The sequence below is a fragment of the Glycine soja genome, chromosome 9 (genome assembly GCF_004193775.1).
Source record: "Glycine soja cultivar W05 chromosome 9, ASM419377v2, whole genome shotgun sequence".
Taxonomy (NCBI): Eukaryota; Viridiplantae; Streptophyta; class Magnoliopsida; order Fabales; family Fabaceae; genus Glycine; species Glycine soja.
The window spans coordinates 23557487-23629575 of record NC_041010.1 but is presented as its reverse complement, the minus strand read 5'-3'; the positions used below and the strand labels follow the sequence as shown (position 1 = coordinate 23629575).

The following is a 72089-nucleotide window of genomic DNA, read 5'->3' as shown; positions in this document are numbered from 1 at the left end:
AAATATTTTTGTAAATTTTGATGGCCTTGTTTCGAGCCGAATATATTTTTAATAAGTTTTAATTGATAATAGTGAAGTGAATCTGAACCTTTTACCCGTGTGAATTTGGTTACCGATATTTTTTTTATATATTTTATTTATTTATATGTCGGGGTAGAGGGTGTCACAGTTGAGACCAGGATAAGAAGGTGATCCATTGAGTAGCAGATAAATCCAAAGGCTGAGAAAAGTTTCCCACGGTACAGGACCTATGCCCCTTTCCCATGCTAGAAGGCACCCTACTTGTAGTTTTCTTATTCCTTTCCCTTTACTTCTTTTTGTCTTCAGAGTTAATTGCCAATTGAATACTTCTAATCTTTTCTTGTTTCAATATGTTTACTCCTCTTGGACCTGTGCGGACGCCTGGGCTGACATCTTACTGTAAGTGGTATAAATATTGTGTAGATAGTTTTTTTTAAAGGATTGAGTAATTGGTGATTGTAATTACAACAGAGGATATATCAATTGCTTATTAAGAAAAAATTGTAAATTATGTAAGGAGGTAGTTAATACATTGTTGGATATGCATGTCAAACATTGTTATCATGATTCCATGCAAATAACATGACAGACAGTGCGGGTTAAAAAATGATATTGTGAAAGGAATAAAAATACTAACGTTGTTGGATGATAACAAAAGAAAAGATTGTTCAATACCGTAAGGTATTTAAGTTTGTTTGTTTAAAAATACAAAATAAATTTGTTCATTGAAGAGAAGTCAGTCGTCAAAGTGGATGTCCTCCTCGTCCCATTCGATATCTTTCCTAATATGAAACTCTCATGCATGGTCATCAAACCGGAAGTAGAAGACAATCTCATCTCCGACCATCAATTTTTTTTCATGCAGGTACTGGAACCATGAGTCAGCAATTGATGGCACACCATCATGGATGGGGACCTGCCATTGGGTGCATTTTCCTAGGCCCCACTGAAGCGTAATATATTTTTTGGAACCATATACAAATCTGGAAGCCGTTGCTGGAAGAAACTGTATCAACACCAAAAAAGAATGGTCATACAATTTGAACAATTTTTTTTTATTTCCCTTCATTTCTCGCACTGCAAAAAGCTTTTCCCCTTCCATTCCTATTTCCATCCCGTGCATCACTTCCATTCCTATTTCCATCTCGTGCTGATGCACGGGCTGGAACTGTACTGTTAGTGGTATAAATATTATGTGAACAAAAAGACTCAGATGCTTATTAAGAACAAATTTTAAATCACGAAACTGGTATATTTAAAATCAAATGTATATGAATATACGAGGGGGCAGTTAATGTTGCTTCAATCCAAGTTTAATTTCAGTAAATTTGCTATAACGATTCCATGCAGATGAAAAGAAGTCAGTCTTCAAGGTGGATGTCCTCCTCCTCCCATTCAATTTCTAGTCTTATCAAAAGCTCCCATGCATGGTCATAAAACCAGAAGTAGAAGACAACTTCATCTCCAGCCATCAATTTTTTTTTATCAAGATACTTGATGTGATCCTGACTAGGAACAGATCGTTTGATACAGGCTATGAAGATTTGGATGACGCCACTTCCAGTGAAGGAAGATAAGTCAGGGTAGACACCACTTCCGGTGAAGGAAAATAAGTCAGGGTAGACGCCACAAGGATTACCTTGATAAGTCTGAGATTGGTTCAACATGGAACCCAGAGAGAAGCTCTCACCAAATTTTATCAAATGCCAAAAGTCTTTTTATTGAAAACAAAAACCAATACTTATAGTGTATCTGAACAAAAGATAAAAATAGACATGGACCTTCTAAACAGTTTGGGCCAAAATTGCAATAAATAAAAATTATAACTAAAAAACATATTTAACTTGGGCCTTCAAATTAGTTTGGGCCTTCAACAACAATTATTAGTTTTGATAGTGTCTCTGCCTCTGGGCCTTCATCCTTCTCCACTTGGGCCTTCATCCTTCTCCACTCGGGGGCTTTGTCCTTCTCCACTTGGGCCTTCATCCTTCTCCACTTGGGCCTTTAGCCTGTATTTGGCCAGTTTCATGATTCTCATCATTCCCTTCTTCTTGGAAAACATTTGTCCTCAAATGTCCAGGATCATCACCGGGTTCAAGTACCACTTCCTTCCTTTTCTTGTGGGCTTGCTTGGCATAGCTTTCATTCTTCTTTGCAATTTTCACCTTCACTTGGTCATACAATTTTTTTCACATACTCAACTTTGGCCTGTGCATCCTTATGCTGAGTCTCTTGGGGCTTGCTGTTGTAAGTTGGCCTGTTAGGCAATGAAGCTCTAGGAAGGAGATCAACTTGATGTTCTATGCCTCTTGAAGGTGGAAATCCATGAGGAATCTCCTTAGGAAAGACATTTTTAAATTCCTGCAATAAGGGTTGAACATTAGGAGAAATAGAAATAGTAAACTCATTAGAATTATCAGTAGAAATTTTACTGTCTTTGCAATACTGTAGACAGAGTGGTTCATGAGCAGGTAACACTTTCCTCACTTCACTTGCCTCTGCAAAATAATTAAATTTTCTCTCATGTGTATCACTCTCTCTCATATGTGTATCACTCTTTCCCTCGGGTGTATCACTCTTCTTTTTCCTATTCCTCTGTGGTGCTTCACTATTTTCTTTTTCTTGTTCTCTTTTTTCTCTCATTCTGATTTGGTCATCACACACTTCTCTAGAGGTTAGAGGTTTAAGAATAAACAAGGAAGATTTGGCTATTCGCCTGTAGAGCTCTTCATTGTTACGGTTCAACAAACGTTGCATTTGTGTAGTCATTGCATCCAATAATAAGCGTTGAGATTCGTCCAGTTGATGATATACACCACCATTGTCACCCGCTCCTGCCATGATTAAGGAGCAAAGAATTTTGCAGTAATTTAAAAAAAGATTCAGGACCTCACCACACTCTACTCACATGTTTCTCTCTTTGATGGTAGTTCACTCGTGTTTGATGCTCTCAATATAGGCTTTTGTGTGATGTTTTCACTCTTGCCTTTTACCACTCGTGTTCCCTCTTAAGTTCCTGGATGGACCAAATTAGACACACAAGGTAATATAAAATAAAAGGAAAGACAATATAATTATCACAGACTGAGTAACAAATTTGATTTGGGATAACAACTTGGACTTGATTTGGATAACAGATTGGATTTGATTTGGATAAAAGATTAGATTTGATTTGGATAACAGATATGATAACAGATAAGATAACAGATAAAATAACAGATATGACCAGTAAACTTCAAATGCTCATAACTTTTGCTACGGTTGTCCGTTTGAGATCCACTATATATCAAAACGCTCAGAATTCAGAGGAGAATCTAGAATAGGGGATTTGATCCACGATTTTCTTTCCAAAAAAATACCTCTAAATGCCTCAATTTCGTATTCAAAGAACAAACACCCACTTTTTTTTTCAAAATTTCTGCAACTTTTTTTTCTTTTTTTTTTGACACAAAGTGTGAAAGACATAAGCAACAAGAACAAGAATGTGACAAGAACAAGAATGTGACAAGAACAAGAACAAGAACGCAAATAACAAAACACAAGACACAAACAAGAACGAAACAAGATGTAAACAAGAACACAAATAACTGAACAAGGACAAAAACACAAACCTGGACAGAATACAAAGAAAAAGATTTGGATAGGATAAAGCCTGTATCAAGAGCCAAAGCTCTTACCAGATGATGTGATCCTGACTAGGAGTGGATCTCTTGATACAGGCTATGGAGATTTGGGTGACGCCACTTCCAATGAAGGAAGATAAGTCAGGGTAGACGCCACAAGGATTACCTTGATAAGTCTGAGATTGGTTCAATAAGGAACCCAGAGAGAAGCTCTCACCAAATTTTATCAAATGCCAAAAGTCTTTTTATTGAAAACAAAAACCAATACTTATAGTGTATCTGAACAAAAGATAAAAATAGACATGGCCCTTCTAAACAGTTTGGGCCAAAATTACAATAAATAAAAATTATAACTAAAAAACATATTTAACTTGGGCCTTCAAATTAGTTTGGGCCTTCAGCAACAATTAGTAGTCTTGATAGTGTCTCTGCCTCTGGGCCTTCATCCTTCTCCACTTGGGCCTTCATCCTTCTCCACTCAGGGGCTTTGTCCTTTTCCACTTGGGCCTTCGTCCTTCTCCACTTGGGCCTTTAGCCTGTATTTGGCCAGTTTCATGATTCTCATCATTGTGATACCAGATGATGTGATCCTGACTAGGAGCGGATCGCTTGATACAGGCTACGGAGATTTGGATGACGCCATTTCCAGTGAAGGAAGATAAGTCAGGGTAGACGCCACTTCCGATGAAGGAAGATAAGTCAGGGTGGACGCCACAAGGATTACCTTGATAAGTCTAAGATTGGTTCAACAAGGAACCCAGAGAGAAGCTCTAACCAAATTTTATCAAATGCCAAAAGTTTTTTTATTGAAAACAAAAACCAATACTTATAGTGTATCTGAACAAAAGATAAAAATAGACATGGGCCTTCCAAACAGTTTGGGCCAAAATTACAACAAATAAAAATTATAACTAAAAACATATTTAACTTGGGCCTTCAAATTAGTTTGGGCCTTCGGCAAAAATTAGTAGTCTTGATAGTGTCTCTGCCTCTGGGCCTTCATCCTTCTCCACTTGGGCCTTCATCCTTCCCCACTCGGGGCTTTGTCCTTCTCCACTTGGGTCTTTAGCCTGTATTTGGCCAGTTTCATGATTCTCATCAATACTGGAACCATGGGTCAGCAATTGATGGCACACCATCGTGGATGGTGACCTGCTGTTGGGTGCATTTTCCTAGTCCCCGATGAAGCGTAATATATTTTTTGGAACCATATACAAATTTGGAAGCCGCTGCTAGAAGAAACTGTATCAACATCGAAAAGAATGGTCATACAATTTGAACTACTATTTTATTTCCCTTCATTTCTCGCACTACAAAAAGCTTCTCCCCCCCCCCTTCCCTATTTCCATTTCGGGCTGATGCACGGGCTGGAACTTTACTGTTAGTGGTATACATATTATGTGAACAAAAGACTCAAATGCTTATTAAGAACAAAATTTAAATCATGAAATTGATAAATTTAAAATCAAATGTATATGAATATATGAGGAGGTAGTTAATGTTGCTTCAATCCAAATTTAATTTGAGTAAATTTGTTATCACGATTCCATGCAGATGAAAAGAAGTCAGTCTTCAAGGTGGATGTCCTCCTCCTCCCATTCAATTTCTTTTCTGATCAAAAGCTTCCATGCATGGTCATAAAACCGGAAGTAGAAGACAACTTCATCTCCTTCCAATCACAGGGGTAAGAATGTTATTGTTAAGAGAGAGAGAGAGAGAGAGAGAGAGAGAGAGAGAGAAAGAGAGAGACTATTTTTAGGCCACATTTCTCGTCTTCTTTTTGATGTTCGTGTTGATAGAATACAACTAAAATTTTGCAAAAAGTGTTTTTCTACTGTTGAGACCAAGATAAGAAGGCGATCCATTGAGTAGTAGATAAATCCAAAGGCTGAGAAAAGTTTCCCACGGTGCACGACCTATGCCCCTTTCCCATGCTAGAAGGCACCCTACTTGTAGTTTTCTTATTCCTTTCCCTTTACTTCTTTTTGTCTACAGAGTTAATTGTCAATTGAACACTTCTAATCTTTTCTTGTTTCAATATGTTTACTCCTCTTGGACCTATGCGGACGCCCGGGCTGACATCTTACTGTAAGTGGTATAAATATTGTGTAGATAGTTTTTTTTTTAAAGGATTGAGTAATTGGTGATTGTAATTACAACAGAGGATATATCAATTGCTTATTAAGAACAAATTGTAAATTATGTAAGGAGGTAGTTAATATATTGTTGGATATGCATGTCAAACATTGTTATCATGATTCCATGCAAATAACGTGACAAGCAGTGCGGGTTAAAAAATGATATTGTCAGAGGGATAAAAATACTAGCATTGTTGGATGATAACAAAAGAAAAGATTGTTCAATACCATAAGGTATTTAAGTTTGTTTGTTTAGAAATACAAAATAAATTTGTTCATTGAAGAAAAGTCAATCATCAAGGTGGTTGTCCTCCTCGTCCCATTCGATATCTTTCCTGATCATAAACTCTCATGCATGGTCATCAAATCGGAAGTAGAAGACAACCTCATCTCCGGCCATCAATTTTTTTTCATGAAGGTACTGGAACCATGATTCAGCAATTGATGGCACACCATCATGGATGGGGACCTGCCATTGGGTGCGTTTTCCTAGGCCCCGTTGAAGCGTAATATATTTTTTGGAACCATATACAAATCTGTAAGCCGTTGCTGGAAGAAACTGTATCAACACCAAAAAGAATGGACATACAATTTGAACAATTTTTTTATTTCCCTTCATTTCTCGCACTGCAAAAAGCTTCTCCCCTTCCATTCCTATTTCCATCCCGTGCTGATGCACGGGCTGGAACTGTACTGTTAGTGGTATAAATATTATGTGAACAAAAAGACTCAGATGCTTATTAAGAACAAATTTTAAATCACGAAACTGGTATATTTAAAATCAAATGTATATGAATATATGAGGAGGCAGTTAATGTTGCTTCAATCCAAGTTTAATTTCAGTAAATTTGCTATCACGATTCCATGCAGATGAAAAGAAGTCAGTCTTCAAGGTGGATGTCCTCCTCCTCCCATTCAATTTCTATTCTGATCAAAAGCTCCCATGCATGGTCATAAAACCGAAAGTAGAAGACAACTTCATCTCCAGCCATCAATTTTTTTTTATCAAGATACTGGAACCATGGGTCAGCAATTGATGGCACACCATCGTGGATGGTGACCTGCCGTTGGGTGCGTTTTCCTAGTCCCCGATGAAGCGTAATATATTTTTTGGAACCATATACAAATTTGGAAGCCACTGCAGGAAGAATCTGTATCGACACCGAAAAGAATGGTCATACAATTTGAACTATTGTTTTATTTCCCTTCATTTCTCGCACTGTAAAAAGCTTCTTCCCTTCCCTTTCTATTTCCATTTTTTTCATTTTTCGTCGTTTCTTCGTGCATTAATTGTGGCATAGTTATCACCGCACCAAATACGCACATTTCCTTATTTTATTTTCATTCCGGTCATTTCTACCTGTTGTGCATTAATTGTGGCACAATTATCGACGCATACACAGTAGGGACCTTCTGTTTGTGGAAAAAAAAATTCCCGTGGGAAAAAAAACCAAAGCTCTATATAAAGAAGAGAGAGTTTTTTTTTATAAAAAAAGAAAAAAGGTCTGTCGCGTGTCGCATTGACCTTAAACAGGCAGTTAAGGTCTTGTTTATAAGGGAAAAAATTCCCGTGGAAAAAAAAAAACCAAAGCTCTGCATAAAGAAGACAAAGTTTTTTTTTAATTAAAAAAGAAAAAAGGTTTGGTACTCCAATTTGAGTATTAGAAAGTTGGAATAGTTAATGTCGAGCAACATGAAGGTAATAAAGTTTGATTTTAAGGTTACGTGTTAATATTATACATTGTTTGATATTGTTAGGAATAAAAGAAAGGATGAAAAATTAAAATATGTGAATTAAACAATTACATGATTGGATAATATAAACCTCACTAAGTCATGAAACATGAAAACACTAAGGCATGAAACAACAAGATGCAGAAAAAAGATATGAGATAAATATAAGTGTTGGCTGTTAGCCCGTGCATTTAAAGTGTTGGCTATGTTTTTTTTTTGTCTCCTTTTTTATTGAATCCCCTCTATCATAAATTAAAGAAAGCAATTCTTGTTGCATGAAGAAAACATTGAGATTCCTTAAATGTTTTTTAATTATTTATAAATCACCTTTCTAATACTCTCCCATACACTTGAACAAATATTCACAGGAAAGACACACCTAATACATGAATAAATAAATAATAAGTATGTAGCAAAAATGATAATTAATAAGTAAAGATACATATTAAAAATAGAACATTTTTAGTACAAATAAAGATATTAATCATATTTTTAGCCTAGACACTATAAAAATAGACCAAAAAAGATAGAATATTTAAAATTGATTGTTAAGTACATATCAATGGAAAGACCTATTTAATATTTCTAACATTTTGTTTCATTGCCAGTTTTATAAAATAAACTTTTATACTTTTAGAACTCAACGTGCTAATAACCTAACCAAAAGATTTTTTCAAATCAGTAATTCAAATCGTGCTTCATAACTAATATAAAAAATGTGTATATTTTGAGAGTACAAAGCATTAATGACTCAGTATAATGAAATATTATTTTATTATGTATTAAAATTGAACCATTGGGATCAACGTGTATATATGGAAAAAAAAGATAACAACGATGCAATATCATTTTATTATGTATTAAAATAGAATCATTGTGGTCAGCATGTATGTTAGAAAAAAAAAACAGCTTCTAGTGACTTTCCTAATAGCGATTCAATTAATTTAGCATATACAAAATTAATTCAAATGGGAAGATGACATGTGGTAACCTCATATTAATCATGTAATTAACTAAATCGTGATTAGTTAATCCAAAGAATATGTTTGATTCAAAATATACAATGATTCAATTTTGATTAATTCCAAATAATTTTGATTTTTTAATGTTTAAATTGATAGTATATTAGGAATAATTCAACGGCTAAATTATGAGTATTTTCCTATACTAACAGAATATGATAATTAATTTGAAGATTATGATTATTCCCATATCTGAACAAAATATTTAAAAATGATTGTTAAGGACATGTTAATGGTTTTTATACATTTTTCTAACTTTGTGTTTGATTTGCAGTTGTATAAAATATATATACTTTAAAATATAAATTTGATTGATTCAAAAATATATTGTGATTCAATTTTGATTGTTTCAAAAAATTTGATTGATTCCAGATAATTTGTAATTAATCGAAATAATTTTTAAAAGGGAAGATGACATGTGATAACCGCATGTTTTAATTTTGATTGATTCCAAATAATAAATAATAAATACAATTAATTTTTTTGTATTCATAGTAACATATCATTATATTGAATTTGATTATATAATAAATCAAATGTAATAATGACAAAAATATAATACAATGATTCATCAATTAATTATGTGTATATTAATATTTAATTAATTGTTATATATAGTAATTATATATTAACCTTAATGATATCATAATTCAAATTAAAAATTTGAAATTTTAAAATTTTACTTGATGAGTTTCAATTTTATAGAGACATTAAACATAAAATGTAGAGAAAAAATCTTTAAAATTGCAACCAATGCATTTCAGAAAACCATCAATTTGCAAGCTTCTTTTACTTCCAAAATCCCGAAATTGCTATAAATTAAAATGGAGAAAGAACAAAATGTGATAAACAAAATACTCTTCACTAAATGTGTCTCTCCTTCATAAATCGGGTTTATAATACTAGAATCAATTTTTGTAACTTCGTTATTATCAAAACGAAAAGATCATATCATACTTTTAATGGAAAAAAAATTTCATACGAAAGTGAAATGAATAAAATTACTAATATTAAATAACACAGTGTAACTAATATAAAAAATGTGTTTTCAATTACGTTTTTCAGCAAATTGTAAACAATAAAATGCATTATCTGAAAATCATAATGATTAAATTACAACTTTAAACTGTTAAAACAAAGTAACATAAAAATTTCTCCATCAATCAAAATGGGGTCATCATCACTCTATTTTTCTCAGAACATGGTAACTCTTTTTCACCTCCTTCACCACCATCATGTCAAAACAGAAATATTGAATGATATAAGAAACAATTTAAGGCTATCATAAAAACTATAAGAAAAATAAAACTTTAATAAAAGAAAATCACAACTGATAAAATCCAAATATACTCAATTTTGTTTATGAATTGATAACAAAAAAAAGAGCACTCGATATCATAAAAATATATCAACTTCGTGAAAATGTCTTTGATCACATGGGTACAATAAAAATGACTTCAAGAAGACATTTTTATGATATCTACTTCCAGGTCCATATATTTTATTTATGGCATTCAAATGTTTTTTGATGGAAAGTATCAAATCAAAATACAAATTTAGATAATAATAATAATAATAATAATTAAACAAAAAAAGCACTGGGTAGCGTTACTCACACATCCTTACCCCATAGCTGCAGCTCTACAAATTGCTCACAACATCTAGACAAAACAAATGAAATATATAATAGATATTAGCATTCAGAAGGAAAAGTATCAACTTTGATGACAATGATTTAACAAAATACCAAAAAAATAAGATACCATAAAATTGGAGATACCATAAAAATATAGCAACTCTGCCTTGAAAATGTCTTTAGCATCGCCATTATCACTTTAGTAGCAAAAATAAATCAACAATAACTCTTGCAGCAAAAATGACATAAGATAATTTAATAAAAAAAAGGGGGGGAAATATAAAAATGACACCTTTATTCTTCAACACATTCAACACCGTCGTTAGTCTGTCCTAAAAATCAAACAATACAAAATCATACCACAAAAAATTAGACAAAAAGAAATGGGCAAAAAATAGATAAAAATGAAACTTTTATTCATCAACACCGCTCTGTGAATCATATTGTTGCAAAACATCAGCAACAACTCTTGTAGCAAAAATGGTAGAAGATCATTTTTTTAAAAAAATGAAAAAGAATAGAAGAGAAAAAAAAAGAAATCAACAACAACTCTTGTAGCAAAAATGACAAAAGATAATTTTTTTTAAAAAGGAAATTAGGAAAAAAAGGAAAAAATGACACCTTTATTCTTCAACACTTTTAGCACTATCGTTAGCCTGTCTCAAAAATCAAATCACAAAATCATAACTCTTGTAGCAAAAATGGCAGAAGATAATTTTTTTAAAAAAGGAAATTAGGAAAATGGGGAAAAAAATAACACCTTTATTCTTCAACACCATCAGCACTGTCCCAAAAATCAAACCACAAAATCATACCACAAAAAATTAGACAAAAAGAACGGGAAAAAAATAGATAAAAAAAGGAACATTTATTCTTTAACTCTGCTATGTGAATCATATTGTTGCAAAAAATCAGCAACAACTCTTCTAGCAAAAATGGCAGAACATCATTTTTTAAAAAATAAGCGAAAAAGAATAGAACAGAAACAAAAAGAAATCAGCAACAACTCTTGTAGCAAAAATGACAGAAGATAAATTTTTTTAAAAAGGAAATTAGGAAAAAAAGCAAAAAAAAAAATGACACATTTATTCTTCAACACCTTCAGCACTGTCGTTATGAACCTGTACTCATGTAGAAAACAAAATAAAGGTAGAACGCCCAAAAAAATTTAAGCTTTTGTGTTTACGAACATGTACTCATGAAGTTTTTGGGATAAAAATCGCAACTTTAATATGTTCTTCCACCTTCTCTGCATACAACATGCCAAAAAAATATATTGAACCATTACACCACCAAAAAAGGACAAAAACACAAAAAGTTGGGTATAGGAAGCAATGAGCATAGTGGAGAAGGTTAAGTAACACACAAAAAAAAAAACTTTTGTATTGCGAGAAGTCAGAAAACAAAATAAAGGCAGAACACCAAAAAAAATTTAACTTTTTGTGTTTTCGAACCTGTAGTCATGGAGTTTTTGAGATAAAAATGACATATTTAATGTGTTCTTCCAACTTCTCTGCATACAACATGACAAAAAATATATTGAACCATTACACCACCAAAAAAGGACGAAAACACAAAAAGCTGGGTATATGAAGCAATGGGCACGTTGGAGAAAGCTCAGGAACACAAAAAAATTTAAACTTTTGTATTGCGAGAAATCAGAAAACAAAATAAAGGTAGAACACCCAAAAAAATTTAAGCTTTTGTGTTTACGAACCTGAACTCATGGAGTTTTTGAGATAAAAATCGCAGCTTTAATATGTTCTTCCACCTTCTGTGCATACAACATGCAAAAAAATATATTGAACCATTACACAACACAAAAAGATGGACATAGGAAGCAATGAGCACGTTGGAGAAGGCTCAGGAACACAAAAAAATTTAAACTTTTGTATTGCGAGAAGTCAGAAAATAAAATAAAGGCAGAACACCCAAAAAAATTTAAGTTTTTGTGTTTACGAACTTGTATTCTTGGATTTTTTGAGATAAAAATCACAACTTTAATGTGTTCTTCCACAAGAAGAAGAAGAAGAAGGAGGATGAGGAGAAGAAGAAGAAGAAGAAGAAGTGAGAAGTGAGAGAAAGGGGTTAGCACACAAATGAAAAAAAAAACATACGGGTTTGACAGTAAAAAGGAGCAATAAGGAAGTAGAAAGGAAGTACCTTGTAAAGGAAACACATGTCTTTTACCATTGTAGTTCAAGAGAGAGTAAGAAAAGAATAGAGGACGAGGAAGAAATGAGGAGTGAGAGAAAGGGATCAGAAGAGAATGAGAATGGGGAAGGGTGAACAGAGTGAGAATGAGAATGGAATGGGAATGGGAAAAGAAGAGATGAAAAAACCGAGCAGGACACGTGGAGGGAGGGGCAAAATAATGGGAAGAGGAAAAGAAAAAAAAAACAAAAACGGACAAAATACGTGGATTGAATTGGGAAAAGAAGGATTGAAGGGTTTATTATTTTTTTATTGGACAGGTGTCGACAGAAGATATAACAAGCCATCAGGACCTTATTTATATATAAGATAGAGATACAAGTCTATATTCCTAGGCTGCACATATGACTATAATATATGTTTCGTGTAACATGTATAGGATCCCTATACAACTCTCGTTAAATTGCTAAAAATGTTTCTACACAAATGAAAAATAAAATCGTTAAATGAATTTAGAGGTGATCACGATTATTTGTGTCTAAATATTTATAAGAGTGAGTGTTATTACAAAGTTAATAATGTCTTCATAATTTTCTCACCAAGTCTATTCATATTTAATGTAATAGAGCATTCATTATTAATAATGAAAATGTCTAATATAGATTCTCTTTAATTCAATCTATTTATATATTTTACTTAAATTTAAAAATATTCGTGAAATCCGTGAAAATTTACTAATTGTTTTATAAGTTTCTTACATATTGGAATCGAATTTTGTTTGTTATAAGTACTACTCATGCACAAAATGTTTTGTCATTAATTATATTATTATGTTTGATTTGAATTTTGTTAAATGCATTATTTTTTATATTTTTTGTAGTTAAAACTTTTGTTTAACTAAAATACGGAAAATAAATTTTGGTATGAGAAAATATTTGTGTGCGTATTAACTATTAAGTGACCATAAAATACGAAGAGACACTGAAATTATTATTCTCATAGATATAGGTCTGGTGACCAATACAAACTTTAATATGATGTAAAAGTAGAATCACTTAGATTGGATGGAGGAACATGATAGAATGGCAAAATATGCCAAAATGCATTGGAGATGTAAATCCATTTTTCAATGTATGAAATGAAATTAAGGATATACCATGCCCATGTTTATATATATTGTAGAGAGAGCATGCAGCTAGCAGTCAAGAGCACCATGACCATGCTATATCAATATAGCTATATGCGCCATACAATATTGCAGCATATACTTCAACTATATATCTAACAATCAAAATTATGATTCTTTAACCGTGCGAGTTAATTAGTTGCATATCCAATTATTAATTAGCTGAAACCAAAACTTTTTAAAATCCAGAAGGTTTATTTTTATTTAAGATATTTACATTTAATTAGTTTTAAATACTCATAGATACCATCTAAAAAAACAAAAAAAAAAAACTCATAGATACAATAATTACTGCAAGATAATAACCATAATTTAAAGGGGAAAAGGGTGATAACTATTTTACTTTATTAAGAAAAAATTAAACACTTTTATAACTCATCATGTTTGTTTGAGCTTAAATTCTGAAAAATAGTTATTATATCGAATAAATCAAACTAAAATTGAACTCTTTGAAAATAGCTGAATCAACTAATAAACTTCTGGGTTTCGACGTATTCGTTGCAGCACTACCCCCAGCTAGAAACTGCCACGAGAGAAAATAATTTATCAATGGTAATTGAGATGGTGGACAGAATCTAACAAGTTTTTTATCACTTCCATTTAGAAATTAAACAACACAATTGGACCCACGACTGTATAGTGTAATTTGTTGTCTTTCAATAAAAATATTTTTATTTTAAATTTTTTAATCATTGTTCTAACATTTTTCAAAATGATATTGCTAGTGCTGTACCTTGTACTGTGCAGTGTGCACATTGCACACCTAGTGCAGGAAACAGAAAATAATAATCCATATTCACGATCTGTTGCGGTACACTGTACAGTGTACACCTACGAAATAATAATGTATAAAGTTAGAGAACAATTAATAGTATCGACGGAGCCAGGAATGGACAACGGGGAACCAAATTTCGTTCATCAAATATGCAAGTATACATCAAATTTTGTATAAAATATTCTAAATATTAATTATAATAGCTAGTAATTTATCAAAATATTACAGATATCGATCATTAGTATCATAAGATAAATTAAACATTTTTTAAGAGATAAAATGAAAGTTATAATAAACTAATTTCTTATACAATTTAAACAACATTCCATGACTGGACTCAGCACTTCCATGGGATGCGTAATTCGATAAAGGGAAATGATTGTTTTATTTTATGTTTACCCATTTATAGTAAATTTTCTCACATTATTAACACTTTGTTTTATAGAAAATTCGTAAAAGAATCGTTATGTTATAACTATCAATAAAATAAAAATATTACCTAAAACAAAACGAACTTTATTTTTTTATTCTTTCCCAAAAATAATAAGGGGCGGTAGATCAAGTTGGTGCAGGTTGTTTCTGCTTACCCCCATTAGGGGTCTGTAATTCTGTATAATATTAAGCTTATACTAGTACTATCTTTTAAATACGATTACGAACAATTGGTTTAATGACCTTCCTCAACCAAATCACCTTCTTCCTTATGGGACATTCGTTTTCTCTTCAGATGAGAAGAGGAGAAACTATTTATTGATTTGGTGTGTTGGAGACCATAATCATGCCTTAGGTTTTAACCTATTAGGGTTCCCATTATCCCCTAATGGGCCAAACTGGTTTTCACTCATTAAGCTCATATCAATTTTTTGTTGGTAGTCTAATGGGCTCATTGAATTAGATAACTTTATATTAAATCCATCTAAATGTAAATAATTAATATAAATGTTATAATATAATATGTAGCCCATATTAATTAATTAGGAATTATAAAATTCTTAAAAATCTTCCACTTGAGCTTCATATTAACCTTAGACATTTATATCACCAAATTCTTTAGGCGCGCAACCGTGTGTTATTTACTTTTAGACTCCTTTTATACAACCTGGTCCATTTCATATAGTAACAGGAAACCACTACAATTTTCATCACAATTTAGCGTGATTAAGTCACAATGATCACCACTGTTACTCATACTCGATGACATAGATCAAATATGGATAAGCGGCATGGAAATTACATCCAATGTGATCTTAATAATGTTTATTTCCAACTAGTCCAAACTTTATTCTTTATAGAGATCAATCCAAAATGCAATACAAATATTGCACACAAAACAAACTCAAAATAGAATGATAAACATCAACTTTATTTCTGTAGAAAATCCAAATAACAAAATGTTTGTAAACCGTGAGATATAGAACATGAGTAAGACTCTCACTAAACTAAGGTACTATAAGGAATTACACTCATATGAGCAGTGTGCTCGTGAAAAACTTTAGTGTCATACCTTTAGTAAGTGAATAAGCTAACATGGAATGAGTTCCTATATGTTCTATACAAATTTGTATTTTCTAAATTTTTTTATTTAATAACCAAATACTTTATGTTAGCAAAAAAAACTTTTACTTAGTTGAATTCTTAATAAGCCTGCTAAGATTTTGTCTCAATAAACACCTGATGACTACTTAATGTTGGCGACAACAGGCAAGCCAGTTACAATAATTTAGCAATCATAAATTCTAATGTGATGTCTCATAGCAAAATATTAACTCCACCAACATGGTTAAATGTGAATCCTTATGTGAAGTGATTGCTATTAAGACATTCCAAAAAAATTGAAGTCAAAATACCCAATGATCTCTAAACTTCTAGACTTTTGATATGAAAACATATAATTTCTTGTTCTCTTCAATTAACACATAATGCACTTTACTACTTTCTAGTGTTGCATACCTAGATTACTCATATATCACCTTATGACTCCCACAAAAAATAATTTCAAACTCTAAATTTTATACATGCAGATTTGGAATTCACATAATATGAGTAATTTAAACCATAGTAGTAACAACAACAACAATTAAAGAAGAGAACAATAAACATGCAATGCACAAATAATCTTTATGGTAAATTTCAAGACCCAAACAAGATACCTACTACACCATTATTCCTCAATCTTTGGATTGAAAAAGACTAACTACAAGTGGTACTCTCAACGCATTGATCAAACATTGGTGATAAGTCCTGTCAAATAAAGGTTGTCTTCGGACACTCCATTGCTCACATGAAAAACTTATATGATGATTATTCCGGTCAAATAATGATTGTCTTTGAACATTTCATTATTCACATGAAAAATCATACTATTTATAATCGCCACATGTTTACCATCGCAAGCATGTAATTATTCTGTCAAATTATGTCTTCGTTTGGGCCGAGCACAATTCGCATGAATAATTCCATGCAGCATCCATATAAATTCAATCAAATTAACTTACGCCACAGAAGCTACTTTGGCAACATGTTATTTCAATTAATTTAACCAAAAAATACAAGACAATTTAATGGGAGGTCTAAAACTTATACAAATTTAACCAAAAGAAACCTTTGAAGATACTGGAGAAAAAGTTTCTTAATAGTCAATGCCTTCCTTCCGAGTAAATCCTATAGCAACTAGACGAGCCTTATATCTCTCGATATTACCCTTTGAATCCTTCTTGGTTTTAAATATTCATTTACAACCAATAGGTTGCACACCTTCAAGCAATTCGACTAGATCCCAAACTTCATTGTCATTCATAGACTTCATCTCATCCTTCATGGCGTCAATCCAATTTTGAAAGTTAGAATTGTGCATAGCTTGACAGAAGTTGATTGGATCATCCTCTGTTAAACCAACACCATCCTCATGTTCTTGGAGAAATATAATATAATCATTTGACATTGCATTTCTCCTCTCTCTAATGGGTCTCCTTAATGACATTTCTTGATGTTTTTGAGGTTGCTCTAAAGGTATTTAAAGGAGAACCTCATTGTTGTCTTGTTCTAGAACAATGTCAATAGTTTGAACATTGTCTTCTATTACTAGAGTTGTGTCTTGAATAGTAATAAGTACGAGAACTTGATCACTGTAAATAACAGGTTCTTCCTCAAAGACAACATTCCTTATGTTCTTATATGTATAAAACAAAATACCAACGCCGGACACGTACAAAATACCAACACTGGACACGTACAAAACACCAGCTTTGTACAAGAACTTATGTTCTATTCCTTCCCAAACTCAACTTCCTTAAGAAATCTCGCATTTCTCGTCTCGAAAAAAGATCTTAAGGTGGGATTGTAAAATTTATAGCCCTGAGAGCATTTAGCATATCCAACAAAATAGCAGCTAATTGTTCTTGAGTCCAGCTTTCTTTCATGTGGCCTATAAGACCGTGCCTCAGTCGGGCAACCCCAAATGTGCAAATATTTAACGCTTGACCTTTTACCAGTCCAAAGTTCATAAGGGGTTTTGTTAACTGCTTTACTTGGCACCCTATTAAGGATGTAAACTGCGGTCTTTAAGGCTTCTCCCCAAAGTGACTCTGACAAAGAGGAATGATTAATCATACTTCTCACTATATCCTTAAGAGTTTGGTTTCTTCGTTCTGCTACATCATTCATGCTAGGTTTGCCCAGCATAGTGTATTGTGGAACAATTCCAAATTCTTTGAGGAAAAGTGCAAAAGGTCTTGGACATTGTTCTCCTCTGATCAATCATATCTACCATAGTACTCACCACCACAGTCAGATTTGATAGCCTTAATTTTTTTTCCAAGTTGAAGTTCAACCTCAATCTTGAAAGTCTTAAAAACGTCTAGGGATTGGGATTTCTCATGTATCAAATATAGATAACCGTATTTAAAGTAATCATCTATGAACATAATGAAATATTGTTGTCCATTCTAAGAAGTTGTAGGAAAAAGACCACAAATGTCTGTATGCACTAATTCTAAGACGTCTTTAGCTCTTTCGACACCTAATTTCCTTATGTTTGTTCGTTTTCCCTTTATGCATTCAATATAGACCTCAAAGTCTGTTAAATCCAAATGGTCAAGAATTTCATCCAACACAAGTCTCTGAATTCTTTGTTTAGAGATATGGCCTAAACGCCTATGCCATAAGGTGGTTGAATTCTCATTCAACTTTCATTTTGTACCACGTGAACTTATTTGCAGTATTTCATTATAGGAACTAACAACATCGAGCATGTAAAGATTATCAATTAAAGAACTAGAACCAACCATATTTAAATTTTGGTAGATACTAACTTTATTATTTCCAAATGAAAAAGAAAATTCAAATTTGTCCAAATTAGAAATAGAAATCAAATTCCGTCTAAAAGACAGTACAACAAAAGTCTTAAATAAATCCAAATAAAATCCAGTTTTTAACTGTAATCTAAAAGTTTCAATAACTTCCACTGTAACCTTCTTGTCATCGCCTACAAAGATGAATCTTTCATCATTACTTGGCGGTCGGCTCCACAAGCAACCATGCATAGTCATACTTATTATATAAAACTGTGAACGCCATTTACCAAGAAATTCTATTTTAAAAAAAAAAAGAAATTCTAGGCAAACGTTGCCTATTTTTTCTGAATCCAAACTATTTTAGAATTTACTCATTTTTAAGTCATGTCCTTTATCTTCTTTCTCTTTCAATCATATATACTTAATTCTTTCTTACTTCTTCACATATCCAAAGGGTAAAATAGCATTTCTCTTTATCAAACATCTTGGTCCTTCTCATAATTGTCTATGCTCCATGAAAACTTAGAAACTCCACTACAAAATAAATCATGACCATAATGAAAAAGGCTAATTTCAACAATTAACTTCTTTTTTATTCCTCTAAAAGCTAACACAAACCTGCCTGCTAACAATTATATCAACAGCCAAATCTTCATTCATGGAACATAATATGCTTGACTCAACAACAATTAATTAAATGAAATGTTAGCTAGATATCTGGATTTTTTGCACAATGAATTGGCATGCTTATTGACTCTAGCTACATGTGGTTCAAGTCCCTATAACAACCACCATTAGATGTATAGCTGAATTCTGATTAATTTTTTCTGGGTGTACATGAAACTCTCAAGTAAATGCGTTAATTAGTACGACAATTACACAAACAATCGTAACTCGTAAAACTTGAAATTTTTTACCACCCTTTAAGTGCAAACCACTGCCCTTATATATCAACCTTGAACAAACATAACACATTCACATTAGGTTTGACATACTTTTGTGTTATTTTATTACAACCGTTGGCCTATCATGTATGCATTTGATCATCCAAGTTTAAATCAGTTTTAGTCTATCAATGTGAAAATTATTATACAGAAAAACCCAGCAACTCTCCTCTCTTTCAGTCAATTTATTGTAAGGATGTTATAGTAATTTTTTACTATTAAATTTAATTTTAAAAAATAAACCTAGTTTACTTTTCTTGCTTACTTTCATACTTATTTCCTTTACCTTCCATTGTCAAACCACCTAGATAGCTTGTCTTTTACCAATTAGTTTTTATCTTATCTTTCACACCTCTTTAAGTGTTTATTTTGGTTAGTTTCAACCATAGTTTCTTTTACCTTTTGTTTTCAAACCCCCAACAAGAAAGAATCACAACTTAAAAACCAACATGAGTCTTCATTCTTCATCTAGTGTTAATGGTGAGGGTTAACTCCTAAGGACCTCTTGTATAAGACATTAGATGAGTTGAGATCCCTTAAGTTGTGGAAAGAAAAACAAGAGAGAAAAGAAAAGGGAAAAAAAGAGTGGAAGAAATAAGTCAAGATGAAAAAGAGAAAATAAGGAAAGAAGAAAGAAGGAAAATACTAAAAGAGTTAAGAAAGCCTCAAGAGGCTAACATTAACCTCTTATACTTCCATGGGAAGGAAAATGTAGAGGCTAACCTAGATTGGGAAATAAGGGTAGAGCAACAACTTAAAAGGAAGTCTACTTCAAAATCTAATGACTCTCACTCTTATCCAAAGAAATACCAAGGGCAAGACATCTTAGGGGTGACACCTTCTAAGCCCAAAGATGATAAGAGAAAGACAATAGAAAAGCAACCCTTTAAGGATAGTATGCAAGAGAATACTAACTCCATAAAGTGCTTTAAATGTCTTGGAAAAGAAATCAAATAGATTATATTCATATTATATAAACAAATCCAAAAATGTTGGCCTTCTAAAGGCTTAAGTTTTATTTTAAATGTTTCTTTGTATACCAGACTTAGTGCATTCTACTATTTTAGCACCTAGATACTATTACGAGCCTCTGCTTTGCCTACATTTTCTGCTTATGTGCAGACATCTTATCATTTGAGAACTCTTTCCTTCTATAAACCTGTCAAGTAAGCATAAGTACACAAACATATGAAGTTCACGCTGCTGCTAAGGGGAAAAGTTGAGAATTAGAACACATTGAGCTTCAACAATTTATCTTCAATTTACCCTGGATTCAGTTTCTTGTGGAACAAAATAGTTATGTTAGAGAGAGAGTGACAAAACAATATACATGTATCCCCCTTTACCAGTATGATTTATATTCTTAGCCACTTGGTATCTACAACTGATAGACTGGTTCTTCAAAATTTATTTGACAGGGTTTATTCTCCTTTCCCTCACTTCAGGTGATAATTTTCATATCAAATTTTGAAATGATACTTCGGTTGTATCTATTAAAAATGGACTAAATCTAAGTCAATCCCAAAATAACTCATGAAAGGCAGATTGTCCAAGTCTTCTAAGAACTGCTTTGGCCAAATTCCTAGCCGACTTGAGACATCTTACCATGCACACATCTCACACCAGAACTGGGCATCTATAGATAGCTCAACATATAGGGACTAGATAGGTTCTAATACCATATTAGAAATGGGCAGCACCTTACAGAACCCCGAAAGCTAGTTTAAGGGTGGAGGCGTGAAGGATCACCAAGTCTAGTAAAGAGTAGTTTAGCCATATATTCCTAGTTGATGTGATGTGGAACATCTTAACAGGTTGAATTTTTTCCTTATTCAAAGGCCTTTCCAAGGCTCTTTCACCTTTGGAAAGATTCCCTTCATAATGTCTCTTTTACAGTTTACTTTTCATGATCTCCTGGAATTTTCATTTCTTCAGAAAATTGCATGAGTCTTGTTACTTCACTTGCTTCTGTTAATGTCCATTGTTCTTTCAAATGATAATTGATAAAAGAATTTGGTCTCTTGACTCAGGGTGTTTTCCTCTTGTTTCAAATCTCCCAATCTTTTGTCTAGACTGCTGGTCTAGACAAGGATCAACATTAATGATATGCTACAAAAGCACATACCTTCCACTACTTTGTCTCCTAGTATGTGGAAAATTTGAAGTTCTAGTTCAGAAACTGGGACTCATCTTTTTTTTCTGCATTGTTGTGCAGCAAATTTTATTTGGAATAAGTTTTTTGGATTTCCAGAGAGAATCGAGTTTGCCTTAAGGATCTGCATCTGTTAATTTAGAGATTAGGGCTTCCATAAAGAAACTAAGATTCTGTGGCAGTGGTCTGACTTTGCTGCTTGGTGGTGTCTTTGGATGGAAAGGAATGCTGAATTTTTCAAAGGAACTTCTCCAGCCAACATTTGGAACAAAGTAATTTTTTAAGTTTGTCTGTGATGTTCTTCTCATGGATTTTATACGCAGGGAGATTGGCATGCCTTGCTACATGACTCAATCTATTAGTTTCTAAATTTTTTCTTCTGTAAGTTTCTTGTTAGGATGCCTTATTCTCTCCATTTCTTCCTTAAATAAATTTCTTTTTCAATCACAAAAAACCAATAAGCCTAAATCTTATCTAGTCTCTCGCTACTATGCTTATGATTGAGAAGATCCAGATCCCTTCATCTCACAAATATCAGAAGCACACAAGCAGATTCAAAGTGATAAAGAGCATTGTTATGCATACTTGTATTCCATCAAGTAAATCCTTAAGTGATTTATTCAAAGCTTCAAGCTCCGCAGAATTTTTACCTACAAAAAAGGAAGAAATGATAAAAGTCCTGAAAAATTGATACAAAGGGAACTAAACTATAATAGATTAAATATAAACTTGACTGTACAGAAAGGCTATTTGCGGAAAGTCAGGTATGAGTACCAGATTTGCTGTCATTCTCATCAATGTCCATAATTCCCAAATCATCATCATCATCATCATATCCAGCTTTGTTGCCATTAACAACACCTCCTGGAGGAACAAGTGTAGGAACTTCAAAGCACATGAAGTGTGCAAAAAAAGAAGTCTGCAATTTATGCCATGATGAATTATATACATTTGAAATATTTGTGTAGAAAATGAATGAATATCAAACGACCACCTCATCCACCAGAAGTGGGATAAAAATTGTAAGCATCTTTGCATAAGCATCAGAGACTGTCGAAGTGTCAGTAGCATTTACATTCTGACCAGAACCTGTGGAACCTTCAAGCCAAACAGTTGGATTTCTAGATGCTTTAGTACTAGCACGAAGTTCATTTGCAAACTCACGGGCCTGTAAAAGGATGTCTGAAACTTTAGACTTCATATGCATAATGTAGCATAAAATGAAGTAGGGGTAGAATGTGCTTTAGGTCCCTCAATTTTCGGTCAAAATTGATTTTAGTTCCTATACTTTAACAATGGTGATTTTGGTCCCTGTATTTGCTATAATTGATGAATTTTTTCCCTCACACTACTATAGTAAGTTCCATAAAGGGACAATATTCACCAATTTTCAATACAAGAATCAAAATCATCATTTTTATAGAACGGGGAGTTAGGGACTAAAACCAATTTTGACCAAAAATTGAGACCTAAAACACATTTTACCCAAGAACAGTATATATGACCCAGACACATCTTCAGGTCAAACACCAAATTGCAATCACAACTCAATGATCATACAACAGATCATGCAAAACTAATGGTGGAGGATCTGGCTATTCAAATGTTAACAAAATTAATCCTAGTTGTAAAAGTGCATCCCCTCGTCAACTAGTTAAGCAACGATAGATGTAAAAGAATTGTTCACATTCGAAACCTTTTTTAAAAGATACTTGTTGAGAAAATTGTTGAAATTATAGGACTTTAGGTATAGAGAGAGAGGAAAAGGAGATAAGAGAGCCTGGATATATTGAGATTGTTATTGACTTGATATGACATGATGTCTTGCAACATGATGAAAAAACATATATCACCCACCCTCATTTATAATAATACTAGATAGATTATAATTCTAATTAAATAAGGAAATAAATCATGAGATAATAAGCAAATAAGGAAACTAATCCTAAGATAATTTAACTCTAAAATATTCTGATATAATATAGATATTATGAGATATTTTTTATATATTCTAACAAAAACATTTGATAATTTTCTATGTAATGCATTAGAGAATTATTTTCTAACAGGAACAAATAAAAAGTTCCTTTTGCCCACTCCTGGTTATGTCAACCATAAGAGCAAACAGTCCAGGTAACCCAGCTCCTTCAAATACCAACAAGGTAAGATTAAGAAAAAAATCTTGAAGTTTAACAGGGCCTGGGTTGCAGCAGGCTTGAGTGCTGAGTCTGAGAGGGTAAACAAGTTACATGCACGCAAAGGCTTAACAAGCACTCTACCTGAAACACAGTTACATGATTTATTTCCCATTATGTTTGAATCCAGAAATAGCCCACCTAAAATTATGCCTGGTTAGGCAGATTTTAAAAATAAACGGGTTACAACATTAAACATGCCAGCTGGTTCAACAACTAAATCTGGAATGAGTTACACTTCAATGTTCTATCACTCAGAAAATACTCAGTGAGGAAAAGATTTAAAATTTGGGAATTTATTCTCTCTAGGAAGTTTATAATCCTCCCTGCCAATAATTGACTTTTTTTTCAATTTATTTTTTATATTTTGATTAGGTAAGTAATCACATTAATTAATAATTTTTCACATGTATAATGGTTACTTCTCAATTCATACAAAGATAAAGGAGTGTGTCATAATAAGAAAACCAGACAATTAAGAAACAAATAAAACCAACATGAAGTGCAACAGACCTCCCTGCGAAGAAGCAAGTTCAGAAAACTGCAATAAGCTTTTCTCAGTGGACCCAAACAATTCTTGTCAAGACTCTGCAAGTGCCCAGGAAGATAATTTAGGTATAAAAACAAAGAAAATCACTGAACAAATATATGTATCCAAAACAAATTTAATGCAGGAATAGGAAGGACTGTTTGATTTGAGAAAACGTTTTCTAATTTCATTCTGTTTTTACTTTTATGTACCACAACGCGACAATTTTTTAATTTGGTTTATACTTTAAAATTTTCAAATATTTGTATAAGAAACAGGGAAATCAACTTTTCTCAAAGCTTTCAAAATAGGAAACAAAGTGAAAACAATGTGACATTTTTGTACTCAAAAGTAACAGAAAACATTTTCTAAAAGTAAACAGGTCCTGAATACCAAATTTTAACCTTCAAATGTTGCAGAAGACGTGCATATGTCCTGCACTTGTACCGCAGGTCAGCATGATCAGGCCTCTTTAACTGTCCCCGCTGTTCAGAGGAAGAAGAAAAAGTGATACCAATAAATTCCTCCAAAATTCAAAAGACCTCAAAAGTGACAATTCTAAAACAAATTTACAGAAAATACCTGAGAAAAGTAACTTTTATCACTTATCATGAAGTCCACCAAACTAGCAAAATAATTTCTCAAGAATTCAGAGGCTCTCCTGACAAAAGTAGATTTTAATTTTTCAAGTTCTGCACGCTTCTCTTTAACCTGTAACAGGTAGCAGGAACCGCCATCGGAACAGATAATTTTTAGATCCAACACATTTTTGACATATCAACCAAAGCCAGAATACTTTCACTTGGCTTTGTGATTCCAAATTCATAGTACTCACAATTCTCTCCAACCAATCCAAAATGAACGAAACTAATGAATGAAAAATCATATCTATCACCTTAAAAAGATTTCCATTAATATTTTTCTAAAATAAATACAACAAGCACTCTATGTCTCATTGATAATTTTGTTTTATAAATGGCCAAATCAAGATCGGTTTATTTTACCAGATGATTTTTAAGAGAAAAGTAAAGAAAGGAACATAAAGCTCTCATGTTTGCATAACTAGGATCTAGATTAGGCAAAACCAAGACCATGCAAGGCACTGGTCAACCATTCACATGCTTCTACATTTTGAAGCATTCGAGCTTCATCAAATGAACCTCCAGTCAAATTTGTGGCATACTACACCCAACAAAACATCATTAAAATAAATAAAAGCTAGGAAGTTATCTGGCTTAAATTAGGATGCGAGGCATACTTCAGAAGGGACACGTGATCGCTCAAGAAGCTTATCAAACTCTTCAATGAGAGATTTGTAATTTACTGATTGCATTTCCAAGTTGTTATTGCGTGTTTCTATCTGGACATAAGAAAAGTTATTAAGACCAAACAAAGTAAGAATCCAGTGCTTTGAAAGAACTCCTACACCTGAAATTATATCACCTAGAAAAGCAAATAGAACTGAAATAGTGAAATCTCATTAAGCAGAAAGCAACTTCGACAGCACCACAAAATGGTCACTGTAGAAATAATTGTGACCATAATTCAACTTTACAAAGGTAAAATCCAATTCATATTAATATCATTTTAAACTCACTGAAAATATTTGGCATGAACCAACTGTCCCAAAACCTGTTTTATATTTTATTTTTAGAGAAAATAAGAAAACTTAGGAAAGAGAAGACAGTGAGTATATACAATGGGAGAAGGACAAACTATCCTCCATGACAAATTGACTCGAGAGGAAGGGAGAGGGAGAGAGAAGTTGAAGTTTAGTATTCCATACAAAGTAACAAATACCAATCAATTATTTATTAAGCAGGAAAAGGAAAAAGTATTCACTAGATCAGAATGATGGCTACTTGATTGTAAAGAAGCACTACAATTAAGAGACTAGAAGATTGTCATATGCACCTTAGCCCAAAGAGCCATCTCCACAACATCTATACCAACAACCTTAGGAAGGCAACCCAAAACATCTTTACAGATGTTCAAGAAGCAAAGAAGGAGGCGATTCCTACAAGAAAAGTGATCGGCACGATGAGAAAACTTTCATCCCCTCACATAGAACTCAACAACTAATTAACTCTCCATGAACAGATTAATATTTCTCTCAACAATATTACCTATCATCAATATTGCGCATGGTCCATTGAGGGAGCCACACTCTGGCTTCTAAGGTTATCAAATCCCTGCAAGATACACATGCATCAGCCCAACAAGCAAATGATTGGGAAGACATAAAAAAAAAAAAAACTCCAAAACAGGAACGGTAGGATGCTTCGCATATTGCTTCAGTGCCAGAAACTGAGTACATGTCTGGAACTAGAACATAAAGATCTCTTCCATCATGGAACTTTACCAGAGTAAATGTACATCCACAGGGATCATTTGCTACAACTTCCACTTTTGACAGGTGCTTTAGCTTGTATAGCTTTGCAGGCTGCAAGCACAATAGCTTTACAAAGTTGGAAATACTAAACAGGACCGCAAAGAAATGCCACACAAAAAAAAAAAAAAAAAAAAAAACATACAAACAACGATCCCAAAAAATAGAAGAGAAAAAAAAACAAATTACTTCAAGAACTCCTCCTGTAGAATACATCAAAACTCAAAGAAAAGCCGATGTCCTCAGCCCCTTCGATTTCGCTGCAGGAAACACCACGTCATCACCAACAACTACACAAATGTAGAGTTCAACAAACAATTAAAACAGCAACACACGCTGATGAAACCACAAACAAACACTTCCGCCTTAAGATCAGTTGAAGATAGATCCAACTAGCTACATATCACAAAAAGCACACAAAATGAATCAAGCATTATTGCATAAACCATAGCTAATCCTAACACGAAGTCAGTGCGGAAACTTCAAAGTGTAGTTATAAGAAGCCAATGTTCACATCAGAGTAGTTAATTTAATTTCTTAAAAGCTAAAACATGATGGAATCTCATGCAAGCAAAATCGAAGTAGTGGCGAGTATAGGAATTCAAAAACCCAGAGAGGCATCGCCAAATCATGCACGGGGCTCAATGCAACGCAAGACCTCACACAAAACAATTCCAAACATTACACTGCAGAAAACAAAGGTTCACAATTCAATCCTTATGTTTCGCGATCAAGTCCAGATGAAAAAAATAATACAAAGGAAACTCATGAAAGAAACTAATTCATCCATAGCTGTTGGCCATTCTAATTTGCTGTATCAAGAACACAGAATTCTATTATGATTTAATCATCAATTCAACACAGAAATCTCATATGAAGGCGCAGCTTGCTGCAAACAAATAAACTGAAACTGTTTAACACTTAGATATATCTTTATAAAAAAAATTATCTAGAAAATGGTGAAGGAGTTGCAGAGTTCTCCAAACCCAAATGCAACAAACAAAAACTTCAGTGCCTCCAATACTCTTATCATTCCTGTTAGAAAAATAAACAATAACTCTGACACTACCCATTACTTTAATCTGTCAAATTCGACCAACATGCTAGCATATAGCCAGTCCAGAACAAACACAAGAGAATAAAATTATGGAGAAATAAAACCTCAGACTTCACAGGAAGTCCACCCAATAGTCTAAAATTCAAATACATGTTGAAAATTTTCAAGTTCTTCACTATTGGTACAACTTAATAGAGTCTCTGCCTAATTCTCCACTATGATAAAAAGTCATCATTGATCATACGCAATTGCTCCTCCCCACTTTTTCACGCGGCTCTCTGCTTCTACAGCCTGTGAAAATCCATTGGCAACAAATTAAATTTGAACTAAAAACAGGTTACTAATTTGTAAATTGTAAAAAAGAAAATTGGTAATTCCCATCACCCTAGCTCTAAATTAAAATATGTTGAAATACAAGTGTGAGATGAAATCTTAGTTCAAGTAAAAATAAAATAATTAAACATCATATAAATAAATAAAATACTCATAAATGTTGAGCATGTAGTTCATTGAGCACAGATTAGCACGTAGGAACCAACCAACCTAACGCTGAATGTTGAGCATGTCCTTGGCCTCAGTCTGCTCCTCCACGAGCCCCTCACTCGCGTACCTACTCAACAGATCCTTCTTCTTCTTCTCCAGCACCCTCCTCTCAATCTCCTTCTCATCCGGCAGCGGCACGTGCACCACAAACTCCCTCCTCTCCCTCTCCTCCTCTCTCTCCCTCGCCCTCTCCTCCTCCACCACCTCCTCCTCATCCTCCTTCAGCACCTCCCTCGCCACCGCGGTAACCTCCGCCACCTCCCCGCTCACCACCCCCTTCCTCGCCTCCCTCCTCACCTCATCCAACCTCCTCCACTCCTCCGCCGCCTCCCGCCTCATCGCCTCCTCCGCCGGCCCCTCCAGCCGCGCCAGCACACCGTCCTCCTCATCACGGTAACCATAATAACTCGCATCAATTCTCTTATAAATATCATATCGAGTACGCCGCCTTCGAAGCTCGGGGGGTTTTTCGAAGAGCTCCTTGACGCCGGGGAGCTTCTTGGCAGCCCCGAAGTAGCGGTATCCCGGGCCACGGCCACCCGGGTTCGGGACGTCGACGATGTTTCCATCGAGGTCCGTCATCTTCGCGGAGTGCTTCGAGTAATTCGGCCCGCCGAGCTCCACGATGCGGCGTTCCCAGTGGGATTTTTCGCGGATGAGCTTGTTGATCTCGTCGTTGAGATCGCGGAGGCGGTGCTCGCCGAGACCCTCGTTCTGGATCTCGGCAACTTTCCGGCCGATCTCCCGCATGATCTGCTGCCGCCACTTGTCGGCCTCCGAGAGGTCGCGGCACTCTGAGGCGAGGAAGGGGCGGCGCTCCTTCGGCTTCTTCTTCTCCTCCGCCTTCATCGTGATGAAGCGGTTGAGCATCGACTGGGCCTTCTCCTCGTTACGAGCCATCTTCCGAGAAAGAAACCCCAACTGGATGTGACTGGAGAAGAATTTGAATGAGAAAAAGAAACCCTAAATGGAGAACAATGGATTCCTAAACCATCGTGGTTCTTAATTAGAAGAAATTGAGCATTTAACCCACTGGCGCGCGGCTCTTCTTGCTCTTGTTTTTGCCTTGCACTGTCTTTCAATTTTTGGGAGATTGCTTCATCACGTTGATATTTGTTTTTTTTTTTTTTCTTGTTAAATTCATGAGTGGGTCATATCTAAGATTTCATGAAAATATGGATTAATAAATAAATTTTAAATCTTAAATTTTAGTTTTAATATTTTTTATAATTATCAAATTTAATATATTTTTAAATTTGATTTCAATCATTATCTTAAATTAATAATTTTATCATATTTTTTATTTTTAATTTTGGTTTTAATATTTTTTCTAACTGCAAAAATTAAATATATTTTTAAATTTAATTCCAATCATTACCTTAAACAAATAATCTTATCATATCTTAAATTTTGATTTTGATATTTTTTATAACTAACAAATTTAATATATTTTTAAATTTAATTTCAATCATTACCTTAACCAAATAATCTTATCATATCTTAAATTTTGATTTTCATATTTTCTATAATTAACAAACTTAATATATTTTAAATTTAATTTCAATCATTATCTTAAACTAACAATCTTATCATATTTTAAATTTTAGTTCTCATATTTCTTATCACTAACAAATTTAATATATTTTTTAAGTTGAGTTCAACATTATCTTAAACTGATAATTTTATCATATTTTAAATATTAAATTTTAGTTTCAATATTTCTTATAACTGCTAAATCAAATATATTTTTAAATTTAATTTTAATCATTATCTTAAAGTAACAATCTTATCATATTTTAAATTTAAAGTTTGGTTTCAATATTTCTTATAACTACTAAATCAAATATATTTTTAAATTTGATTTTAATCATTATCTTAAACTAACAATATTATCATATTTTAAATTTTAAATTTTGGTTTCAATATTTTTTATAACTACTAAATCAAATATATTTTTAAATTTGATTTCAATCATTATCTTAAACTAACAATCTTATCATATTTTTAATTTTTAATTTTGATTTTAATATTTTTTATAACTGCAAAATCAAATATATTTTTTAATTTAATTTCAATCATTACCTTAAACAAATAATGTTATCATATCTTAAATTTTGGTTTTATAACTAAAAAATTGAATATATTTTTAAATTTAATTTTAATCATTACCTTAAACTAAACCATCTTATCGTATTTTAAATTTTGGTTTCCATATTTCTTATAACTAACAAAAATTTAATATATTTTTAAATTTGAGTTCAATGTTATCTTAAACTAAAAATTTTATCATATTTTAAATTTTAAATTTTAAATTTTGGTTTCAATATTTCTTATAAATACTAAATCAAATATATTTTTAAATTTGATTTTAATCATTATCTTAAACTAACAATATTATCATATTTTAAAATTTTGGTTTCAATATTTCTTATAACTACTAAATCAAATATATTTTTAAATTTGATTTCAATCATTATCTTAAACTAACAATCTTATCATATCTTAAATTTTAAATTTTAGTTTCAATATTTTTTATAACTACTAAATCAAATGTTTTTAAATTTGATTTCAATCATTATCTTAAACTAACAATCTTATCATATTTTAAATTTTGGTTTAATATATTTTATAACTACTAAATCAAATATATTTTAAATTTGATTTCAATCATTATCTTAACCTAAAATTCTTATCATATCTTAAATTTTAAATTTTGGTTTCATAATTTTTATAACTAAGAGATTTTGTACAATTAAAAATTATGTTTCAATATATTTATAACAAATTTTAATTATTAGAAATTTTCGTTTAGATATTTTTTGTAACTAAAAAATTTAAATTATTATTAATTATGATTTCAATATTTTTCATAAGTAATAAATTTAATATCTTTTAAATATTTGTTTCGATTTTTTCAAAAAGTTAGACAAATATAATATAACAATATTAAAAATTAATTGTTTCACCAATCTAATCTTAATTTTAAACAATCTAATAAAAAATTTCCAAAAAACAAATTTAGAAGAAGAAAAATTGAAAAAAAAATTTATCCAACAAAAAAAAAACTCTTACAGATTGGATTGACAATCTGTATGAACCATACGAATTGGCAATCCGTATGGGGTTTTTCTAGAAAAATGCCAAGTTTTTTTTATTGGAGATGAAGAAGAATCACAGCAGCGTGAGAAGTAGAGGAAGAAGAAGAACCGCAAGGAACCACCACGAACACGAATGGTGACAAGAAGACGAACCGCCGTAGGAAAGGAAGATGAAGGGTCGTAGGAAGAGGAAGAGGAAGAAAAAGGTCATAGGAAGAGGAAGAATGATGTGCACGATGGTCTGGTCATAGGAAGAGGAAGAGGAAGAGGAAGAAGGATGTGCATGATGGTCATAGGAAGAGGAAGAAGAAGGATGCGCACAACGACAACAATAAGAAGAGAAAGAAGAAGGATGACATGACGGCTATGCAGACTTTGTGCGGGGTATTTTTAGGGTGAAAGACATTTTTGCCATTTCATCCTTTGGTTTGGGTGTCTCACCAAAAATGCTGGATACACCAAACAACACCATTACAGGAAAATGGGTTAGGGACATTTTTGCATAAATAATTTATTTTTCTAAAAACGCATTTAACTCCTTAATTTCATAATTCTTATTTATATTTACTTTTAACTCACCAATAGAATATTTATTTACTAACACTTTCTTGGGACTCATCTACTTTTTGCATAAATATTTATTAAAATCGTTAAACAAGTCTATATTTTACTTTTGCTATAATAATAATTCTTATGCATTTTTATTTACTAACTCTAAAAATATATTTAACTCCTTAGTTTTGTAATTCTTAATCTATACTTACTTTTAACTCACCAATAGTTTATCGGTGCAAAAATGTCTTTAACTCTTTAAATTCACAACTCTCAATCTATGTATAGTATCTTTTTATTTATTTTTAATCTTGCAACATAAGACTTGCTCTCCAACATATTCTGAATTGTGTTTTTTTCTTTCTCTTTTCAAATTAATTTAAGATCGTCATGCAGTGTAATTTAATAATATCTTCGAGCAACGTCCAGTGTAAATGTTCTTCTAACAGAGCTCATATGTTGTTTGTTAATTTTCGGTTGCACTTAATCTGTTATTGTTAGTTGTTGTAAGTTGTAACAGCAGCTAACCTGCATAGGTCACTTCTATAAATAGCCTCTCATATCCCATTATCTTTGGCTCATATGACACCAAAGTGCTTCAATCCATCACCCATGGATGATGAGAGGTTGGGTCCATTACTACTGAGAAAAACGTAAATGCAAAAAAAGACAAAATGCTTGTGAATGAGACCACCGCCATCTCTGACATCTTTGGCAACCTTAAGAATGAGACCAGCCATGTGATTATTATCATGAATGGAGTTACTGTTCTAACAAACACAAAAGGCTTGACAATGGAGCAAACACTTTTACCAGCATCGTTGAGTCCATAACCCATGCAACGTTTTAAATTGCAGTTGTAGTTACGTCATAACTCTTTATGTTGCAATTTTTTTAAAGAAAATGAGGTTGCATTTGTGATCGTCTCAAAAATACAATTTGCAAAATAAGAGAGATGGGTGAAGAGTAACAAGTTGTGGAAGAATGGATTCCTAAACCATCGTGGTTCTTAATTAGAAGCAATCTTGCAACAACTAGGAGTTGCAACACGCCTTTGAAAAACTAACCTTAGAAACTAATTCCTCTGGACTGAAAATATAAAAAATAAAATAAAATTAACTCATACACGTCAAAAAATTAATTAAAATCATTTAATGTTTATATTCTCCATAAAAAATGTTAATTCATTTTCTAAAATATACTTTACATTAATTGCATATGACAAAAAGAGAGAATGCTATAAATAAAACTCTAATTAAATGAAAAATAATTTAAAAATATTATCCTTAAATAAGAAAGAATTAGTTCAAATTTATTTATATTTTAATCCAACACACATTGATTTTTTGTTGCATATATTTTGGTCCAAAGAAATTATGTTTCATGATGAGTATGGTATAAATATTAGGTATAAATACGAGATATGAGATTTTTAAAAAATCTAAGATATGGGTATATTAGCATAATTTTTTTTAAAATATACATATATAAAAAACTTTAATTGTTTATAAATACGAATAAATTGTTTAAAAACTACAAAGAAAAATAACTTATAACATATAAGGAGATTAAATTCTTTAACATGACAAAGAAAATAAATTACTACTTTTTTTTGTGAAAAAAACAAAATACTACCTAAAATATAAGCAACAAAAATAATGTGTGTTGAATTAAAACATAAACAAATTTTAACTATTTTTTTCTATTTAATGATAATACCTCCAAAATACCCTTCATTTAATTAGAGTTTTATTTACAACATTTTTTCTTTTTGTCCAGTGAAATATATTGCCTTAAAAAAACTACTATTATTGATTCTATGTGTAATAAACAAATAGCTAATTCATCAAAACTAATTAAAATAATTTAGTTAATTTTAAATAATATTTTCATAAATTTAAATTTTGTTCTAAAAATACCCACAAAATTAAAAAAAATAAGTCATGATTATATCTAATAACATTATTTGTAAGTCAAGAAATAATTTTTTTCACCATTGAGCGTGGTTTAAACTGTTAATAAGTCAGTGGATTCATTCACATACAAAATCAATAAGTTTATCTTTAATAGAATTCATAATAAATTGAGTATAGAAAAGAATTAGTAATTGATAATTTAAAAACGAGTTCACATTTCTTTTACTTAGGCAAAAAAAAAAATACACTAATTTGTTTCTTATATAATTTCTTAGAGGTAAATATCTCATAATAAAAAACTATAATACGTTATCACATCTTAACAATTCCATCTTATTGTTTCGTTATCCATTATGTGTTAAAAAAAATCACCTTTAAATTTAGCTAATCAACAGAAAGGATAGCAACTTAGAAAAAGTTAATCCCTTTAAATGAATCTCATTCATTTTCAAATGATTTACAATGACAAATTTTAAACAAATTCTATTCAATATTCATTGATAGATTTAGGAGATTAAGACCAAGGAGTTATGTTCTTAGTCACTTGTCCTCACCATACACAAATAGGGACACATAACATGAATGAAAACAAGAAAATCAAAGATTTTTTTTATTCTTTTCACTAAAAAATAATGTTTTTATCTTTTAAACCGGAAGATAAACCTAATACATAGCATGTACATTAGATACCCAATTATTTAAAAGAGAAATGTACCCACAAGTATCTAACGTATACCGGATACGAGTACATACTCAGATGTGTTCAACATGACTTTAGATGTACCATTTTCAGCATTGAAGCAAAGCAACGTGTTCTGTTTAACAACTCATACTCCTTACTCTATAAAGTTCAAAAATTGAGATTATTATATATGAAATTATCTACAACTCATACTTGTAGAATAATTTTTTGATAAAGCTCTGAAAATCGATTTAATTTTTCAAAAGAAGCTAAAATGAAGATGCAGTGCTAAGCTGATACGTTATTACTACTCGTAAATCTTGAAAATGCTTACACATAAGTAAGATACTCGTTCATCCGATTCGTTCAAAGATAAAAATGCTTGTTTCAAACAATTAAAACTACAAAGATACACTTTATTGAATAAATAAAATTAAATAGAGCACAAGAAAGATTATACCTTACATAAGATGGAAAAAACAAAAAGATATATACATACATAAACCTCTACATGGAAGCTAAAAGGTCTCTCATCTCCGCTACAGACGGGATTGTCTCAGTAGGATAAATCTTAGCCACAAGTTGGGCAAAACTTTCGTACTTATCAAGAAACTCCTTCTGCAAAGTTTTAAAAAACGATTAATTTGCATGCATCTTCTACTTAGTTTAAACCCGCATTCTAGAGGGTATGTGAATGAAAGAAAATGTTCACACAACATATCAAAATTAAATCCAATTTAATTTCCGTTCACATGTATCTTAAAGTTTGCAAAATTACACTAGCTATCGACCAAACTGGCAAAAGACTTGTTAGACACTTCACTGACTTCAATGTTGGCCTTGGAAATATTTAGTGCAAAAGCCTCGAGTCTTTCTTTCTTACTGATTTAATGTTATATTATAGGAGGTATCTTTGTTGGTCAATAGGGAAGGAATAAGTACAGCTTACCTTGCATTTGTCCCATAAGGAGGGTAACAATTCCTCCGAAGTCAAATTCTTTTGCAGTTTCTTATACATTGCAGCAATAGACTTGTCAACCTAAGTAGAAGAGCAAAGACATAAGTTCAAAAGCAGGCATACAACAGTGAGAAGGATCTTTAAAGAAGATCAGAATCACCATACCCCAGATAAACTGGATTTTAACATCTTCCGAAGATCCATTTTTGACAGTCCAAGCTGAAAAGGAATCTGAAATGGATGCAAAACATGGAAGTTTGTGAATGTTCAAAGTCAAATTCAATGTGAAATTTGTCTAACTATTTAATTCACAGTTTCATTCATCCAGGAAAATAGGGAGAAGAAAAGACAATTTAAGAGATGCATCATCATACATAATTCTTTAAGCCCATTTATAATGACAGGCACTCAATCTGACACTACTTTTGGAAAAGAATACTAAGAGCTTAGCTCTTACACAAAGTTATAAATGCCTATACTTTTGTGTACAATATTACTTTTGCCACATTTTCTGCAATCATTTGTAATTTATTGTGTTAATATTACTTTTGTGTTAATAAATACCTATATAAGTGGGGTAGCCCCTCACTTATATATTCAATCTTGGTATTATCTCTAGTTGATATGGGACTTGGATTTTTCCCAATAATTATTTATCTACATATTATGCTATTGTGTCAACCTTGTCTTGTGCTCCAATTCCTAAAATCTACAAATGAACCCCTTACTCATCCAGGATGGACACAAGCCATGATTGATGAGATGTGCTCTTGAACACAGTGACAGGTGACTTAGTTTCTCTATTGATGGGTGAACGGTGTAGGGGAAGGCCCATGTTGGGCATATGGTAAAACTATTACCTTAAAAACATTTAGTTGTTAAGCAGTACACACAGACCTATGGTCTCACATTAATAATACCTCTTCTTTAGTAGCTAAAATTGCTTCTGTATATTTCTCTCTAGGCAGCCAATAGGTCATTGACCATTATATTAATTGTTATTAAAAATGCCTGCCTTCATGATGACCTCGATGAAGAATATATGGAGCAACCACTTGGTTTTGATGCTTAGGGTGATTCTGGTTTGGTTTTGCTGGTTAGGGGAAGCAACAATGTTAATGTATATCAGACAGAATTTCCCTCATCAGAGGAACTACTCTAGGTATGGACTTTTATGATTCAAAATAAGTACCAAAAGACAACTAGCTATATTTTGATAAAGAGATTTTGTTTGCCACTCAAACAGGGAAACAACGAAAATTAGGGCTAGAATCTACTATAAATTAACTTTCCCATTACTTATAACCATGATGCTAAGAAAGGATTGTGAAAGTCTGTTGGAATAGATGAAAATATTTTTTGTATCATATCTTAGAATATCATCAATTATTCTCAAGGTTTAGTTTTCATATTCCTCACTATCTCTTACGATTGATTATCATATTTTCTTATCATGGTTTGTTTCCATAATTGGTCAGGATTATGATTATTATAAATAAGGGGTCAGTGCTCTGTTTTATGAACATATCAATACATTGTAATACATCTCAACTAATATCAATTCAATGTTTCATTCTCTTTTATCCCTCACCCCATCTATATCTAGAACCTCATAATTTCAACCAGAGAAACTAAGAAACATTGCAACCATATTGTTTGATAAGTAGAATTCTAGACATGACTAGATGCTGTATAGCAGGAACCTTTGGAAGATTAAAAATACAGCATTATACACACAAACCTCTTCAGGTGCAACAGTGAACATCAAGTCCTCAATCCTTCGGGTAAACTGGAAAAGGCGTTCAAATTGCTTTGCAAGGCAAAAGAAAAGGGATAATTAGTGGGGTCCTAAGGATATCAATTCATGAGTGTTGACAAGAAAAATGGAAAATAGAAAATAAATTACTCACATAGTAGATAATCATGCTAATATGGCGTGTACAAGCTTGTTCATAGGCTTCACTGGCCTGATGATAAAACTTGGCCAATGTGGGCACAATGTTGGCGAGGTCATACAAACTGAGTAAAACGAACAAAATAATTGAAAAATGGCAAATATCTTTCTTGCAAAATCAACTTAATAAGAATTTGAAACAGCCTTTTGGCAGAGAAATTACCTATTCTGAAAAGCAGCATAGTTCTCAAAAAGAAAAATATCTGCATACTTTGGATCTGTTTGTGCAATTTTTTCTAAAGTTGCAAACATTATGCTAACCTGTAAAGCAACATTCCCGCCAGCAAATTACGGTAACAATTACATAGTAAATTGAAAGAAACAATTAAGGACTCATTTCCTCCTATGTGGGTTACAGACAAAAAGGGTAATCAGTAAACCAATGAAATTGCTCAAATCCACACAGTGCATAAGATTTATAATTATTCTTCACCAAGGATTCAACATCATTTATAGAAAATGAAGAACAAAGACATTGTTTGTTGTTGACCCAGGGAGTATAAGATGAACAACATTTATCAACCAAATGAATAATTCAATTTACAGAAAACTTAGGAAGAACTCATTATTGAATATCTCCTTCCTACAAGATGGCATCGAGACATGCCACATCATATCTTCAAGAAAAAAAAATTATTGCTAGTATGATTCCACTGAATTTTGTCTATTGTATATTCATTGAACGTATTTCTAATTTCTGATACTCCTTTCTTACTGTAATTAGAAATGGAAATATGCTCTATTTGATCCAAGCACCTGACAATTAAAATCTATAAAGTCTAATCCCTTCCTCTTATTTTAATCTCATTATTTTTTGGAAAGCATGTGCTTAAGTTGTCAGCAAAATCATGAGACACCATAAAACTGGATAGAGTTCTTAAAGAATCACTTACAAATTTTGTATATGCTTGGTCAACCAAATCCCTAGACTGACCCTGGATGTACTGCTCCATCCGAGTTGCAAGGGTTGCAAATCTATGCAAAACAATTAACAAAGTATTTAACATCGATCACAAAGAGACTTGACAGTTGAAATAAATACATACTAGCAAGAAACAGTCGCAGCTGTAACTTCTAATTGCTTGCTAAACAAAAACCATTATTTCATATATATCCGGATCCATTGAAATGATGATTTTAACCAATCTGACTAAAGAACCGTACCTAATTATTGTGTTGATATTATACTAACTTCTGTACAATTTGAACAACTATAAATATGTGATCAAGAAGCAGATATTTTTATTTGCTTGAAAATCATACTGCATACATTCATTTTAATTGAAGATGAAGGAGTAGAAAACAATCCTGGATTGCCATGGAAACAATCTTGGATATAAACTTTATGAAGTATATGTTACATATACTATGCCTATGAAGTTTCCTGGTAATCCAAGATTGTTTTCTACTCCATCCATTTATATTAACACTAAATAATAAAATTACTCTCAAGAGGAAACATTTATTAGTTGATCACATACTTGTAGTTGTTTAAATATTACGAAGGTGTAAAAAGAACATCATGATTAGGTATAATTCACTCAACAGATTTGTTAAAATAATTTTATATATAGATATAAGTATCAATCTTTTCTTTTGGGAAAAACCTATGTCTCACATTAACTAGAAATAGTGTTTGACAAGAGCTTATAAAGCTTAGGCATCCCTCACCTTACATGCCAATTTTGTAGGATTGAGTTAGGTCCAAAATCCCGCATGATATCAAAGCCTGTCCTTAAACCCATTATTGAATCACCTACCATACTATTCATGCACCAAGCCCATTGACTAGAGATAGTGCTTAATAAGAGCTTATAAAGCTAAGGCACATTTCAACTTACAAGACGGTTTCGTAGGATTGAGTTAGACCCAAATCCAACATTATGGATGAATCCTAGTTTATATATGGGTTTGCTAATGCACTCATACCTTTTTTTAGTATGAGTGCATTAGCAACCAACACCAAAATTATTAGACAGAAAAACCCAGCAACTCTCCTCTCTTTCAGTCAATTTATTGTAAGGATGTTATAGTAATTTTTTACTATTAAATTTAATTTTTTTAAAAAAAAAATGTTTCTCTTTCCTCCCCCACTTTCCTCACTCCTTCCCCAGTTGGTGCTCCCTCTCCAGAACCCAATTTCGGCCTCAACTCCACCATGCTTACATGGTTCGTGAAGCTACAGAAACAAATTACTCATTTATTGAAGCAGCAATTTGTAAGCATTGCATCCATAGCCAGTTTAGAATGGAATAAAAAAACAATGAAGCTTAGATCGAGAATTCTAAGAACTTAAAAGTGAGTCCATTAAAAAGGCATGAATGGTGCAAATAAAAGGACTTTCGTGCGTGCTTCCCGTTACAATGACCATGGATTTAATTAGATTAAATCATACTTTATAAGCACCTAATCAGAGTGGCCATGAAGTTTGATGACGGATCATCAATAACAATGTTAGTAGAGTGTTATGCGAGATTGGGGAGGAGAGGAGAGAAAAGAGAGTTTTTTTTGTTTAAAAAAAAACAATTAATTACTATAATAGCCCTGATGTAACTGCTTAAAATAGAAGAGATCAAATTAGGTGTTGGTTGTTAATGAACTCATAATGAAAAATAGGTGCGAGCGCATTAGTAAACTCCTATATATATATATATAAGGAAGGATCAAATTACACCAGTGTAACTTTGACAACTATTACATCATTCTATAACTTTCAACTGAATAATATTTTCTTAAAACTCACCGTTGGATTGAAAATTCATTTCACACAGATCACATATACAAAATTTCATATTAATCCAAAATCATTTGTTATCTCGTTTGAATAAATTAAAATCGACATAATATAAACATTTCTAAAAATCACATTCTATATCAAGTTATAAAAATAGTGTAATAGTTGTTAAAGTTACACCAGTGTAATTTGATCCCTTCTATACATACATACACACATGCATATATATATATATATATATATATATATATATATATATATATTTGTGGTAAAGTTGAGTTTATTTTGTACTTGGGTTCAACTTTAGATGGAATCATTAAAAAAGTTGCGGATGTATGCGCATATTTGCTCTCATGGAAATCAAACGGAATGTTTATATCAACTTATTCTGCATGAGTACTAATATATGCTAATTTCTATTATTCACATCCAAATTTTGACCCATTTCAAAATTAAATATTTTGGGCTCTCAAATATGTATGTTCTTCTACTTGCTGCTACGAGAATGGTTTCTCATGCTTTCTAGAATCAAACTGATGTTCAGGAATCACAAATCAATTAACATTATAGATCTTAAATGCATTTAGTCACCTAATATTTGTATGATCTTTGCTTTGTGAGATTTAAGCTTTCAAATTTATATATTTGTACTTACTGCTTTGAAAAATGGTTTATCTTGTCTTTTGAAATCAAAAGTAATGTTTAGGAATCACAAAACAATTAATATTATTAGATCTTAAGTGCATATAATTCAATTAATATTATTAGATCTTAAGTGCATTTAGCCTCCTGGGGTGGAACAAAAAGTGGGCTGGTTTCATATAGCTCATAATTGTAATCTTTTATGTACCTTGTTAGTACCTCTGGTACTCATCTAATATAATTATATTTTATTTTGGCTGATCAAAAAAAAAAAAAGTGCATTTAGCCTCCTAATATTTCTAAGGTATTTGCTTGATATTTTCTAACTATTTGATTTTCCAATAGACTTTCTACTCTTATATTTCAGTTGGTAAGTAGGATATGAAATTTACAACCATGGATTTTATTAAATTTCTTCATCCTCAATAAGTGCAAAGACTATATCTATACAATATACATTTTATGTACACCATAGTAACCTCTACACTTCAGATAGTCTTTTAGATATTTTGTTTCAATGGTTTAAGTTGCCGTCATCATGTACTAGATGTGAGCACATGTTTGTACATAGAAGTATTGGGGTGGAGAGAGAGAACGGGGTTAGAGGAAAAGTGGTGGAGGTAGCTAAAGGTTGGAGAAAATTGCATGATATTAAATTTATAAAATATTTAATTTGATGTTAACATTTATAGCCCTATGTTTAGTTTATTCATCAAGCATGTGAATAAAGTAAAAAATATTTTAATGTACAAAAAATGAAGATAGAAAGCTCAAAGCTGTGAACTTAGTTTCTTTAGCTATATATATGTGTGTGTGTGTGTGTGGAAAAATTAATTGTCAAGCATGAATTAGAAAAATCATGTAAATTAAAGAATCCAAAATGAACTTTAGTGCAGTCTGCAAAAAGTTGGGTATCGGAATAGAACAATTTTTAATTTAACGTCGTTAATAGAGCTAAAATATGGTGTTCGGAGCCTTTCATGCAATAAGAGATACTACTCTACTCTTTCTCTGTCTGTTCCAAACTTTGTATACCTGGCTGAAAAGGTATCAGACAACTGCACTATCATTATCAAAAAGAACTTCCTATTTCTTTGGAGAAGGGAGACAAGTAGAAAACAAGGATTCATTTCACCTGGGAATGTAGGATAGGACACCCATTTGGCGAACATTGCGTTCATTTCTTTCAATTTGATGGCAAGCTTCATCAACAAACTGCAAAAAGATTTCCAATAAAATGAATCAGGTTAGCAATTCAATTTTCCAAATGCATTGGCAAAATGTCTTCTTCATGGTGCTAGTCACCTACTCGGTTGAACTGCATAGATATCCGAGACTCCAGGTCACGAAGCAAATCACGTACAAATCCTGCTGCATCAGCTTTCTGACCAGAGAGATAGCGTTCTGTTATTCCATGCATTGATATACAGCGTAAAGGGTCAATCTTATATGCCCAATCCACAACAGCATAGAAGTCTTCCTGAAATCATATAAAGCAGTTTGGTAGCTGTAAATGCTGGATTTTTAAATATACTAAATCGCTGCCAACAACACAACAAAACCTGACCAATTATAAGGAACAGTTTAATGTTCAGTCATAGTCCCTAAAATCAAATAGATTATATTCATATTATATAAACAAATCCAAAAATGTTGGCCTTCTAAAGGCTTAGGTTTTATTTTAAATGTTTCCTTGTATACCGGAGTTAGTGCATTCTTCTATTTTAGCACCTAGATACTATTATGAGCCTCTGCTTTGCCTACATTTTCTGCTTATGTGCAGACATCTTATCATTTGAGAACTCTTTCCTTCTATAAACCTGTCAAGTAAGCATAAGTACACAAACATATGAAGTTCACGCTGCTGCTAAGGGGAAAAGTTGAGAATTAAAACGCATTGAGCTTCAACAATTTATCTTCAATTTACCCTGGATTCGGTTTCTTGTGGAACAAAATAGTTATGTTAGAGAGAGAGTGACAAAACAATATACATGTATCCCCCTTTACCAGTATGATTTATATTCTTAGCCACTTGGTATCTACAACTGATAGACTGGTTCTTCAAAATTTATTTGACAGGGTTTATTCCCTTTTACAGTTTACTTTTCATGATCTACTGGAATTTTCATTTCTTCAGAAACTTGCATTAGTCTTTTTACTTCACTTGATTCTGTTAATGTCCATTGTTCTTTCAAATGATAATTGATAAAAGAATTTGGTCTCTTGACTCAGGGTGTTTTCCTCTTGTTTCAAATCTCCCAATCTTTTGTCTAGACTGCTGGTCTAGACAAGGATCAACATTAATTACATGCTACAAAAGCACATACCTTCCACTACTTTGTCTCCTAGTATGGGGAAATTTGAAGTTCTAGTTCAGAATCTGGGACTCATCTTTTTTTCTGCATTGTTGTGCAGCAAATTTTATTTGGAATAAGCTTTTTTGGATTTCCAGAGAGAATCGAGTTTGCCTTAAGGATCTGCATCTGTTAATTTAGAGATTTGGGCTTCCATAAAGAAACTAAGATTCTGTGGCAGTGGTCTGACTTTGCTGCTTGGTGGTGTCTTTGGATGGAAAGGAATGCTGAATTTTTTAAAGGAACTTCTCCATCCAACACTTGGAACATAGTTATTCTCATGGATTTTATATGCAGGGAGATTGGCATGCCTTGCTACATGACTCAATCTATTAGTTTCTAAATTTTTTCTTCTGTAAGTTTCTTGTTAGGATGCCTTATTCTCTACTTTTGTTCTCTCCATTTCTTCCTTAAATAAATTTCTTTTTCAATCACAAAAACCAATAAGCCTAAATCTTATCTAGTCTCTCGCTACTATGCTTATGATTGAGAAGATCCAGATCCCTTCATCTCACAAATATCAGAAGCACACAAGCAGATTCATAGTGATAAAGAGCATTGTTATGCATACTTGTATTCCATCAAGTAAATCCTTAAGTGATTTATTCAAAGCTTCAAGCTCCGCAGAATTTTTACCTACAAAAAAGGAAGAAATGGTAAAAGTCCTGAAAAATTGATACAAAGGGAACTAAACTATAATAGATTAAATATAAACTTGACTGTACAGAAAGGCTATTTGCGGAAAGTCAGGTATGAGTACCAGATTTGCTGTCATTCTCATCAATGTCCATAATTCCCAAATCATCATCATCATCATATCCAGCTTTGTTGCCATTAACAACACCTCCAGGAGGAACAAGTGTAGGAACTTCAAAGCACATGAAGTGTGCAAAAAAAGAACTCTGCAATTTATGCCATGATGAATTATATACATTTGAAATATTAAAGAGAAATTTGTGTAGAAAATGAATGAATATCAAACGACCACCTCATCCACCAGAAGTGGGATAAAAATTGTAAGCATCTTTGCATAAGCATCAGAGACTGTCGAAGTGTCAGTAGCATTTACATTCTGACCAGAACCTGTGGAACCTTCAAGCCAAACAGTTGGATTTCTAGATGCTTTAGTACTAGCACGAAGTTCATTTGCAAACTCACGGGCCTGTAAAAGGATGTCTGAAACTTTAGACTCCATATGCATAATGTAGCATAAAATGAAGTAGGGGTAGAATGTGCTTTAGGTCCCTCAATTTTCGGTCAAAATTGATTTTAGTTCCTATACTTTAACAATGGTGATTTTGGTCCCCGTGTTTGCCATAATTGATGAATTTTTTCCCTCACACTACTATAGTAAGTTCCATAAAGGGACAATATTCACCAATTATCAATACAAGAATCAAAATCATCATTTTTATAGTACAGGGAGTTAGGGACTAAAACGAATTTTGATCAAAAATTGAGACCTAAAGCACATTTTACCCAAGAACAGTATATATGACCCAGACACATCTTCAGGTCAAACACCAAATTGCAATCACAACTCAATGATCATACAACAGATCATGCAGAACTAATGGTGGAGGATCTGGCTATTCAAATGTTAACAAAATTAATCCTAGTTGTAAAAGTGCATCCCCTCGTCAACTAGTTAAGCAACGATAGATGTAAAAAAATTGTTCACTGTTGAAACCTTTTTTAAAAGATAGTTGTTGAGAAAATTGTTGAAATTATAGGACTTTAGGTATAGAGAGAGAGGAAAAGGAGATATGAGAGCCTGGATATATTGAGATTGTTATTGACTTGATATGACATGATGTCTTGCAACATGATGAAAAAACATATATCACCCACCCTCATTTATAATAATACTTGATAGATTATAATTTTAATTAAATAAGGAAATAAATCATGAGATAATAAGCAAATAAGGAAACTAATCCTAAGATAATTTAACTCTAAAATATTCTGATATAATATAGATATTATGAGATATTTTTTATATATTCTAACAAAAACATTTGATAATTTTCTTTGTAATGCATTAGACAATTATTTTCTAACAGGAACAAATAAAAAGTTCCTTTTGCCCACTCCTGGTTATGTCAACCATAAGAGCAAACAGTCCAGGTAACCCAGCTCCTTCAAATACCAACAAGGTAAGATTAAGAAAAAAATCTTGAAGTTTAACAGGGCCTGGGTTGCAGCAGGCTTGAGTGCTGAGTCTGAGAGGGTAAAAAAGTTACATGCACGCAAAGGCTTAACAAGCACTCTACCTGAAACAGTTACATGATTTATTTCCCATTATGTTTGAATCCAGAAATAGCCCACCTAAACTTATGCCTGGTTAGGCAGATTTTAAAAATAAACGGGTTACAACATTAAACATGCCAGCTGGTTCAACAACTAAATCTGGAATGAGTTACACTTCAATGTTCTATCACTCAGAAAATACTCAGTGAGGAAAAGATTTAAAATTTGGGAATTTATTCTCTCTAGGAAGTTTATAATCCTCCCTGCCAATAATTGACTTTTTTTTCAATTTATTTTTTATATTTTGATTAGGTAAGTAATCACATTAATTAATAATTTTTCACATGTATAATGGTTACTTCTCAGTTCATACAAAGATAAAGGAGTGTGTCATAATAAGAAAACCAGACAATTAAGAAACAAATAAAACCAACATGAAGTGCAACAGACCTCCCTGCGAAGAAGCAAGTTCAGAGAACTGCAATAAGCTTTTCTCAGTGGACCCAAACAATTCTTGTCAAGACTCTGCAAGTGCCCAGGAAGATAATTTAGGTATAAAAACAAAGAAAATCACTGAACAAATATATGTATCCAAAACAAAATTAATGCAGGAATAGTAAGGACTGTTTGATTTGAGAAAACGTTTTCTAATTTCATTCTGTTTTTACTTTTATGTACCACAACGCGACAATTTTTTAATTTGGTTTATACTTTAAGATTTTCAAATATTTGTATAAGAAACAGGGAAATCAACTTTTCTCAAAGCTTTCAAAATAGGAAACAAAGTGAAAACAATGTGACATTTTTGTACTCAAAAGTAACAGAAAACATTTTCTAAAAGTAAACAGCTCCTGAATCCCAAATTTTAACCTTCAAATGTTGCAGAAGACGTGCATATGTCCTGCACTTGTACCGCAGGTCAGCATGATCAGGCCTCTTTAACTGTCCCCGCTGTTCAGAGGAAGAAGAAAAAGTGATACCAATAAATTCCTTCAAAATTCAAAAGTCCTCAAAAGTGACAATTCTAAAACAAATTTACAGAAAATACCTGAGAAAAGTAACTTTTATCACTTATCATGAAGTCCACCAAACTAGCAAAATAATTTCTCAAGAATTCAGAGGCTCTCCTGACAAAAGTAGATTTTAATTTTTCAAGTTCTGCACGCTTCTCTTTAACCTGTAACAGGTAGCAGGAACCGCCATCGGAACAGATAATTTTTATGTCCAACACATTTTTGACATATCAACCAAAGCCAGAATACTTTCACTTGGCTTTGTGATTCCAAATTCATAGTACTCACAATTCTCTCCAACCAATCCAAAATGGACGAAACTAATGAATGAAAAATCATATCTATCACCTTAAAAAGATTTCCATTAATATTTTTCTAAAATAAATACAACAAGCACTCTATGTCTCATTGATAATTTTGTTTCATAAATGGCCAAATCATGATCGGTTTATTTTACCAGATGATTTTTAAGAGAAAAGTAAAGAAAGGAACATACAGCTCTCATGTTTGCATAACTAGGATCTAGATTAGGCACTCCAAGACCACGCAAGGCACTGGTCAACCATTCACATGCTTCTACATTTTGAAGCATTCGAGCTTCATCAAATGAACCTCCAGTCAAATTTGTGGCATACTACACCCAACAAAACATCATTAAAATAAATAAAAGCTAGGAAGTTATCTGGCCTAAATTAGTATACAAGGCATACCTCAGAAGGGACACGCAATCGCTCAAGAAGCTTATCAAGCTCTTCAATGAGAGATTTGTTATTTACTGATTGCATTTCCAGGTTGTTATTGCGGGTTTCTATCTGGACATAAGAAAAGTTATTAAGACAAAACAAAGTAAGAGGCCAGTGCTTTTCAAGAACTCCTACATCTGAAATTATATCACCTAGAAAAGCAAATAGAACTGAAATAGTGAAATCTCATAAAGCAGAAAGCAACTTCCACAGCAGCACAAAATGGTCACTGTAGAAATAATTGTGACCATAATTCAACTTTACAAAGGTAAAATCCAATTCATATTAATATCATTTTAAACTCACTGAAAATATTTGGCATGAACCAACTGTCCCAAAATATTTGGCGTGAGGGTGCGGGTGTGTCGCTGCCGTTCGCCGTCACTGCCATTCCTCGCTGCTGGTTGCCGTTGTGTGCTGTGTTCTGTGGGTTCTCCCCATTGTGTGCTGCGCTTTTGCAATATGTTCTCGGGTAGGGTTGGGTCGGGTCAGCCCAACACCTATCGCGCAAAAAACAAAAAAAAAGGCGCTATTTCCACCATTACCGCATTTCTGCCATCCGCAACCCGCAACGCCACCACTATTTGGTGGCGTTTTTTCAAATTTCCACAACGCTACTCCGCCATGGCGCCGCCATTGCCGCTATTTGATAACACTGATTTATATTAATATCATTTTAAACACACTGAAAATATTTGGCATGAACCAACTGTCCCAAAACCTGTTTTATATTTTATTTTTAGAGAAAATAAGAAAACTTAGGAAAGAGAAGACAGTGAGTATATACAATGGGAGAAGGACAAACTATCCTCCATGAAAAATTCACTCGAGAGGAAGGGAGAGGGAGAGAGAAGTAGAAGTTTAGTAGTACAATAGCCTCGAGTTTAGATGGGTGTATTTAAGAAGGAAGGAAATGGAGAGGATGAAATAATTTTCTCTATGGTTTTTTTTTGGTACCTATGACATTGGGGTGGAGTATCCACCAACCTTGTTGATGACTAATCCCTGCAGGGAAACCTGGCTGGCCAACTTTAATGGGATCTCTTCTCCTAACCATGTTTTTTTCCATCCATAAGACTCGAATCCGAGACCTTGCTTAAGGGAAACAAGTCCAGTACCACTTGGACCAACGACTTGTTGGTTTTCTCTATAGTTTGGATGGGTGGAAATTAAAGGGGAGGAGAATTAAATTTGTGGGACCCACTACAAAAATAATTCTCCCCTCATAAGCCATGAAATGGAGAAGAAACAGTCTGTTTTTCTTGAGTTATAAATATGTAAAAAAAAATTATAACATAAAAAATGGAAGGAAAAAAAACTAATATAATAAAAAGTTCATATATTATTAAGTTAAATTTAATTTATTAATTAATATAAAAATAACAATGTTTATTTATTTATTTACGCTCTCTTTTTCACTCATCCAAATAAGCAGAGACAAATTCCCCTACCTCTTTCCTTCCTATTTCTATTTAATCAAACAAAACATTGTTTCTACTATATTTCTCTTATATTTCTATCCTTATTTCTTTCCTCTCTATTTAACTCCTAATCAAACAAAGCATAAAGCTCCCCCATGGCTCCATCCCTCTCTAATGAAAACCCCCTGATGGAAGCTATGGTACAAACACAAAAGAGATTCCATATATACACTTCTATGTCAATTGACAGATCAAGAGGTAGCATAATATCTTTAAACCACATAATTGCATTTTACATAAAGTTTTTCCCTTCTTACTCTAGCCAAATCCAAAAAAAATATATAAAAACTGCTCCAAATTAAGACCCGAGATTCACCAAAGCTTCTAATTATTCCGTTTCTGATTAAACTAAAAATTGAGTAATGTAAAAATATCGGGGCAACTGTTTCCAAGCTAACACAAATATCAGGATATAGATGTTTTATTTTCACTGGTTTACCTTCTATATAACTATGTTATTTTCCATTGTTCTTAATAATGACTTTGGGAAGTGAATTTTAAGATGCAAATAAATATGAGCTATTATATTACAGAGAAAACAAAAGAAGTAACACAAACATCATGAACAACTTCGCTTCATAACTGGAGGAAAAGAGAATTGAGGTTGCACCACATAAACTAAATACAATGTACTAGACTAATGCATAAATTGCCTTGCCTTAACAAAGGAACAAAGAAAACTAAACATATGAATCATGCTTCCAGCAAACACAGCCATTACAACCAGAGAGTAAATTGTATCTAGGAAATTTATATTCTTAAACTGACGGGCACAGGTCCTTACTGATGCAATATCCTCCCTCATGTGCCGGAGTTTTACATTGAATATGCTTAACCATTCATCCATATCTTCCACACAACTGGTTGCAGCATCAAGCCCTTGCAACACCTACAAGGCACAAAGTAGTATGAACCACTCTATGAGAACAACCTAATTTATTATAAATAACTAAAAAGAAAAATGGAGATTTGTGAAATTGATTTGCATTATAATCGCCACTCTATCACTCAAATGGATGAAATGACAATAATGAGATACTGTTACAACTCAGCATGTTTAAATAATTAACTCATAGCTTAGACAACACAAAATCCTAGTTCACTCTATCATTTAAAACATAAAAAGGTAGAAAATTAAGCTTCCATAAAACATGCGAACCAAGGGGCCTGTTTACAAGAACATATAGCAAACAAGAAGGCAATACCCAACAAAGAAAGATCTTAGAATTGGGGCTCAAGGCCTAACTCAACCTCACAAAATCAGCTTGTAAAGTGAGAATAGACCAAGCTTTATGAACTCTATTTAAACCACATCTCTTGTCGATTTGGGACTAAACAACCACCCCCCTAGGTTGCAATTCAGGCAATCCAAAGAGGCCCCAATTAAGATGGGCAATGGATGATTGCAACTAAGGTGGCTTTCCAACACACACCCTCATGCCTAGGTCTATGGGCCTGAAGCATGACAATTCAGGTGGCCCAACAATGGATCCAGAAAAAGCTCCAATAACATCCTAAATTTTGGGTTCAAGGCCTAACTCAACCTCACAAACCAGCTTGTAAGGTGAGGATTGCACAAGCTTTAGAAACTCTATTTAAGCATATCTCTAGTCTACGTGGGACTAAATGCACCTCCTCAAGGTTACACTTAAGGCAACCTAAAGAGGCTGCAATTAAGGCAGAGCAGGGGAAACCAAAACTTCCAACAAAAGGTCATCAACTCAGAGAATGGTAATACCTCATCCATCAAAGGTTCACTTTCTAAAAGAGCATGCACATTTGCTGCTTCCAGAGCCTGGAGCTCCCTCTTCAACCTTTCAGAAAATTCCTCTGCTTCACCAATACCCATGACATAACTGCACAATTCAAAAAGAAAAAAATCAATTCTGAAATTCACATAACATACCTTTTTTTGTCAAATTGACACTGAAATATGTTACAAGATATGACTTAGCAGACCTGAATTATATATGTATCTAACCAGCATAGTATTTTCATTTGAACTTTGACAAATATGTTACAATTATTATGTACCACACTTTCTAATCATTTATGAATTCCCTATATCAATGTGAATCATAAAATGTGGCCAGAAATTTTGTAAGAGAACACAGAGGGACTCCGTGTAACCCTAGGATTTAAAGAACTCAATTCTGCAATTTACCAAACAGAGGTCATTACTTCAAGAACATGCTTACTCATCATAAATATCTAACTCAATACCATTTAAGACAAAGAAGAATAGCACCTACGTTCCCAAAAGAGCCTCCATGTCCTCTTCCTCTGCCTGCGAGACAAGTTCCTTTTCAACGTTGACTTTCAATTCTGTGATTTCTGTCTCAGTCACAACAGATGCAGCAGGACCACCATCTCGCACTTTATTCTGGGAAGAAACAGATGGCGTATTTTCCTATTTCACAGTTTGTGAAAATATATAATTAGAGAAGACAACTAACATACAATAATTAACTGCATTTCATCACTGTAATAAGAAGTTTGGATAGAGACAATCCAACTTGCACGGTCCTACACTATGTTTGGATGGAAAGTCAGAAGGGAAAGGAATAGAAAAGGAAAAGGAAAATTGGACTTTAATCCTTGTATAGGAGATTTTTAAGGCGAGGAAGGAGTGAAACGTATTCCCCTTCAGCAGGCCCCATCCCCCTCAAATTGGCAAGCAAACAGGGAAAATTATTAATTTTAAATTAAATAAGTAACTCTCATCTTCTCTGCTTAACTTTGAAGAGAAAGGGAATTTCCCTCCTTTCTTACTCCTTCTACTCAACGTCCAAACAGAGTTTAACATCTCCAGCTTGAAGTCATAGACTTGATACCCACAGATGAGATAAGTCGCATTCCATACAAAGTAACAAATACCAATCAATTATTTATTAAGCAGGAAAAGGAAAAAGTATTCACTAGATCAGAATGATGGGTACTTGATTGTAAAGAAGCACTACAATTAAGAGACTAGAAGATTGTCATATGCACCTTAGCCCAAAGAGCCATCTCCACAACATCTATACCAACAACCTTAGGAAGGCGACCCAAAACATCTTTACAGATGTTCAAGATGCAAAGAAGGAGGCGATTCCTACAAGAAAAGTGATCGGCACGATGAGAAAACTTTCATCCCCTCACATAGAACTCAACAACTAATTAACTCTCCATGAACAGATTAATATTTCTCTCAACAATATTACCTATCATCAATATTGCGCATGGTCCATTGAGGAGGAGCCACACTCTGGCTTCTAAGGTTATCAAATCCCTGCAAGATACGCATGCATCAGCCCAACAAGCAAATGATTGGGAAGACATACAAAAAAAAAAAAAAAAACTCCAAAACAGGGAACGGTAGGATGCTTCGCATATTGCTTCAGTGCCAGAAACTGAGAACATGTCTAGAACTAGAACATAAAGATCTCTTCTATCATGGAACTTTACCAGAGTAAATGTACATCCACTGGGATCATTTGCTACAACTTCCACTTTTGACAGGTGCTTTAGCTTGTATAGTTTTGCAGGCTGCAAGCACAATAGCTTTACAAAGTTGGAAATACTAAAAAGGACCACAAAGAAATGCCACGCAAAAAAAAAAAAAAAAAAACAACGATCCCAAAATATAGAAGAGAAAAAAAAAAACAAATTACTTCAAGAACTCCTCCCGTAGAATACTTCAAAACTCGAAGAAAAGCCGATGTCCTCAGCCCCTTCGATTTCGCTGCAGGAAACACCACGTCGTCACCAACAACTACACAAATGTAGAGTTCAACAAACAATTAAAACAGCAACACACGCTGATGAAACCACACACAAACACTTCCGCCTTAAGATCAGTTGAAGATAGATCCAACTAGCTACATATCACAAAAAGCAAACGAAACGAATCAAGCATTATTGCATAAACCATAGCTAATCCTAACACGAAGTCAGTGCGGAACCTTCAAAGTGTAGTTATAAGAAGCCAATGTTCACATCAGAGTAGTTAATTTAATTTCTTAAAAGCTAAAACATGATGGAATCTCGAGCAAGCAAAATCGAAGTAGCGGCGAGTATAGGTAATAATAGTTGAATGGCGAATGGAAGAGAGAGATTTAGGAAGAGTTAGGTAACTGGAGAGAGCGAGAACCCTGGGCTTGGCCATGCGACCAAGCTTAGAGGAAGATTTTCCAAAGATGCCGTGACTCTTGGCGACGCGCAGCGCCATCACGATCTTCTGCCTCGGGTCCTCAATTGCGGCGTCGCAAGCTCGCCGGAGCTCGCCGTCGTCGGCGCTTGATTTCGCCATCGCTGGCTCGTCCCCGATCTCGAAGCTGCGAAAGAGAGAGAGAAAAAAAGAAGAAGAAAAAGAAGCAGCAGCAAAGTGCAAATGTTGGTAGGAGTCACATTTAAAAAAAATGAAAGAAAAAAAAACTTTTTTCCATATCTGTGCTGAGTCTTGTCTGTGTTCTTCAATTGCTTACTTTTCTTTTACTTGCGGTAAAACCTAGACAACCTGTAGTCAATTTTGGCACTTCACCCCTCAGAGTGTGCGAACATAATTATCCAAAAAGGTTATAATTTTTTTTATATATATCTATGAAAAGGAAAATGAAGGATAGAGATATGCTTTCATTCTCTTCAACTGCCAGTAATACAATGTTTACTTACTTACTTTTACTGTTTTGCAGTTTTAATAGGAACCACTTTTCCCGATTCTTGTCCGAATTGGATTCCAACTTCCAAGGACTTAGAAAAAATTAATTAGAAAATAAGAAGACAAAATTTATAAATTAATTTAATCAAGAACTAAATTTAAACTAAATTTATAATTTTATCTTATAGTTATAATAAAATATAGTTAAAAGGTGTATTGAATAGAGAGATTTAGGAAGAATAATAGGATCACTTTCTCAAACATTCTTCCTCATTGGACCACATCAATTAATTTTTCAAAAGTTTGGCTTGCTCACTTGTTGCTCATTTTTATGAGAATTTCATATTCACTCTTTTTTATTGATTAAAATACTTTGTTAAAATGACTTCACATTTAATTTTCTTTTAAATTTTTATCTAAACATTAAATTTTAAATGATAGATATTCAATATCCATATTGAAAATGAATTACTTGATTAAAATAGGAATAATTTCATATTTAGTAAGATGGATATTTCCTTTTTAAGTTAGCAAAGTTTCCATTTTATTTTGTTCTTTGAAATCATCACCATCAGCAAAAAATTTATTTTTGGAAATATTAGGAGTGAGAAAATTTTGTTTGATTTACCATAAAAATGTTTAAATAAATTTCATAACAATCGAAGAGTTACGTGTTATTTTTATTAATTAATTATTTATCATATTATCAAGAATAACATAATATTTTAATGTAGTAAGAAAAAATTAAATTCGAAAAAATAAGATTCCTATTTTTAGCCATGAAAATATTTTCATAGAATTGTTAAAAAAATATTTCCAAAAATCTTATTTACTTTAAACGGACATCAAAAGTGAAAAACTAAGATTCCCAAAAAAAAAAAAAAAAACTGAAACACCTCGTAGGATAATTCAGAAAGTGATAGCGTATGATGTTACTTCTTTTGGCTTATAGGTTTGTTTGTTTGTCTGCGCATATATCTCAGTCTATGCACAAAAGGTAACTTCTTGTTAATATTATTTAACTTAATACATTAATCAACCACATTCGTATTGAAATATTCATTCAAGTGATGGCAATGCATAAAAAAGAATTCAAATCCTGAATTTTCAAACAGAGATATTTAGAGAAATCAATAATTCTTGTTATTTTTAGATTCATAATTCCAATTCAATAAGGGAAATTTTTTATTTATATTTTTTTATAAAGAATTTTATAATCCCAATAAGAAAGCAAAAAAATAAAAATAGAGACGAGAACTTACGTGGTTCGGTCATATAGACCTACATCCACGGGCATAATAACAAACAAATTTCACTATGATGAAAATTGAGTACAATCTACTTACAATTTAGAAAAACATAACCAAGTAAAGAAAAATAATGAACGAAATAACAACAAACAAGTAAAGCAAAAAGGCATCTGTGATGCATAGCTGCTGCTGATTTGTTGGTTCCTTCTGGATTCGACTTTGTTAACCTGATGAATGATCTTTCAGCGTAAAATTGCTCCTGATGCTCGTGACAATTGACCAATTTCAGAATTCATTTTTGCCCACTAAATAAAAAAAAGGCATGATTCATTTCTCTAAGCCTTGCTAAAGTACCTGTATACATTTCACACCTAAATTGGCTGATCTGATCTTTGTACTTGTGCACAGCTAAACTTATAATTTAATAATTCAATTTACAAATTAACTCTTGCAATACAAATTATGCCAACACATTATTCCTCAAATAATTAGCAAATGGAAGTTTTAATAAAGAGTCTAACAGGTTTTTAGGTTTATTAAAATTATTTTCATCTAAAAATTTACCAAAATTATAATACAGAATTAAAATTCATCTTTACATTCAAGTAGAAGTAATATTTTTAAATTTCAATAACAGTACAAAATTACTTACAAGAATTGTTCAGTTACTACATTAAAGAACAATAAGAATAACTTAAAATTTAATACAGTACCCAAAAATTACTAAAAAAAACCACAAACTATTACCAATTACATTATCATCATTCTAATAGAAGTCGCCCAAAAATATAATTTCTACAATAATAATTAAAAACCAATAACTTATCAACATGACTTGAATCAAAGTATCAACAATTCAGCATGGTCATTTTAACATTATCAGCATTCTAATGAGAGGTCGTAAATATTTCACTATCGAACATTTTAAAGGAATTTTTAGGAAATAATCGAAGGTATACTAAAAATTTAAAAACACGCTGCAATTCTACTAAAAAGACAGCTATCAGGATAAACAAAATAATATCTATATATTTCAGTACAAGTATAAAACTAATTTGATCCTTCAAAAAAAATTATATTCCTAGGAAATATCACCATTAATGTCAATTCAAACTTCTACATGCCTTTAACTAATGAAGTCGTGGAGCAACACCTAGATCAAGAATCCTAAAATCTGCTTCTACTTTTCACTGTCCTCAATGTGCTGTTTTGAACTGACAAATGATATCCAATTTTAAGAGGATATACTTAAAGATCATATAAAAGAGCAGCATAGTTCTTCAGACCACCAAAGATGAAGATAACAAAAATTGACCTGACAAAGGCTGTCCAATATTCTCTCTCCAATATACTAGTAGTCCATTGAGAAGACAAAATAACAAAGTCTTATAGCCACAATTCATGACACAGAATCAATTGAGAAGTAAATAAGTAACTAAACACATAGAAATCCAACATCACCAAATCATACGGGCCAATCCTATAAAGAACCAGTTATCCTCCTACATTTCCCAAAAAGAATCATCAAGTCTAACTCTGACAGAACCCTACACTGTCAAAAACAATAAATCCAAAACCCACAATAAGGAAAGCCAGTCCATAATGAACATGAGATAATGATTGTATCGAGGGTAATAAAAACCAGAACCTAAATAGTACTCTCCCACCGCTGCAGAAGAAACAGGCTCACAATTCAATCCATATTCACTGTGAACAAATCCAGAAAATGAAACATCTAAGACATTAAGTTTATCTGTAGCCAGATTCTAATCCACGGTTTCAAAAGAAAGGCATAATAATTTATTGATTCAATCTTCAATCAGCAACATCAGGAAATAAAACTCATCTGGAATCTAGCATACGGCAAATGAATAAATGCAAGTAGATGATTCGAGCCTTCAACAGCCATCCCACACCACAAGACCCAAGACGAAACAACAGAGAAGTAATTCAAGAAATGCCCTCATACTAGACCATTGAAAAGTAGAAGCAAAAGACAATCCAAGAATTCTAAATTCAGGGTAGAGATCACCAAATCATGTAAATAAGATAGCCACTGCCTTTCACAACCAACCACATTTACTGATTTCCACTACTTGACTTCCCTGTGAGACCCAAAGCAGAAATCATGGAGAAGAAATCAAGAAAAGCGCATACACTAAAAGCAAAATGAAGACACATCTGAGAGATTGGAATCCAGGGTAGACATCACCAAATCATGCTGAGGCTCAATGCTACGCAGAACGCAACACAAAACTTCTACTCTACATTGCAACAGTTTTAAAACTCAATCCATATGCCTCATGATCAAATTCAGAAACTAACAATAATGAATATCCCATTGAAGAAAAACCAAATTCATCTAGACTTGTTAGCCATTCTAATTTGCTGCTTGCAGAACGGATGGAAACTTGATACACACCAAAATCTTGTGAACATACTTCAGCACATGCTGCAAACGAAGGAACTTGAGCAGAGAAAAGCCAAAATCTCCTTGATCAACAGAAGATAACATTAAAATGATTTTTATACAATAGAGTAGAAATAGAAAGTCAAAAGAAATATCAGTTTCTAGAGATCTTCAATCCAAAGCACAACATAAAATTAAGAAAAACAAGCTTAAAAATCGGAAGAGCAAAATCATACAACCACTAATAGATCCTAAAAATAAGAATAGCAAAAGCCAAAAATCATGAAATTGAAATCAACTCAAATAGAAATGAGACCTCCAAATATAGGAACTAACTAAATAATGAAATGGTATAAAAATTCATTATTGTTCTCTGTAAATGAGAAATCAAGTTCCTGAATGCAATATAAAAAACAGATTGAGTAATATGGAAAATTTAAGATAAGCAAATTTTGAAATCAAAGATAAGTTGATGATAAAGATAATTAATTTTCAAGCACAAGTTGAACACCAAACTTTTCATAAGAATTAACAAAAAGTAGACCTCGTGAACAGATGACATAAAAATCTAATCCACATAGGAATGGCAAATGAAAGTGATACCAAACCCAGCACATATTCATTGATTAATCTCTACACTATTCAAAAGTTGACACTTGTCATGAAAAGTCTAAAAATGAAAAGATAAACCATGAATTCTAACTGAATTATGCAAGAGCTTTATTGATTTTGCAGAAATCAAACACTAAACAGCATAAAACAAGTTCAAAATTCAATTCAAGTGTGCTATGATCTATCGTACAGGAAACAAAAACAAAGTTATCACAGATTTAATGCAGTGAAAAAAAGATCCCAATTAAACCAAATAGTCCGGAGCTCTTTGCTCATATGGTAAAATCAAATGCCATTCTCAAAGATCCTGTCTTCAATTTGGCTACACCTGGGGGGGGGGGGGGGGATCATTTTTCCGAACTACAGAACACAGGTTACCTAGATAAATAGTCATCAACTAAGAAACTAGATAGATCAAGCTCATGAAAGAAATTACATCTTGCAGATATCATCTGGTAAAACCAAAGGACATAAAAATCATTTTCAGACTCAACGCATGGAAACACAAGACAGACCAGCAACCCTCATCTAAGAAACAAGAAAACAAACTCATGTGAGATTATGTATCAAATGTTCCTCAATTCTTGCTGATATAATCGGGTAAGTTGAACAGTTCCAGGAAACTTGGTGTCTCATCTATGAAGAAATTAACACTACCCATATTCCTCCAGTAGAAGAAACAAAGTATACAAATTCTCTTGCCTCCTCATTACTCTCTCTTATGGTTCCTATTAGAAACAACAATTAAGAAAACAAAGATAATGTAAGGATAATAAAACCTAAGGCTTCACAGTGAGTACGTCAATAATCTCCACCACCACTGCTTCCACATCCTACCAACATCCATTGTCAATCTTCCCTGTAAGGCCCCAATTGGAAATCAAGGAGAATAAAATTGAAAAACTAATGGCTCATAACTATAAACAAAGAATGATAGAAACAAAAAGAAAATCCAAGAATTCAAAAACAGTGAGAAACATCACCAAATTACGCATGAGGCTCGATGAGATGAAGGGTACTACACAAAATTATTCAAAACACTATATGCTGCAGAGAAAACAGGCTCACAATTCAATTCAATGTTTCGTGATCAAATCCAGAGAAATAAATAATACAGAAAGAAGAAACTCATCAATGAAATTAATTCATCCAGAGCTGTTATCTGTTCTAATTTTATGATTTATTCTTCAACAATCGGCAACAGAAATCTCATATCAGGACTTGGCATGCTGCATACAAATGAACACAAACAGTTCAACACCTAGAAATATCTTTCATATTAAAAATTTGTGAAAAAAATTGTGAAATCAGAGTTCTCCAAACCCAAATGAAACAAACAAATTGTCCGCAAAAACTCCAGTGCCTCCCAATACTTATAGTTCCTGTTAGGATCTCACACAATAACTGACACTACCAGGTGACCGTACACCAATAAACGCAGAACAAACACATAAGAAAATAATTAATGTGAGGGTAATAAAACCTAAGGCTTCACAGGAAGTCCATCAATAATCTCCAGCCACTGCCTTCCACAGCCTGCTGAACATCGTCGAAGAGTTCTCCAAAAACCTAAATGCTAACAAATTGTCCGCAAAAACTCCAGTGCCTCCCAATACTCTTATAGTGCCTGTTAGAATCACACACAATAACTCTGACACTACCAGGTTACCGTACACCATCAAACGCAGAGCAAACACATAAGAAAATAATGAATGCGAGGGTAATAAAACCTAAGGCTTCACAGGAAGTCCATCAATAATTTCCAGCCACTGCCTTCCACAACCTGCTGAACAAATCCATTTGCTTATCTGCCCAGTAAGACCCAATGGGAAGTCATGGAGAATAAAATCTAAAATCTTAAATGCTCATAATAAACATCAAAAGATAAAAACGAAAAGAAAATATAAGAATTCAAAAACCCAGAGAGGCATCGCCAAATCATGCACGGGGCTCAATGCAACGCAAGACCTCACACAAATCATGTCCCCACGTGATTAGTGAGAAATTATGTCCCAATGTGATTCATGGAAAATCAATCCAAATTTCAAAATCAACTATTCATTAGGTTATAGGAACATAGGGGTTTTCTATATATGTAGTGACTAGAACTGTATTGTGAAAAGGAACAGACAGAAAGATGGTAAAAGATTTTGATAGCAGCATTGAACCCAATTGCAATCATGGCATCCCAACCATTTATGTTCATACTGCAAACATGGAAACAAGTATTAGTAATCGATTTTTATCTTAGATTTTGTTATGTTCACTCAATATAGTGGCACTTGGGATGATATGTTGGCATTGACTAAGCAAAGCATTACAATTCACTAGCTCGGTTATGAAATTGCAACTTGCAAGCACAGAAAAACAGTAGATGAGTGACATGCCCATAAGCCCAAACTAGAAAATGAATAGAGTCTTGTTAGGTGTACCCAACATTCTTAAAAATTAACTTACGAATCAACTTGTCTTACGGATCAACTTGATCCATGAGTACACCTAGAGGCACTCAAGTGAATATCACCTTCTCATGACCCACTAAATTGAAAGTTAATCCTTGATTTAACAAAATTAAAAAAAAAAAAAGACTCTCAAATTATAATGTTCCATTTAAGTTCCTAATTTTAACCATCATTTTGGTCCCTAACTTTTGTTTAAGTTAATTTAATCATCATTTTAATTATTAAAAAGTCTCTAATATTAGACTTAATCATTTGCTACATGTAACTTTAGACTAAGTGACATACAATAGTTTTAGAAACGTTTTTTTAGTTTCGTTAATTTTGAGGATTACACTAACAACAAATCACAATATCAAAAATTAAATTTATCATTTATTCTATATTTTTGCTATATGAAATTATGAATGTTTGTTATTTTCTTCATTTGTTTTATTCCTTATTTATTTTTTAATCTTTATATTGAATAAAAAAACGATGCATTTTTAATCTCTAATCAAGGACTCAAAACATAACATTTTTGTAATCTTTGAAGACTAAAAACAAATAAAATTTAATAAATAGGAACTAACGGTAAAAAAAACTTTTAACCCGTTATATTTTCAAGTTTCAACTTCTCCAACACAAAGTGAATTGGGAGGGACTGAAGAGGGAGGGTAGAGAAATTTTTACCAGATAGATATGGCATCAACTGGTATTAGAGGATTTTTCAAACGCCCTGTTATCACCACCAGTATCATCAAATACCAAAACTCCAAGCTGCAAGAGTTCACATTTAACACCATATTTAATTTCAGCAAATATAAATATATATAATCAAGTCCAATGCAAAATGAAGTTAGCTAGAGAAAAATACCATAACATAACAGCTGAAGCCAAAGAAAGCTTTACAAAACCAAACATGTCCGAAAATGCTAGCCATGTAAACCCACTCCAAGCTCCATCTGACTTAGTGATGAAAATGTACAACAATTGTGCAATCACAATGACCCGCCATGATGTGTTGAGAGTAATTGCTGCTCCAATTAGGCCCCATCCAAGCTTAAATATAAGAAACCAACTAAAAAATGTGTGCAGCACCAAAACAACTACTGATATCCATAACATCACCAGCACTTTCCTCTGTGCTGTGCCTGTAGGAACTTTACTATTGAAAAGTTTATGGCGTATGCAAACAACTGAGGTATCATCCACAGAGCAAATTTCCCTACAAAAATAAAGTACAAGTAAATAAATACAATGTGCTCATAATAATAATAATTATAATTATAATAAAAAGAAATTTTAATGTGTAAACATTTCAATAAATTATGACAAATCTCACGTCTAAACCACCAGAGTAAATCATTTAATGAGATATAATATTTATAAAATTGATGATTTTTAATAAATTTCAACTAAATTTCAACCAGTAATTGGCCCATTTTCCAATCCAGACTCTTTTTCTGGATAGACAAGGGTCGATGGATGGATGGAGGGGATTAAGCACTGACAACTCAGCAGAAATAATTGAGGCTTACATTATGTTTGAATAACTTTTGTATAGTATTTATGTAAGAAGAAAATAAGAAACTAAAATAAATTTCAATAATTAGAAAAATAAAATATAATAGTAATCAATATTATATATTTATTTTGTCATTTCTGTTTTTACTACACTTGTTTTAGATTTAAAGTAATAAGTTGTTACTGTTATCAAGAGTATAAAAGCAGTTGCCAATAGAAAAAAGCCACATAATGAAGAACATGCCACAGAACAGAGGCCCTTGCTTTGCATTCCCTTGTAAACAATTTTCATAAAAAGTGAGCCTAGCCTGCTGTGCAAATCGCCTGTGAGACTGGCTATATCCATTGCTTGGAATCGCCAGTGGTAGTGACGTTTTTGCCACGTGTTGTACGCAGGAGCTTTTCGCCAGTATCATTGACGAATTACATGTTTTTTTACGTAAAATAACATACCCATCGTGTAAATTGTTTAGAAACAGACCCATTATGAGAAATAGTTTTTAAAAAAAACCCCATTAGGGCAATTTGCCCTCTCAATCATTGGTTCAAACCAAACCGAGGTGAGTAAAATGCAACATCAACGCAACATTATTCAACCAAAACATCAAGGTTTTGGTGTAGGCATCTATATTAGAGATGATCGAGACATAGACTTTGAGCTAGATAGCAAGATCGTGGTAGATGGCATTTCGCAAACTACAACAGGCTACTTTTTGGTTTAAAAAATTTATTAAATAAATATAAAGATTGTCTAAAGTTTTTTCCAAACTCAGAAGAGAATTTTGTAAAGCGACAAACCAATCATGTCACTCATCTTCTGCCAAGAGCATCATGGTTCATTCTAATAGCCATGCTTTTTATTTTTTTATCAAATTCCTTCATGTACTGTTTCTATCATTATGAATGAAATCAGCTAAGATTTCGATTTAAAGAAAAAAGTAACTTACTCTATTTAAAAACCTTCATTGACAATAACTTACTCTCCCCAATATTTAAGTAGTTTTGAATTAAAATTATCCTACGCTAAATGAAAAAGTCTCATTCTCATGTAATAGGATTAGTACATGCATTTATTGTTGGTTAATTTGAAAATCGAGATAATACTGGATAAATCTGAAGTCGTGTATAACACTTTCAGATTGAATCAAATTTCGGGGTTCAACCATCAATCGGATAAAATCAGAAGATTATAATTCAAGAGTTTTGTTTTGGTCTTGTATGTTTTGTCACCCGTAATACTTTCTGAACCAGAATGATTATTTATGATCAAAGAACAGGTGGTTTTTGGCGGTTGATGAACATGTGATTTTTGGCGGTTGATGGAAGTTTTATCTTTTTTAAAAACTATCTTTTCCTGAAAGTCACTTCCATGTAATTTCCAAAATTTGCCTAAACCGAACATCTCGTTATTACATTAAAACAAGCGTGCACTCTTATTTTAACATAATAAAGAGATCAATTACACTAAAATGTCCAACAAACCTCCCCCATTTTAGTGTAATTACCGATCAAATCACCAAAGTCATAACATACCACAAACTACTACATAGATGAAATATCGTGACGATTGAATTTCATCTTAGCAAATTACACGTTTCAAATATTCGAATATCAGGGTGTCACTAAGGATTGAACCCTTTCTATTCATAATGAATACATGAAGATAATCTGCACAATAGTTTATAACATTACTCTTGCTCGACACTAGTTTACTAGCCTGTGTCCATATCCTTCATAAGCATATCAAAGCCAAGTCCCAGCTTCTTGAAGCGGCTAAATTTCATGCTTATATAGGTAGTCCTTTTCTTTCTTGCACCTGCAAATGCAATTTTTCAAAAGAACCATTGAGGAGTTATACTTCAACCTCCTTAACTTACAGAACCGAACACATACCTTTTGGGATACTTTCGATGATGTGTTCCAATCTCTACATGTTAAGCTTTCCACATTGAATTCAACACCTAATGTCATATTAGATGGAAATTAGGTATCTTAACATAAGAGATTTCAGATGGACTTTAATCCTAATCCCACAGCCGACCTTTTCATGAGATCTCTACTTAACCCTTTGGTTAAATGATCGGCCAAATTATGCTAAGTTCTCACAAATTCCACTGATATCACACCATGCATGATTAAATCCCGAACCATGTTGTGTCTAACACCCAAGTGTCTAGACTTCCCATTATACACTTGACTATATGCCTTAGCCAAAGTAGCCTGACTATCGCACCTGATAGACATGGGAGGTATAGGTTTGGGCCACAATGGAATCTCATAGATCAGATTTCTTAGTGATGAGGACATGACCAAGAGCAAGGGCAAGGATCCACTTGAAGGACTTGGAGGACCTAAGACAAGGGCTAGAGCAAAGAAAGCCAAGGAAGCTCTTCAACAAGTGTTGTCCATACTATTTGAATACAAGCCCAAGTTTCAAGGAGTAAAGTCCAAGGTTGTGAGTTGTATCATGGCCCAAATGGAGGAGGACTAAATGACACCACTTTGTCTCAATTTTTAGAGTGTTTAGTTTGTCTAAATAATGGCCCAATCCTTGTAAAGTTGGCTGACCAAAAATATGTTTTGGGTTAATCAATTAAAAGGGCTTTAGTTAGGTTTAGTTCAAGTTGTAATAAGGGCCCAATTGGCAACCTAGGCATCAGCCTTTTGGGAGACCAAATGGTGGCTGACTTGTTGGCTGTTGGGGGTGACTTTTGGTTGCCACAATTTCAGTTACACTCAGCCATTAAGTTTTTTTTAATTCCCTAGGTTAATGGCATTAAGTTATTTTAATTCTAGGTTAGTGGGTCATTACTAAAATCTGCTGTAAAGCTTCTATATAAGCTGAACCATTTTATCAATAAACACAAGTTGAGTTTTATTCAGAAAATTAGAGTTTATCTCTTTTATCTTAGTGAGAGTGATTCTCCTAAATTCTTGAGTGATTCAAGAACACCTTGGCTGTATCAAAGGACTTTCACAACCTTTGTGCGTTGCCCTCGCTGGAAAGAGTGATTCTTTCCTTCCTTTCATCATCACCCTTGTTCTTTCAAACCACAATTCCAGAAAATCCACCTCTGCCCAGAATTATCTCGTGGCCATAACTCCCATTTTATGCACTCAAATTAAGTGATTCTTGAGCCTAAATTGAAATTCAAAACGAGACCTTTCACCTCGTTTTGGAATCACCTCATTTGGAGCCCTGTAGCTTCAGTTATTGCCATTTCTATATTTCTGTCCAGCCACCACTTAACCTACGTTTTACCATCCCATTCATCCATTTTATGCCAAGAACCACCTTATTAAGACCCACGAAATTAGCCACCTTATTTTCCATCCTTTCCTTAATCAATTTCCGCATTTTCCATCAAGGTTTAATCCTAGACGATCCTAAGTCAGCCCTTGTGCCATGAGGGTTCATATCATTTGGTAATCAGAGCTCCGGTTCTAGGATCAACACTTCCTTTGCTGGAAATATTGGGTAACATCCTTCTTTATTCTCTTTGCCATTTATATTACCTTCTTATTCATATATATATTTTTTAGGCTGAACCATTGCAAAAGCTAAGCCTTTTGATCTCTTTGTTATAAAAAAAAAAAAGAAGCAGAATTTCGTATAAATAAAATTAAAAAAAAAAAAAAAAATCGGGCTGAATGGTTCATGCTTGAAGAACTTTAAAAAAAATCTCTTTAAGGTAATATATTGGTTGCATGAAGGATTGTTACTTGAATTCCTAAATTCTGAATTTTATTTCCTTCATTTGTGCCTAAAAACATTGTTAGCCTTTTTCTTGGTTAACCTTTTCCTTGTCTCTCTAGCCTTACCTTACACATATTGGTGAATTGTTCTTTGTTGTGGCCATAATCTCTTGAATTGCCTAAGAACTCAAGGGGAATTAGAGTGGTAAAAGGTAAGAGTGTTTCATTAGAGAAAAGCCATAATTGTGTGATACACTTGAGTGGGTGAGGTATTCAAACAGCAACTATAATTGTCTTGTTGCGTTTGATTTATTTGTTTGAGATGTCAGGTACTAATCCTAATGATGGAGTGGGGCTTTCGCAATTCCAAATGCAAGCTTTGATGCAACATTTGGAGAGGTTAATGAAACAACAAGATGATGCGCTCCATGAGAGGTTGGATCAAATGGAGAATAGAGATCATAATGAAGAAGAAAGGAGGAGAAGAGGGAATGATGGTGTTCCTAGACAAAACCGAATTGATGGTATTAAACTCAACATTCCTCCATTTAAAGGAAAGAATGATCCGGAGGCCTACTTGGAGTGGGCGATGAAAATAGAGCATGTTTTCTCATGCAACAACTATGAGGAGGACCAGAAGGTGAAGCTTGCCGCCACGGAGTTTTCCGACTATGCTCTTGTGTGGTGGAACAAGCTACAAAAGGAGAGAGCAAGAAATGAAGAGCCAATGGTTGATACATGGACGGAGATGAAAAAGATCATGAGGAAGCGGTATGTGCCGGCTAGTTACTCAAGGGACTTGAAATTCAAGCTCCAAAAACTAACCCAAGGCAACAAGGGGGTTGAGGAGTATTTCAAGGAAATGGATGTGCTCATGATTCAAGCAAATATTGAAGAAGATGAGGAGGTAACTATGGCTCGATTTCTTAATGGTTTGACTAATGATATCCGTGATATTGTTGAGCTGCAGGAGTTTGTTGAAATGGATGATTTGCTTCACAAAGCAATCCAAGTGGAGCAACAATTAAAAAGGAAGGGAGTGGCTAAGAGGAGTTTTACCAACTTTGGTTCTTCTAGTTGGAAAGACAAAGGTAAGAAAGATGGGGCTGCTACTTCTAGTAGTTCCACACCTATCCCATCAAAAACTCGCTCAAAGTCCCAAGAGGAACCCTCTAAAAGGAGTAGAGATGTGAAGTGTTTCAAGTGCCAAGGCCTAGGACACTATGCTTATGAGTGCCCTAACAAAAGGTCCATTGTTCTTAGAGATGGAGAATATATAAGTGAATCCGATGTTGAAGAAGAAGAGGAGAGTGAGTACGTAGAGGAAGAGGAGACTCCGGAGGGAGATTTGTTGATGATTAGGCAGTTACTTAGTGGTCAATTGAAGCATGAGGAGGAGAGCCAAAGAGAAAGCATCTTTCACACTAGATGTTTAATCAATGGCAAGGTGTGCATGGTGATCATTTATGGAGGTAGTTGCACCAATGTGGCTAGTGCTAGATTAGTGTCAAAGCTAAATTTAGCTACTAAACCACATCCTAGGCCATACAAACTTCAATGGCTTAGTAAGGATGGGGAGGTGCAAGTGAGGCAGCAAGTGGAAGTGGACGTTTCCATTGGGAAATACAATGATAAGGTACTTTGTGATGTTGTTCCTATGGAGGCCAGTCACTTACTTTTGGGGAGACCATGGCAATTTGATAAAAGAGCCAATCATGACGGTTACACCAACAAGATCTCTTTCATGCACCAAGACAAAAAGATTGTGCTCAAGCTATTGAGTCCACAAGAAGTGTGTGAGGATCAAAAGAAAATGAGAGAAAAACTTCTTCAAGAGAAAAAAGAAAAAGTGAGCAAAACACTTGAGAGTGAGAAAAAGAGGGAAACACTTGAGAGGAAAAAGAGTGAACAAAAGAAGAGTGAAACACTTGAAGTGAGGGAGAGCTATTTAGCCACAAAAAGTGAGGTCAAGAGGTTGTTTCGTGCTAAACAGTCACTATATATCTTGTTTTGCAAAAATCAGATTTTGACCACTAACACTTTTGATGATTTTGAAGTTGTTTATGGTTTTAACCCACTAACTCCTCTTGATCTTTTGTCTATGCCTAATGTTTCTGTTTTTAAGCATAAAGAAGGTCAAGCAAAGGCGGACAATGTGAAGAAGCTTCATAGGAGAGTCAAAGATCAAATTGAGAGGAAAAATAAAAGCTATGCTAAACAAGCCAACAAAGGAAGAAAGAAGGTTGTCTTCGAACCCGGAGATTGGGTTTGGGTGCACATGAGAAAAGAAAGGTTTCCGGAATAGAGGAAATCAAAGCTTCAACCAAGGGGAGATGGACCATTTCAAGTGCTTGAAAGAATCAATGACAATGCTTACAAAGTTGAGCTGCCCGGTGAGTATAATGTTAGTTCCACCTTCAATGTCTCTGATTTACCTCTTTTTGATGCAGATGGAGAATCCGATTTGAGGACAAATCCTTCTCAAGAGGGAGAGAATGATGAGGACATGACCAAGAGCAAGGGCAAGGATCCACTTGAAGGACTTGGAGGACCTAAGACAAGGGCTAGAGCAAAGAAAGCCAAGGAAGCTCTTCAACAAGTGTTGTCCATACTATTTGAATACAAGCCCAAGTTTCAAGGAGTAAAGTCCAAGGTTGTGAGTTGTATCATGGCCCAAATGGAGGAGGACTAAATGACACCACTTTATCTCAATTTTTAGAGTGTTTAGTTTGTCTAAATAATGGCCCAATCCTTGTAAAGTTGGCTGACCAAAAATATGTTTTGGGTTAATCAATTAAAAGGGCTTTAGTTAGGTTTAGTTCAAGTTGTAATAAGGGCCCAATTGGCAACCTAGGCATCAGCCTTTTGGGAGACCAAATGGTGGCTGACTTGTTGGCTGTTGGGGGTGACTTTTGGTTGCCACAATTTCAGTTACACTCAGCCATTAAGTTTTTTTTAATTCCCTAGGTTAATGGCATTAAGTTATTTTAATTCTAGGTTAGTGGGTCATTACTAAAATCTGCTGTAAAGCTTCTATATAAGCTGAACCATTTTATCAATAAACACAAGTTGAGTTTTATTCAGAAAATTAGAGTTTATCTCTTTTATCTTAGTGAGAGTGATTCTCCTAAATTCTTGAGTGATTCAAGAACACCTTGGTTGTATCAAAGGACTTTCACAACCTTTGTGCGTTGCCCTCGCTGGAAAGAGTGATTCTTTCCTTCCTTTCATCATCACCCTTGTTCTTTCAAACCACAATTCCAGAAAATCCACCTCTGCCCAGAATTATCTCGTGGCCATAACTCCCATTTTATGCACTCAAATTAAGTGATTCTTGAGCCTAAATTGAAATTCAAAACGAGACCTTTCACCTCGTTTTGGAATCACCTCATTTGGAGCCCTGTAGCTTCAGTTATTGCCATTTCTATATTTCTGTCCAGCCACCACTTAACCTACGTTTTACCATCCCATTCATCCATTTTATGCCAAGAACCACCTTATTAAGACCCACGAAATTAGCCACCTTATTTTCCATCATTTCCTTAATCAATTTCCGCATTTTCCATCAAGGTTTAATCCTAGACGATCCTAAGTCAGCCCTTGTGCCATGAGGGTTCATATCACTTAGCCACTCAGCTTCTTTACCAGCTGCTGCTAAAGCTACAAATTCAGATTCCATTGTTGAATTTGTAATGCAGGTCTGTTTCTTGGATGCCCAAGAGATAGCACCTCCTCCAAGGAGGAATACCCAACCACTTGTGGATGTAATCTTCCATATTGGTTATCCAACTTGCATCAGAGTAACCTTCAATAACTGAAGGAAATCCAGTATATGTCAAACCATAGTCAATGGTTCCCTTTAAGTACTTGAATACTCTATTCATAGCTTGCCAATGATGAGAACTGGGATTACTTGTAAACCTACTAAGTTTAGCAACAACATAAGCTATATCAGGCCTAGTACTAATCATTGCATACATGAGTGATCCTATTGCCCTTGAGTGTTCAAGTTGAGACACTGCTACACCTTTATTAGGTAATAGCTTCAGGTTAGGATCAATGGGAGTACTTACGGAGAACAATCTTTAAAATTAAATTCCTCCAATATCTTCTCAATATAATGTGATTGAGAGATGGAAATGCCATTGTTTCCACGTTTGATCTTTATTCCTAAGATCACATCCACCTCCCCTATATCTTTCATATCAAACTTAGAAGACAAAAATGCCTTAGTTTCATCAACTTGATCTTGGTCGGTACCAAAGATCAACATGACGTCTACATACAGACAAATGATAACTCATTTGCCATGAGTATCAAACTTGCTGTATAGACATTTATCTGCTTGGTTTAGAACAAAACCACTAGACAACACAACCTCATCAAATTTTTGATGCCATTGTTTAGGCGCTTGTTTCAAGCCATAAAGAGATTTCATCAGTTTACACACCTTATTTTCATTTCCTGGCATAACAAACCCTTCAGGTTGTTTCATGTATATCTCTTCATCCAATTCACCATTTAAAAATGCAGTTTTCACATCCATTTGGTGAATCACCAGATTGTGGATAGCAGCAAGTGCTAACAACAGTCTAATAGTGGATATCCTAGCAACAGGAGCATATGTATCGAAAAAATCAATACCCTCCTTTTGCCTAAAGCCTTGGATAACCAATCTGGCTTTGTACTTGTCAACAGTACCATCCACTTTCATCTTTCTCCTAAATATTATCTTACATCCTAATGGCTTACATCCAGGAGGTAAGTCAACCAATTTCCAGGTATTATTTTGCATGATGGAATCCATCTCACTTTGGATTGCTTCTTTCCAGAATACAACATCCCTTGAAGCCATTGCTTCACTAAAAGTCTTTGGGTCTTCCTCAACATTAAGGCAATATTGATATTGAAATTCAATATCATTCCTTGACCCTTCAACCAAATAGAGTTGAAAGTCATCACCAAATGACTTAGCCTTTCTTACTCTCGTACTCTTTCTAGTTTCAGTACTAGTTGAAGGTATATCCTCAATATTAACTGAGACTTTCGACATGGAATTCATGTCCTTTGGCCTAGGTATAGATGTAAACCTTTGTTCATCAAAGATAGCATCCTGTGACTCTATAAACGAGTTCACAACAACAAAATCATTAGATTCTAGCACATAGAATCTATATGCTTTAGAATGTTCAGCATATCCAATAAATATGCAATCTATACCTCTTTCACCTATGGTTTTCCTTTTAGGTTCTGTAAGCCTGACTACAGCCCTACATCCCCAAATTTTGAGATAACTCAAATTTGGTGTCTTTTTGTGCCAAAGTTCATATGGGGTAACCTTATTCCTTTTGTTAGGAATTCGGTTCAACAAGTAACAGGCTGTCAACATAGCCTCACCCAAAAATCCTTTACTTAAACCCAAATAGGATAACATGGAATTCACCATTTCTTTCAAGGTTCTATTCTTCCTTTCGGCTACACCATTCTGTTGTGGTGTATAGGGAGCTGTAGTTTGATGTATTATTCCAGTAGATTGAAAATAAACCGGATCATAATACTCACCTCCCCTATCCGTACGAAGAGTTTTGATTAGCCAATTTTGATGAAGTTCTACCTTTTTCTTATAAATTTTAAATTTATCAAGAGCTTCATCTTTTGTATTTAATAAATATACATAACAATACCTTGATGCATCATCAATAAAAGTAACAAGATATTTTTTATGACCTAATGATGGAGTAGCATGCAAATCACACAAATCACTATGAATAAGGTCTAAGACTTTAGTCTCACTTTTAACATCCTTAAAAGGTTTCCTAGTGATCTTGGTCAACATGCAAGTTTTGCATTTTTCAATGTTCATATCAAAAGGAGGAATCATACTTGTTTTTGACATATCTTTTAATCTTTTGTAATGAACATGTCCTAATCTAGCATGCCAAATTTCTGATTTTGTCATATTAGTTATAGAACTATACGAGGCCATACAAACAGATTCATGAACAAAAGGAACATCAATGTTTAATTTAAACATTCCATTACAACGATAACCAAATCCAACAAACGAATCATGTCTTGACAAGATGTACTTGTCACTTTCAAGTACTTGCTTGAAACCACAATTATTTAAAACCATACCAGACAATAAGTTCTTACGAATACCAGGTACAAATAAGACATTATCCAAATACAAACTTTTTCCGGAAGTAAAAACTAAATTCACACAACCTAATCCTAGGATTGGTTCAGTTGCAACATTGCCCATCTTCACAATAGAGCCATCATCGATTGGTCTAAATTCCTTGAACCAACGACGATCTTTGCACACATGGCTTGTTGCTCCCGAATCAAACCACCAAACAACGTCATCATCCTGCACATAGAATGCATAAGATATTAGTGATACATAATTTGAATTCGTATTCGAATTAAATTATTCACTACAATCTGACCTTGTTGCTTTTCAGGATCATTAGACCCACTTGGACCAGCCTTGTTCTTTCCTTTGAACACCCGGCAATCCCTCTTTAAATGACCAGGTTTCCCACACTTCCAACATGACAATTTTGTCTGTTTGTTTGGACCTTTGTTCTTATTTCCTTGAAATTTTCGTTTGTTACCTTTAGCATTGTAATTTTGCTTAACTGTTCCACTTTCCTCTACCATATTAACGGAAGAGGAACCTACTACGTTTTTATCATTGACTTAGTCAATTTCCTGAGCCCTCAGCGACTCCTCAACCATGAAATG

The 72089-nt window shown here is 33.4% G+C and overlaps 3 protein-coding genes and 2 long non-coding RNA genes across 10 annotated transcripts; all 5 read right to left on the bottom strand.

The window, feature by feature from the left end:
• Positions 1 to 11627: 11627 nt before the first annotated feature.
• LOC114367566 lies at positions 11628 to 12601 on the bottom strand. The gene is made up of 3 exons (XR_003657240.1): positions 12338 to 12601; positions 11892 to 11948; positions 11628 to 11687 (listed from the first exon to the last, which is right to left on the bottom strand). It is a non-coding gene; the product is annotated as an uncharacterized LOC114367566 (long non-coding RNA).
• A 1232-nt stretch (positions 12602 to 13833) lies between these two features.
• On the bottom strand, positions 13834 to 27663 carry LOC114367948 (exocyst complex component SEC3A-like). Of its 4 annotated transcripts, XM_028325223.1 has the most exons (13): positions 26980 to 27663; positions 26764 to 26844; positions 26528 to 26593; positions 26316 to 26418; positions 25660 to 25761; positions 24984 to 25112; positions 24806 to 24886; positions 24386 to 24460; positions 22672 to 22845; positions 22452 to 22596; positions 22263 to 22327; positions 14248 to 14345; positions 13834 to 14037 (listed from the first exon to the last, which is right to left on the bottom strand). In XM_028325223.1, the coding sequence occupies exons 2-13, from the start codon at positions 26790 to 26792 to the stop codon at positions 14031 to 14033; spliced, it is 1074 nt and encodes a 357-aa protein (XP_028181024.1). In that variant the 5' UTR covers positions 26793 to 26844; positions 26980 to 27663; the 3' UTR covers positions 13834 to 14030. The 4 variants fall into 4 exon arrangements, with proteins under 4 accessions (XP_028181024.1, XP_028181021.1, XP_028181025.1 ...); XM_028325220.1 differs by having other exon boundaries at positions 26528 to 26844; XM_028325224.1 differs by lacking the exon at positions 26980 to 27663 and having other exon boundaries at positions 26764 to 26867.
• Positions 27664 to 27797: 134 nt separating this feature from the next.
• Positions 27798 to 29500, bottom strand: LOC114367949 (pre-mRNA-splicing factor ISY1 homolog). Its single transcript, XM_028325225.1, has 2 exons — positions 28391 to 29500; positions 27798 to 28138 (listed from the first exon to the last, which is right to left on the bottom strand). Exon 1 carries the CDS (start codon positions 29288 to 29290, stop codon positions 28391 to 28393), a length of 900 nt encoding a protein of 299 aa, XP_028181026.1. The 5' UTR covers positions 29291 to 29500; the 3' UTR covers positions 27798 to 28138.
• Positions 29501 to 34913: 5413 nt separating this feature from the next.
• Positions 34914 to 53219, bottom strand: LOC114367943 (exocyst complex component SEC3A). Of its 2 annotated transcripts, none has more exons than XM_028325213.1 (25): positions 52884 to 53219; positions 52421 to 52491; positions 52215 to 52295; positions 51971 to 52038; positions 51759 to 51861; positions 51020 to 51177; positions 50506 to 50623; positions 49552 to 49656; positions 47254 to 47355; positions 47040 to 47177; positions 46579 to 46707; positions 46401 to 46481; positions 45981 to 46055; positions 44269 to 44442; positions 44041 to 44182; positions 43852 to 43916; positions 42236 to 42406; positions 42062 to 42141; positions 38444 to 38525; positions 37714 to 37811; positions 37507 to 37615; positions 37338 to 37406; positions 35762 to 35827; positions 35588 to 35677; positions 34914 to 35256 (listed from the first exon to the last, which is right to left on the bottom strand). In XM_028325213.1, exons 1-25 carry the CDS (start codon positions 53056 to 53058, stop codon positions 35146 to 35148), a joined length of 2661 nt encoding a protein of 886 aa, XP_028181014.1. In that variant the 5' UTR covers positions 53059 to 53219; the 3' UTR covers positions 34914 to 35145. The 2 variants fall into 2 exon arrangements, with proteins under 2 accessions (XP_028181014.1, XP_028181013.1); XM_028325212.1 differs by having other exon boundaries at positions 52421 to 52521; positions 52884 to 53218.
• Positions 53220 to 55710: 2491 nt separating this feature from the next.
• On the bottom strand, positions 55711 to 61338 carry LOC114367947. 2 transcript variants are annotated; one of them, XR_003657286.1, is made up of 3 exons: positions 60994 to 61338; positions 60810 to 60896; positions 55711 to 59885 (listed from the first exon to the last, which is right to left on the bottom strand). It is a non-coding gene; the product is annotated as an uncharacterized LOC114367947 (long non-coding RNA). The 2 variants fall into 2 exon arrangements; XR_003657287.1 differs by having other exon boundaries at positions 55711 to 59486.
• Positions 61339 to 72089: the final 10751 nt, after the last annotated feature.

What these genes read in the sequence shown, in the direction of transcription:
- LOC114367949 (XM_028325225.1), bottom strand. Translation starts at nt 29,290, where the DNA reads ATGGCTCGTAACGAGGAGAAGGCCCAGTCGATGCTCAACCGCTTCATC.
- LOC114367948 (XM_028325220.1), bottom strand. Translation starts at nt 27,006, where the DNA reads ATGTATTCTACAGGAGGAGTTCTTGAA. An exon ending in AGATGGCTCTTTGGGCTAAG is followed by an intron (nt 25,762 to 26,315) that starts GTGCATATGACA and finishes TCTTATGTCCAG; the next exon opens with ATAGAAACACGCAATAACAA. An exon ending in ATTTACTTGATGGAATACAA is followed by an intron (nt 14,346 to 22,262) that starts GTATGCATAACA and finishes ATTATTTCGTAG; the next exon opens with GTGTACACTGTACAGTGTAC.
- LOC114367943 (XM_028325212.1), bottom strand. Translation starts at nt 53,058, where the DNA reads ATGGCGAAATCAAGCGCCGACGACGGCGAGCTCCGGCGAGCTTGCGAC. An exon ending in ATAAAAGTTACTTTTCTCAG is followed by an intron (nt 46,482 to 46,578) that starts GTATTTTCTGTA and finishes TCCTCTGAACAG; the next exon opens with CGGGGACAGTTAAAGAGGCC. An exon ending in TCCCACTTCTGGTGGATGAG is followed by an intron (nt 44,183 to 44,268) that starts GTGGTCGTTTGA and finishes CATAAATTGCAG; the next exon opens with AGTTCTTTTTTTGCACACTT.